We start from the raw sequence: 72089 nt of genomic DNA, 5'->3' as shown, positions 1-72089 counted from the left end.
TGTGTCTTGGAGTGGGCCTCATTGAGTTCCTCTTGAATGAGACCCTCTGTGCTTCCTTGATCTTTGTGACTTTTTCTCTCCTCCAATTAGGAAAGATTTCCATCATTACTTTTTCAAAATGGTTCTCTAACCCTTGCTTCTCTTCTTTTCCTTCCAGTATCCCTATTAAATGGATATTTTTATGTTTGAGGTTGTCTTGCATTTCCCTAAATGCCTCTTCATTGTTTTATAGCCTTTTTTCATTTTCTTGGTGTTTCTGGGAGCTTTTTTCTACCTTATCCTCTGGCTTGCTGATTCATTTCTCTGCTTCATCATGCCTGCTTTTGATTCCTTCTACTGTGTTCTTCAATTCAGAAATTGTATTCTTCATTTCCTCTTGCCTCTTATTGGTACTTTCCATGTCTTTTTTTCATGCTGATATGGTTTGCAGTGAGTTCCTCATAGTTTCTCTGTAGTTTTTGATAATTCTCTCTGAACTCACTGAGTTTATGGAGCTTCCTTAGAACCATAGTTTGGAACTCAATATCTGATCGTTTACTTGCCTCTCTTTCATTTAATTGTCTTTTTGGGGATTTTTGTTTTCCCTTTGACTGGGGGATGTTTCTTTGTCTTCCTGTTATTTGTGAGACTCTTTTGTTTGTTTATTTGTTTGTTTCTGCTTAAATTGATATGTCTTGATTTCCTGACTTTGTGGTATGAACTTCCGTGGTAAGAGACGGCTGTTTTTACTCTCCAGATCTGCCTGACAATGTCAGATGTTGACCCTGTCTGACCTCAGGCAGTCTTCTTGAGTCTTCCAGGTGTCTACTATCTGTGACTATCTCCTTCAACTGTTAATCTAGTCACTTTGCACTCAGCAAGTCAGCTTAGAGACAACTGGGCAGGACAGAGTCCCTCTTAGGGGCAGGGCTATTGGGTCCTCTCATACTATTGTGACTCAGGGGCGTGGTCTACCTGAGCAATATGGCTGCTGCTGTCTGGGAGATGAATCAGTACCAGGATCCCATCAGCTACTCTCTCAGTTTTCTCCCCAAAGCCTCACCCCTCAGTCTCTCCCCAGGCATCTGCGGCCCACTCTGCTGCCACCTTTGCCATAAACTAGGGTAAGTGGCTGCGAATAAAAATTGATGTGTCGGCACTTTAAACAGCTCTTTGCTCTCCAGCTGCCCATCTCTGGCAGAAAGCAACCCTTCTGCTTTTCACAGCTGGTGGTTATCTGTGTACTTTTTGGGCTCTGGTGCTGTAGGCTGGAGATCCCCATTTATGGTTTAGACACCACCATTCTCAGGGGAATTCAACTGGCCATTTCAATATCCTTCTGGCACTGCCTCCTGTGGGTGCCCCTCCCACCTTCTCAAGCCTCTACTGCACTCCTTACTGGTTAGGTTGTGCTAAAGCTGATTCTCCTGTCTGTCTGAAGTTATAAGGTTCCTCTCTTGCTATTGTTCAGTTGTTTGTTCCAGGTGATTTCTCCACAATTTAGTTGTAATTCCAGGTTGGTCCTGGGAGGAGGTCAGTGTGACTTCTACTCACTCCTCCTCCATCTTGATTCCCCCATTTTCTACCAAGTGTTCATGAATGGATGAGCTTGATTGGGGGTGTGTTTAGTCTACAGATCAATTTCAGTATAGTTAACTTATCAATAGTAGTATTGCAATCAATGAACATGATATATTTTAACTTCTTTAGGTGTTTTTAGTTTTTCTCAACAATGTTTTCACTGTTTTTCTATTGTACATATTTTATTCAGTTTGTAGTTATTATATGTTTTAAATATAATATTTGAATGTTTATTACTAGCTTATATAAATACAACTGATTTTTGTATTTATCTTATATACTGTAACTTTTTAAAATTTACTTATTCTAATAGTAGTTTTGTGGATAATTAAGTATTCATTCTTTGCCTAGACATAGAACATTTCACTCTTTCTATGTGAGGCTTATTTTTCAGCTGCAGAATCAAGGGAACCCTTCTATACACTTCTGTAACTCATTCCCCTCTCTCCACTTCTGTGTTCCTCAGATTCTAGACACCTTAATTTCTTCCACTCTGATTAATATCTTTTCACCTCAGTGAGACCATTGTGTTCCTATAAGGACATCATTCTTTAAACTTCTGTCCACAAAATACTTCTGGGAAGAAATCCAATGTGTTAATAGAATGCTCCTCATTTATTTTCCTCTTGTAGGGATAACAGCCATGTGCTGCCTTTAATTCAATATCTATAAACTATTGTGTTATATGTTTTTTCAATGTTTTAGTTCTTTACAGTGAAAGAGGAAATGCAGTGCTAATTTGTTCATCATGGTCAGATGCAGAGTATGGTAGTTTCTTAAATATTTTATTGTTTTAGAAAATAAACTGCTGGTTTTCAACTTCTTTGCATGTCTTAAGATTTTTTTGCTGAGACCTTAAAATTTTAAATACTGTAACACAGCAATTCTGGAAATCAGATACCCAACCCTCTCTGGGGCCTATTGTGGTTATTCTTTGCTTGTTTAATACTTTTTCTGAATAATTCTTTAAAGTCTATGTTCTTTACTATGTCCAGCAACTATAGTCTTTGCTCAATTAGCTTAGTTGTCAATTAAGGATTACACTGAGATTTCCTTAAATGACTGGAATCTATATCTCAATCTTTTATAAAGGGCTCTGCTTATATGTGCGTGTGTGCATGCATGGTTGTGTGCGTGCGTTTGTTTGGGCATGCCTTCAACCCTCAACAAGCCAGGTAAAAATTCTGCCTTTATTATTATTTCCTGATTGAGCAGAGCTTCAAAGTCAGGCTAAGGGAGAACTTAAGGCTATCTCAAGTCTCTCTGGGTCATAAACAAAGACCTGTCCATATCTGTGGCCCTGTAGCTTCCCAGGAATATGTTGGAGCTTTTCAATGACTCCATGGACATTTATTTCTAAACTTTTCCTTTTGAGCTTTTGTGGATTGCCTATTCTTTTCCTAACTTATTTTCCCACCTCAGGCCAATGAAAGTTAATCAATGACCTTTAATTATTTTTTGACAATTACCTAAGGAGAAAAGGTTATTCCTCTTGAGCCCCAAGTCTGGTCAAGCATGGACAGACTTAACAATTGGGATTTTACAAAGAACTGCCTAATTGTTCAAATAATAACAGCCTTCAGGAATGAAGTTTGAATGAGCTAAAATTTCATTTTGTCTCCTCCAATGGCTGCCAGTCTATTTGGTTTCAGCATGATTGTAGCCCATTTGTTTTGTTTCCTATAGGACTGAACAGAATAACACAGCAACAGGCAAATTACATCACTGAGCTCACTGTGCTTACCAAGGCACAGCCCCCCACAACTGCTTTAATATACACTCTATGAACTGCTGCATGTATACCTTTGGCTAATTTCAAAATTTCTGAAAAAGTTGATTTTGACACTTCATTGTGTCAGTTTATCATTGTTTTACGAAGGAGGAAATTTTCAGAGGCCCTTCTGCCTCCATTTTTCCTAGTTTTACAGTGATTATATTTTATATATCTTAATTTCATTTCTGTTATTTATGTGATAAACCTATCCATCAGCATTTTTTGATGAAAAGAATAAAGGTTGTTTTATTGTTTCCTAGAGGCAAGGCTCAAGACAGACAACTCCAGCCAATAATGTATTACAATGAAAATAAACATAAAATAAGAATAATAAAATCATACTTTTATAACTCTATGATGATTACTCTTATAAGGGAATATGCCTTAGTAGTTGTTTTGGAGATCTACCTGATATTTATTCAAATGGAATGACAGTATGTGTTATTTTATTTTTATATACTTTTGTTTACATTAAAAGATCAAGATGGATAATTACAGATAAAAATATTGTATTAAGCAGATTTGGGACTGTCCTGGCCAGTGTTACTTATCTCTCAGATTCTATTTGAAACATTACTTCTTGTGAGTGCCCAGTTGTCACCCAGATTAATTCATTAGGTCTTTTTTAAATGTTCCTATAATTCATGTGTTTCACTTTCTACGACTCATTTCTTTCCTTAAATTTAATAAACTTGGCAACTCTAACCTTCCTGCATTAATCAAGCTTTGGTATATTCCATTTTTAAACTAGTAGCAATCACTTAAGGTGTCAATGGTAAATATTTTTTTCTTTTCCTTTTTTTTTTTTTTTTGTGGTTCTGAATTTTGTGGGGATTTTTTTCCCCTACCCTCCAGAATGACCCTAGACCATTTTACTTGCTGTCACCTCCTATGGAATTGTTTATTTCTTATTCTCCTTACACAGAGTTCTGGAATGAGCCTTCTGAGGGCCCAAATTTATACAGAATTATCCCTCACCATATCTCTTTTCCTATGCTGTGTGAAGCCATCAAAAAATGAAAGCTCACGATTCCCAGAGTTTGAAAGTATCTCTCAAGGTGAAGACTAGCTTTGGTCCTTGCTTACCAACCCATGTTTCCACTTTCTTTTTTTTCTTTTTTATTATATTTTAAATTTCTATTGCTTTTCTATTGGAGTTGTCTCAATTCTTCCCCCTTTGCCATCTTCTGCCCAATCCACCTCTTTTTCCCACAGTCAATCCCCACATTGTTTTACATGTCCATGTGTCATTCATACATGTTCTTTGACTAGTCCATTCTACTTCCCACCAGTTTCTCCCCTTCTCCCTCCCCTCTGGTTACTGCCAGTCTGTTCCACGTTTCCATGACTCTGGTTCTACTTTGCTCGTTGGTTTAACAAAATGAATAGGTGAGTCCATATACTGTAATTGTCTTTCACTGCCTGGCTTATTTCACTTAACACAGTATTGTTCAGTTCCACCTATGCTGTTGCAAAAGGTAGAGGTTCCTTTTTTTCTTTCCTCTGCATAGTATTCCATTGTGTAAATGTACCACAGTTTTTTGATCCACTCATTTACTGATGGGCCTTTAGGCTGTTTCCAGTACTTGGCTATTATAAATAGCACTGTCATGACCATAAGGGTGCTTAAGTCTTTTTGAATTGGTGATTTGGATTCTTAGGGTATGTTACCAGCAGTGGAATAGCTGGGTCATAAGGCAGTTCCATTTTTAATTTTTTGAGGAAATTCCATACTGCTTTCCATAGTGGCTCCACCAGTCTGCATTTCTCCCAACAGTGCACTAAGATTCCTTGTTCTCCAGATCCTTGTCAGCATTTTTTGTTTGCTGATTTATTAATGATCGTCATTCTGACAGGCATGCGGTGATATCTCATTGTGGTTTTTACTTCCATCTCTCTAATAGCAGGTGATGTTGAGCATCTTATCAAATGTCAAAGGGACAAATGTATGTCCTTCTGGAGAAGTATGTATTCAGGTCTTTTGCCCATGTTTTAAATATATTTTTTGTCCTCCTGGTGTTGAGCCATATGCGTTCTTCATATATTTTGGAGATCAAACCCTTGTATGATGTATCATAGACAAAATTATTCTCCCATATGGGAAGTTCCCTTTTCATTTTGATGATGGGTTTTTAGCTATGCAGAAGCGTTTTAATTTAATATAGTCTCACTTGTTTATTTTTATCCTTTAATTTCCTTGCCCTAGGAGATGTATCAGCAAAAATATCGCTACATGGGATATCGGAAATTTTACTGCCTATGTTTTTCCTTCTAGGACTTTTATGGTGTCTTACATTTAACTCTTTTATCCATTTAGATTTTGATCCAGTGTATGGTGCAAGATGGCCTAGTTTTTTGTTTATTTACTTATTTTTTGTATGTACCATTCTAGTTCTCCCAGTACCATTAAAGAGACTATTTTTAACTCATTGTATACTCATGCACACTTTGTCAAATATTAATTGACCATAGAGACATGAGTTTATTTCAGGTCTCTCAATTCTGTTCCATTGATCTTGTGTCTGTTCTTGTGCCAGTATCAGACTGTTTTGATTACAATGACCATTCAGTATAGTTTGATATCAAGTATTGTGATCCATTCTACTTTGTTCTTCCTTTTGAAGATTGCTGAGGCTATTCAGGGTTTTCTTCAGTTCCATATACATATTTAAAATATTTGTTCTAGACCTGTGATATATGTTGTTTGTATTTTAATAAGAATTGCATTGAACCTATAGATTGCTTTGGGTAATATGGACATTTTAGTGATGTCAGTTATTCCAGCCCATGAACATGATATATGCTTCCATATATTTGTATGTTCATCAATTTTGTTCACTTTTTTAATGTATTGATGGATGTAATTTGCCAATATTTTGTTGAGGATTTTAGCGTCTATGTTCATCCGTGATACAAGCCTGTAGTTTTCTTTCTTGGTTGTGTCCTTAGCTGGTTTGGGGATTAGGATGAAGCTGGCCTCATAAAAAGAGTTTGGGAGTCTTTCCTCTGGATAGGTTTTTTGGAGTAGTCTGAGTAGGATAGAAGTTAGCTCTTCCTTAAATGTTTTGTAAAATTCTCCTGTGAAACCATCCAGTCCAGGGCTTTTGTGTGCCGGGAATTTTTTAATTGCTGCTTCAATTTCACCAGTTCTTATCAGTATATTCAGGCTTTCTGTTTCCTCTTCATTTGGTGTTGGAAGGTTATATTTTTCTAGAAATTTCCCCATTTCACTGAGGTTTTCAAATTTCTTGGCATATAGTTGTTCATAATAATTTCTTACAATCCTTTGTATTTTTATGATATCAGTTGTTATTTCTCCTCTTTCATTTCTGATACTATTTATTTGGGTCCTCTCTCTTTTTTTCTTGATGAGTCTGTAAAGGCTTTCCAATTTTGTATATCTTTTCAAAGAACCAGCTCCTGGATTGGTTGATCCTTTGAATTGTTCTTTTGGCCTCTATGTCATTCAGTTCTGCTCTGATCTTGACTATTTCTTTCCTTTTACTCACTCTGGGCTTTGTTGTAGTTTCTCCAGTTCTTGAAGCTGTAGGGTTAGGTCATTTTTTAAAAATGTTTCTTTTTTAGTTAAGCCTGTGTTGCTATGAACTTCCCTCTAGGACTGCCTTCTCTGTGTCCCAAAGGTTTTGGACTGTTGTGTGTTCATTTTTATTTGTCTCCAGAGGTTTTTTTTTATTTCTTCTCTTATCTCATTATTGACCCATTCATTGTTTAATAGTCTACTGTTCAGTCTCCATGAGTTTGCAAGTTTTTGAAGTTTCTCTTTGAGGTTGATTTCATTTCAAGCCCTTTTGGTCTGTGAAAATGCTTGATATGATTTCAATTTTCTTGAATTTATTGAGGCTTGTTTTGTGTCCTGTCATGTGGTCTATCTTTGAAATGTTCCATGTGTATTTGAAAAGAACGTTTATTTTTCTTCTTTGGGATGGAAGGTTCTATATAGGTCAGCTAAGTCCATTTGATCTAGTGTGTGATTCAGTTCCACAACATCCTTGTTGTTTTGTTTGGAAGATCTATCCATTGTTGACAGTGGGCAGTATAAAAATACCATACTATCATTGTATTGTTGTCTATATCTTTCTTGATGTCCTCCAAGGTTTTCCTTATATATTTGGGTGCTCCTATATTGGGCACCTATAGATTTATAATGTTTATGTCTTCTTGATGGATTCTTCCTTTGAGTATTATGAAGTGTCCTTCTGGGTCTTTTCTTATAGCTTTTGTTTTGAAGTCTATTTTCTCTGATATAAATATCGCTGCCCCTGCTTTTTTTCCCTGTCCATTTTGCTTGGAATATTTTTTTTTCCATCCCTTTACTTTCAGCCTGTGTAGGTCATTTGTTCTGAGGTGGATCTTTTGTAGGCAGCATATGTGTGAGTCATGTTTTCTTATCCATTCAGCTACTCTATGTCTTTTGATTGGAGCATTTAATCCATTTACATTTAAAGTTATTTATGATAGATACATATTCATTTTTTTTCTTTGTACTGTATACCTATCTTTCTCACTCTTTTTCTTCAACTTCTCAAACCAATCCCTTTAGTATATCTTATAGTGCTTGTTTGGTGGAGGTGTATTCTTTTATTTTTCTTTTGTCTGAGAAAGTCCTTATTTTGCCTTTCATATTAATGGGGAAACTTGCTAGGTAGAATAGTGTTGGTTGCAGGCCTTTGCTTTTCATTACTTGGAATATTTCTTGCCATTCCCTTCTGGCTTATAGTGTCTGTTGAGAAGTCAGTCATGGGCCATATCAAGGCTCCCTTGAATGTTACTACCTGTTTCTCCCTTGCTGCCTTTAGAATTGTCTCTTTGTCTTTGATATTTGCCATTTTAATGATTTTGTGTCTTGGAATGGGCCTCATTGAGTTCTTCCTGAATGGGATCCTCTGTGCTTTCTGGATCTGAGTGACTTTTTCTCCTCTAATTAGGGAAGTTTTCCATCATTACTTTTTCAACCAGGTTCTCTTTCACTTGCTCTTCTTCCCCTTCTAGTATCCTTATTATATGTATATTTTTACATTTCAGGTTGTCCTGCATTTCCCTCAACCCCTTTTCATTCTTTTTGAGTCTTTTTTTTCATTTTCTTGCTCTTTCTGGGAGCTTTTTTATACCTTGTCCTCCAGCTCACTGATTCTAGCCTCTGCTTCATCTAGCCTGCTTTTGATTACTTGTAGTGTATTATTCAATTCAGAAATTGCATTCTTCATTTCCTCTTGCCTCTTATTAATAGTTTCTATATCTTTTTTGCATGCTGATAGAGTTTGCAGTAAGTTCCTCATAGTTTCCCTCTAGTTTTTCATAATTCTCTTTGAGTCCTTTCAGTAACCTTATAGCCATTATTTTGAACTTTATGTCTGATACATTGATTTTCTCAATTTCGCTTTGCAGTCTTTTTGAGGATTCTTCCTTTCCTCTCCATTGCGGGTTGTATCTTTGTCTTCCCATTTTAGATGACTCTTTTTGTTTGTTTCCATGTATTAGACTGATTTTTTTGACTCCCTGTCTTCACAATGTGACCCTCTGTGGTAGGAGACCTGTGGGACTCCATGGTGCAGTCTCCTTGATCTTTTGAGCTGGATGCTCTTGAGATGACTTTTATGTGAGATCTCTTGTTGTAAATGGTCATTTATTGCTATTGGGTTGCTCTTTGGTAGGTATTCCCTTTGGCTGGCTGGATGAAAGTCACTATGCCCACCACAACTTGTGTGCTGTTGTACATATGGCTTCCAGGACAAAACAAAACAACCCAGAAAACAAAACCTTCACCCACAAAAATAACACCTTCCCACAACCATACCATCAACAAAAAATAAGCAAATATTCATAAAGATGGGAAAAGAGTAAGACTATTGAATGAAAGGAAAATTGAATATGAAATGCATAACAGAAAGAAAAATGATTTTGAGAGGGTATAGGGAAGAGAAATAATGAGTAAGGAACAGAAACAGGAAAAGAAAGGAAGAAAACTAAATTTACATTGTAACTTAAATAAAGGAGGGAAGAAAGCAAAATGGAATAAGAAAAAGGAAGAGTATAATATGAGGTTTAAAAAAATAATGTAAAAAATAGGAACCAAATTGGAGAAAAACATCCACTACAGCAATATCAATAATAAATGAACAAAGATTAATACAAGTGGAAAGAGTTTAAGTAAGAAAAAAGAAAGGAAAAATTGATTATGAGATGTCTAAAGGAAGGAAGAGCGATTTTGAGAGAATAGGTGAAGTAATAATAAGAGTGTGGAATGAGAACCAGGCTAAGAGAGGTAAGAATGAATTTTAAATGAAAAAAAAAAAAAAAAAAAAAAAGAAAGGGCAGGAACAAGGCAAAGTGGAGTAGGAGAGGGGAACAATAAAATTTAAAGTTTAAAATACAATAATAGTGAACATCAAGGAATGAAATTGAAGAAATGCAATGGCATCACCATTATCAACTAATGAGCAAAGATTAATAATGATGGAGACAATAAGGATATTATAAGAAATTTCAGATGGTGTCCTAGTCTAGGCCTAGGCAGCCTGTTTGAGACTACAAGCGATCCACAGCCTGTTGCTCCCTCTTTCAGTCTTGGCTGTTCCATACTATTCTGCCCCGCCAGCTTTCCATCAGCACAAGGCCCAGGTGTCCTTCATCTGAAGTCTGAAAACACTGCCAGTACCACCTCCACCTGTCTCCAGAGGGGGCCTCTGGTGCAATTGAGAGGGTCAAATTCCTGGGTCACCCCCCAAAGGGTGCTGCTCGGTCTTCAGGAGAAATTATGGGAGTGTTTCCTCACACCCCCACCATACATCATGGTCTGTCCCAGATTAGTTCCAATGATGAATAATCTCTGGTGAATTAGCTGTTTTTTATGGGGGACCAATCTGTGTAAAAGGGACATCTCTTTCATGCATGGCACTGAGGGCAGCTCTGTATGTATAAGAGCTGAGGCTGGGTGGGGTCCTGAACACCCCTTGTTGCGCCTATCTAATTTCATCTCTGCCAGTTATATTGGATCAGGACCTGAGGAACCGGCATAGCACATAGTATCTGATAGAAGTTCAGAGAGGGCACTTTCAGAGCTTCTCCTTTGGATATGCACTGGGCAGGGAAGGGACTTCTAAGCCTGGCCTCATGATCTGCAGAGGCTGCAACCCTGCAGGTGGGGGTTGGGCATGCCCTGCCTGTGAGGGGACCAGCCTGGCAGCAAGGAATCTCTGGGGTTCAACCCCTGGCCATTCAGTCCCCAGCCTGCCTATCTTGTAGGAGACTCAGACCTGAACTTTTCACTCGGCACAGCCCTCTGCTCACCAGCCGTGCTGAGTCGGGTCCCAGAGTCTCTTTAGCATGACACTTTCTGTTCTTCTTTTGCAACTGGACTCAGTGGGACCCAACTGCACTTTCACTCTGTTTTTTTGTTTGTTTGTTTGTTTGCAAAGCTCCTTCACATGTGTGCAAGCCCAGGGTCCCTGCTGAATTTCCCCAGGTCCTGTTTTAAAAGCCTCCGTTCTATAGCATCGAGCCCTGGGCCAGTTCTCTGCACCCTTCACTTTCCCAAAAAGCACAAAGTTTCTCTCAGTCAAGGCTGTCCACAGCCTGCCAGCACCTCTGACAGTTTCAGAAGATTGAGTTTCCCTGCAGAGCTCTCCCAGCTGGCATTGCAGCTATGGACAGGCTGCTCTCTATGTGGGTAGCCTAAATCTCCCAGACTTTGTACATCCTTCCAAGTCTCTCCAGTTTATGGTTCATGGTTTCCTTGTGTGGGACCAGGACCCTGCTCTGGGAGTGGAGGGAGCCACTACACTGCATTTTCTGTCTGTACTCTCCTCGGCTGCAGATGCCCCACACAGAGCATTTCCCCCTCAACTTATAAAATCTCTTACCAGATGGTGCAAAGCATCTTCTGTTTCTTGGCTTCAAAAATTCATGTCAGCTAAGAGTCCATTGATTGTTCAGGTCATTTTTCAGAAAATCAGCCAAAAATCCTTGCTGGGGGCACAAGCAAGTGGGTTCAGCTTCCATACACTTAGCCGTCATCTTCTGACATCCCAGGCTCAATCTGTAATAAATGCTTTTTCTTAATGCACTAGTGCATGTAATTTTTACATGTCCATGTTATTATAAAAACATCAACTCTTCTATCCATATTTCTGTCTGTGTATCTATCTGTCTAATTATCTACCTATTTAATCTATATAGAGGTATTGTTTTATCTTTTACTGTTGTCCACAAATGATTTAGCAGTTTATCCAGTGAGCTAGTGATTAAAAGTATTTCATTTTTATATATGATATTAATCATATTTGAAAATATGAAGGCACATTTTTGCTTAAAAAAAGTATTTGTGTGGATGTTATCTGTTAACAAACATTTATAAGTATGAAATGGATTTCTGGGACTATATAGAAAAAGCAGTAAAAATGGAGACATTCGAAATCCCTGTTTAGCAACTGAGCTTTACATATCAAATTTCTTCAGAATATAAAAACATACCTATTTTACACAAAAGTTACTCTCTCCTTTCTAAAGCACCTGTTTTCCATAATTTTGATTCAGCTACATTCATTCATCCAAAAAAACAAAACAAATAATTTAAAAGTAATGCGCCCTGGCTAGTGTGGCTCAGTGGATTGAGTGCTGGCCTGTAAACCAAAAGGTCGCCAGTTGAATTTCCACTAAGTGCACATGCCTGAGTTGCTGACCAGGTCCCTGGTTGGGGGCATGCAGGAAGCAACCAATTGATGTATCTCTCACACATTGATGTTTTTCAGTTCCCTCTCTTTCTCTCTTCCTTCCCCTCTCACTAAAAATAAATAAAACCTTTTAAAAAATGCAGCTATTATAAAAGGATGTATATTCTTTGAGCTATTTGTTCTTTGAGCTATTATAAAAAGATAAATATTACCTGAAATGTCATAAGATATATTGAGGCCTATCACAACCAGTAGAAATGTATTAATTATATTCAAGGTTAAATTAGGCTTTAATAAAATTATCATTTATATGAATGTAAAACAGAAGTTTTTCATTGTGTGGTCACTCCAGGACCATTTTAGTTTCATAAATTGCATATTCTCATGAGTGAACAGTAGAGTTTTCCATGAGTTACATGGCAATGTAATTAGGTTACTTCTATGATAACTATTAAAATGTATGGATGCATATTATTTTACTTTAAAAACTGTCAATTTTAATTCCAAATGGTAAACATTTATAGATGATACTCATAAATCAAATTTTTTTGTGGTCTAAAATATATGTTTTAGAAAGTAAAAGAATTTGAAAATCAAAATTTTGAGAACCACTACATACCGGGTAGGGGAAGATAAATTTACAGTTGTTTGTATGGAAAAATAATAAAGTGATTAATAAATAATAATACAAAAATAAACTGTGTTTTACAATATTCACAATTGTAAACATACATTTGCCCCATCCTGTATTTGTAAATTCACATTTATAGTAAGTGAAAGACACTGAATTGGTATTTAAATTACTTCACCTGTGGAGGTTTTTAAGCTGGCCAAGGAGTGAATGGGAGTCACGCGGACCTCCTACCAAGACCAAACTGGAATTGCGCCTAAATAGTGGAAAGATCACCTGGAAAACAATGGGACAATAGAAGGAGAGGAGCCTTGGAGCTGCGGACAGATAGTGGACTAACGGATGAGAAGTATGGTGGAGGCTCGAGAAGGTGGGCTGAGCGCCCACAGGCACCAGCACCAGAGGGACTTTGGAACAGCCACTTGGATCCCCCTAACAAGAACAGGGTCTGAACCATAAACAGAGACCCCTAGACTACAGCAGCTGAAATTAGGAAAACACACAGACAAAACGCAACCCCGAAAAGCTTAGGGGGGTTCTCTGCCAGAGACAGGCGGCTGGGGTTGCAAAGAGACATTTAGAGGGCCAACGCAAAAATTTGATCTTTGGGTAGAGGCGGCAGTAGAGTGGGTTGGTGCCTGAGGAAAGATTGGCAAGGATAATATTGTGAAGAGAACAGAGACGGTGGCCAGCGGAGCCCCAGTCATAACTCACCTCCCACTCTGCAGCTACCACCTCGCCCAGGCATAAGAAAATCAATTAACCTGACTTTCGTGCACTCTGCACAAAGCTTGTGGGCATGTAGGCCTAGGGGCTGAGTGCAGACTGGCTGAAATAAATAGAGGATCCCTGGCCAAAGGGGACACACAGCTGCATAGAGACCCTTGAGAAAGACTGGAGATGGAGGGGTTGGGGAAAGAACTGGAGGATTATCTGAGATCCCTGGAGCAGAGTCCCTCCCCATTTCATAGTCCCCATTTGCGCAGGTGGGCTGTGCGCCCGAAGAGGCAGAGGCGGGTGTGGGAGCCAGAAGGCACACAATCATGGTCCGCAGAAATAGTGGATCCCTAGCCAAAGCGGTTACAGGCTGTTCAGAGACCCTGGAGGAGAGATCAGAGACAGGATTAACCAGAGAGTCCCGGAGCTGACTTCCTCCCATTTCGCTTGTCTCCATTTTGCGCGGGCAGGCCATGCCTCCATAGAGACAAAAGCAGGGAAAGCACACAATAGAAGACCCTAAACTGACCAATGCCTGGGCACCTGCCAGGTGCAGGCGACAGGCGAGTGCGAATAAGCCCCCAACTCTGGGCTGGGGCAAGCACGAATGCCCAGATGGGAGGGGTATCCTGCTGGGGCCAGGGATCATGCTCAAGGAACGGGCGTGAGAGTGCAGAGCTGTCCACAAAAATAGTGGATCCCTGGCCGAAAGGGTCACAGAGCTGCCCAAAGCAGGAGTCAGACACAGACAGTAGATTCCCGGAAGGTTGAAACAAACGACCCAAGGTCAATATAGGGTCAACAACTGACAAAAGAGGCAGACGCAGAAAGAAAAATAAAGGAAAAATAAATAAATAAATAAATAAAAGACCCGCCTACTACCATAGAAGTTTAATCCAAAAAGTCAAGAAATCTAGACAGATCAATTACAGCAGAAGCAAAACAAAATAAATAAATAAAAAATAATAGACTCTCACAAAAATGAAAAGAAGGAAAATTTCCCCTCAAAAGAATGGAAATGAGGAATCCCCATAAAGAGACCTAAATGAGATAGAGGCAAGGGAACTATCAGATATTCAATTCAAAACAATGGCTCTAAGGAAGCTCAATGAGCTCAGCCAGCTCAAAGAAAACTATGAGAAACAGCAGAGAAAATAAGAGGATCTTACAGAAAATTATATCAACCTGGAAAGCGACATAGAAACTATCAAAAAGACACAACAGGATATGAAGAATACCATTTCTGAATTGAAGAGCACAGTACAAGGAATCAAAAGCAGCCTAGATGAAGCTGACGATCGAATCAGTGAGGTGGAGGATAAGGTAAAAAAAGCTCCCAGAAAGAACAAGAAATGGAAAAAGGGCTCAAAAAGAACCAAGAGGCATTTAGGGAAATGCAGGACAACCTGAAATGCAATAATATCAGCATAATACAGATATCAGAAGAAGAAGAGGAGCAAGGGACAATCTCTTTGAAAACATAATGATGGAAAATATCCCCAATTTGAGGAGAGAAAATGTCTCATGGATCCAAGAGGCACAGAAGGCCCCATTCAAGAGGGACCCAAGGAGGTCCATTCCAAGACACATCATCATTAAAAGGACAAATGTCACAGACAGAGAGAATCCTCAAGGCAGCAAGGGAGAAGGAGAAAGTAATATACAATGGAGTCCCGATACGGCTAGGAGCTGACTTCTTAACAGAAAAAACTACAAGCCAGAAGGGAATGGCAACAAATATTCCAAGTCATGAAAAGCAAAGGCCTACAACCAAGGCTGCTCTTCCCAGCAAGGCTCTCAATTAAAATAGAAGGGGAAATAATGAATTTCCCAGACAAGAGAAGGCTAAAGGAATACATCTCTACCAAACCAGTACTCCAAGATATGCTATGGGGACTGGTTTAAGCAGATGAAGGAAAAGAATGAGAGAGAGAGGAACACAGGTACAAAGAGAAAAGATGAGTAAGTTTCTATCAGTAATATCTCTCAATGCGAATGGACTAAATGCCCCAATCAAAAGACACAGGGTAGCTGAATGGATAAGAAAACATGACCCACACATATGCTGCCTACAAGAGACCCACCTCAGAGCAAAAGACCTACACAGACTGAAAGTAAAGGGATGGAAAAAAATATTTCAAGCAAATGGCAAGAGAAGAAAGCAGGAGTTGCAATACTTGTATCAGACAAAATATATTTCAAAACAAAGGCCATAAAAAGAGACCCAGAGGGGCACTTTATAACACTTAAAGGAAGACTCTATCAAGAAGACATAAACATTGTAAACTTATATGCACCCAACATAGGAGCACCCAAATATAGGAGGAAAATCTTGGATGACTTCAAAAAAGATATAGATAGCAACACAATGATGTAGGGGATTTTAACACCCCTTGTCAAAAATGGACAGATCTTCCAAACAAAATATAAACAAAGATATTGTGGAGCTGAATGACGCACTGAATTAAATAGACTTAACTGACATATATAGAACCTTACATCCCAAAGAAGAAAAATACGCATCCTTTTCAAATGCTCATGGAAGTTTTTCAAAGATAGACCACATGATAGGACACAAAACAAGCCTCAGCAAATTCAGGAAAATTGAAAGAATACCAAACTTTTTCCCAGACACAAGGCCTTGAAACTCGAAATCAACTTCAAAGAGAAACTTCAGGAACTTGCAAATTCATGGAGACTGAACAGTAGTCTCTTAAACAATGAATGGGTCAATAATGAGATGAGAGAAGAAATCAAAAGTTTCTGGAAACAAATGAAAATGAACAAACAATAGTCCAAAACCTATGAGACACAGCAAGGGCAGTCCTGAGAGGGAAGTTCATAGCAATAGAGGCTTACCTAAAAAAGATAGAAACATTTCAAATAAAAGACCTAACACTACAACTTCAAGAACTGGAGAAACAACAACAAGTAAATCCCACAGCAAGTAGAAGGAAGGAAATAAGATTAGAGCAGAACCAATGACAAAAAGATGAAAAGAACAATTCAAAGGATTAGCCAAGCCAGAAGCTATTCTTGGAAAAAATCAATAAAATCGACAAGCCTTTAAGCAGACTCATCAAGAAAAAAGGGAGAGAACCCAAATTAATATGATCAGAAATGAAAGAGGAGAAATAACAACTGATACCACAGAAATACAAAGGATTGTCAGAAACTACTATGAACAATTTTATATAAAGAAATTTTAAAACCTCAAAAAAATGGACAAATTTCTAGAAGAAGTATAATCTTCCAACACTGAAGGAGGAAGAAACAGAAAGCTTAAACAGACCGATAACAGCTGGGGAAACTGAAGCAGTATTCAAGAAACTCCTGGCACACAAAAGCTGAGGGCCGGATGGTTTCACAGGAGAATTTTACAAAACATTTCAGGAAGAGCTAACCCCTGTCCTTCTTAGACTATTCCCAAAAATCCAAGAGGAGGGAAGACTCCCAGACTCTTTCTATGAGGCAAGCATCACCCTGATCCCAAAACCAGATAAAGACCCTACAAAGAAAGAAAACTACAGGCCAATTTCGCTGATGAACATAGACGCTAAAATCCTCAACAAAATATTGGCAAACCATATCCAGCAATACATTAAAAAGATTATCCATCACGATCAAGTGAGATTCATCCCAGGGATGCAGGGATGGTTCAATATACACAAGTCAATAAACGTAATACATCACTAAAATAAAAGAAAAGACAAAAATCACATCATCATCTCAGACACAAAAAAGCATTCGATAAGGTACAGCACCTATTTATGATCAAAACACTCAGCAAAATGGGTATAAATGGGACATTCCTCAACATAATAAAGGTCATATACGAAAAACCTACAGCCAATATCATACTCAACAGGCTAAAACTAAAAGCTTTCCCACTAAGATCGGGAACACGACAAGGTGTCCTCTTTAACTACTTCTATTCAACATCGTATTAGAAGTCCTAGCCATAGCGGTTAGACAAGAAAAAGAAATAAAAGGCATCCCAATAGGAAAGGAGGAAGTAAAGCTATCATTGTTTGTAGATGACATGATAGTGTACATAGAGAACCCTGTAGACTCTACCAAAAAACTCCTCAACCTAATAAGTGAATTTGGCAAACCAGCAGGATACAAAGTCAACATTCAGAAATCAAAGGCATTTTTGTACACCAGCAATGCAACAGAAGAAGAAGAAATCAGAAAAAAATACTGTTTGATAGACAAGAAAAAAATGAAGTACCTAGGAGTAAATTTAACCAAAGACGTAAAAGACCTGTACGCAGAAAACTACACATAAAGAACATTGAAGAAAAAATTAAGGAAGACACAAATAAATGGAAGCATATACCGTGCTCATGGATTGGAAGAATTTTCATCATCAAAATGTCCATACTACCCAAAACAATTTATAGATTCAACAAAATCGCTATTAAGATTCCAATGATGTATTTGACAGAAACAGAACAGACATTTCAAAAATTTATATTGAACCATAAACGACCCCGAATATCTGCAGCTATTTTGAGAAAGAAAACAAAGTAAGAAGGATCACAATACCGGACATCAAACTATACTACAAAGCCACTATACTCAAAACAATGTGGTACTGGCACAAGAACAGACCCAAAGACCAGTGGAACATAATAGAAAGCCCAGAAATAAGGCCAGGTCTTATGGGCGTCTAATATTTGACAAAGGGGGCAGAAGCATAAAGTGGAGCAATAATAGCCTCTTTAACAAATGGTGCTGGAAGAGCTGGATGGCTACATGCAAAAAATTGAAATTGGATCATCATCTGATACCATGCACAAAAATAAACTCAAGATGGATAAAAGACTTAAATAGAAGTCGCAACACCATACAAGTCCTAGAGGAGAACATTGGCAGGAAACTCTCAGATATCCCACACAGCAATTTTTTCACCAATATGTCTCCTAAGGCAAGGAACTTAAAGGAGAATAAACAAGTGGGACCTCATCAAAATAAGAAGCTTCTGCAAGGCTAAAGAAAACATCAGCAGAATGAAAAGAGAGCCAACCATTTGGGAAAATATATTTGCTAATGATACATCAGATAGAGGTTTGATCTCCAACATATATAAAGAATTCACTTGACTTCACTCCAAGAAGACAAACGATCCAATCAAAAAATGAGGAAAGGACCTGGACAGGTGCTTTTCCTAGGAAGAGATGCAGAGGGCCCAGAAACATTTGAAAGGATACTTGGCATCACTAGCCATCAGCGAAATGCAGGTCAAAACCACAATGAGATACTACCTCACACCGGTCAGAATGGCCATAATAAACATATCAACAAGCAACAGGTGCTGGCGACGCTGTGGAGAAAAGGGAACCCTAGTACACTGTTGGTGGGAATGCAGACTGGTGCAGCCATTGTGCAAAGCAGTGTGGAATATCCTCAAAAACCTGAAAAGGGAACTGCCTTTTCATCCAGTGATTCCCCTGCTGGGACTATACCCTTATAATCCCAAAACCCCAATACCAAAGAAACTATGCACCCCAATGTTCATAGCAGCACAATTTACAATAGCCCTGTGTTGGAAGCAACCTAAATGCTCATTAGTATATGATTGGATCAAGAAAATATGGTGCATATGCACAATGGAATACTACACAGCAGAAAGAAAAAAAGAACTACTACACTTCGCGACAGCATGGATGGAACTTGAGAGCATTATGCTAAGCGAAATAAGCCAGGGATCGAAAGACAAATAGCATATGATCTCACCTAGAAGCGGAACCTAACCAACAATACAAAGATGCAAGGAAAATAAGACCAGCAACACTGAAAGGAAAAGAAACCAACAGGGACAAGAGAGGAGGAGGAGAGGCGGGCAGGGGGAAGGAAATGGAAGGGGCAAGTCAAGTAACTAAAGCAAGTACTCATGAACCAAACCTAAGGGGAAGGATTGAGGGCAGGAGTAGGGGGAGGAGGCAAGGGAACGTGGTGGGGAGTAGGCGAGACAAATGTATTTGAAAAAATAAATAAATTCAAAATAAATAAATAAATAAATAACTTCACCTTTATTTGGAAAAGTACAATATTTCGTTTATATTTAATGATGGCAAAAGTTATTAAGTGATATTCTTATTCTTTCTAATTAAGGGACCACATTTTTAAAATTCAGAAATACATAGCTGTGAGTTTTTAATTTTGAGAAACACATTTCCTCACATCCAACAGAAAAATTAGATGCTCAATACAGAAAGCATCTGTTTAGAAAATTAACCAGACTGAATGAAAATAACAATTTGTAATCTTTAATAATTACAAGTTAAATGGCTCAAATATAATCCTGTACATCATTCATTGAAGTTCCAGTTTTTTGGGGGGCTTTTTTGCAAAAGCTCTTTTAAATTAAAATAGAATACCCAGTGGATATAATTATAGAACAGCTCAAATTTTATTCTACACTGTAGTAATTGTTCCTACAGTGAGATTTATTCTGTAATCATGGTAGTCAATGGCATTTACAACTAGAATAAGTTAAAGTAAATGAAGAGGAAAATTGTATTCTTTGTAACATTTAGTTCATTATAGGATTAAACTACTATGTCAATCCCCATTCATCAATAGAAGTTACAGTGCTTACAGACATAATTGAATCAAAATAATATCTCGAAGAAACAGACTGTGTTACACAAGAATAGAAACTATTGCATTTTTAAAAGTGATTTGCTTTTCAAGTCCTTATTAAAATGGATTTTGAAAAGTGGATAATTTGCAGCACTATTGGATATTATCTTTTGTATTTTAATATAAAGAAAAAAATTTGAAATTATACTCTCTAGCTTCAGGTTAACTTGTTTCTTTAAGATTATTTTAAAAATTATATTACGCTTATCTCTACTAATAAGTTTAATTAGAATCCCCATGTTTAACTCAAAAGATTAAATATACACTTAAGTATCCCAGTGAAATTTATAGATCCTAATTCTGAATAAAATATAATGATACCAACAGGGAAACATTATGCTTACAGCAACTAATAATATTAATTATAGTAGTGGTGGTAATCGTAGAAGTAGCGGTAATATTGTCAACACTGAAAAATCTCCCATAAAGTAGATGAGAGAATCTCTTTTTGTATAAGAACAGGTAGGATGGCATAATGAGTCAGGACCTAATTGGGCATAATTTAGTGTATTATATCATTATTAAGATTACAATAGAATATTATTTAATATTTAACATATATTCTCATTTATAAGATGCCTATGGTACAACTCTAAATGTCAAGTTAGTCTTCTAAAAATATTTCTTTGACATTTTCTACAACTTGTTCACTCTGCTTTAGCTATCCAGATCTCCCTCGTGTTCCTCAAGTAAACTAGCCAAATTTTTCCAAAAGGCCTAAGCATTTGTTGTTCCTTCTGCCTGTGATGCCCTTTCTTCAGAGAGTCATTCGTCTCAATCACTCACCTCTTTTTATTTAAATATCACTTTTTCAGGAAAGAATTAAAAATTTCCTTTCCTTCTTCATAGTTATTAGCAATATCCAATTGACAATAGATAGATAGATGATAGATAGATAGATACATAGATGGATAATAGAGTTTGTATATTCTTTTCAGAGAAATATAAATTCTATGAGAACAGGGAAATTTGCCTCTTATGAGGTTTTTGTTTGTTTGCTTGTTTGTTTGTTCTTTCTAACCTCAAGCACGCAATGTCGAGAACCTGGCAGGAACTCAAAAATAACTGGATAAATACATGAATGATATAATTTCAGACTATACAACCAAATGACAGTAAAAATTATTCCTTTGGGTATAGGGAGGAAGCTATATAATCTCTAGCAATTTTATAGGAGATATAAACATTTTCTGTCTCCAGTAAAATTCAACTGATCTTTATTTTAGGAGACATCTAAGTGAAAACAAAAATCTCTATTAGTTATCTTTTCATTTACAATTTAGTGATAAACTACATTTATCATAAAAACAATTCTATCACATCAAAAATGAATAAAGTCAAAAGTCAAAATTAAAAATGTAAAAAAAGTAAGATGAAAATGCTACCATGTACTGCATCACGTCTGATCTCAACCACCTGTTTCCCACTTCCCAGAAGTCATCACATTAAAAAGGTGAAGAACAGCATTGTTTTCACCTTCCAAACATATACAATTATATATTTATATATTGCAGGAGTATTACAATTAGCAGTTTAGAACTTGATTTTTATTTTTACTTTATTATCCTCCATATTTTCCATTTTTGACTTTATTTTCTATAAAATCTACTAGTATTACATAAATTTACCATCATGCACCATAATATATTTAAACAACCTTTGAGATATGAATGTACTTTCACTTTTGAATTATATTCTTAATGCTGGGATTGGTATTTCAGATAATATGCATCTCAAATGAATGAATGGTAACATAGCATCCTTGTTTGAGTTTATCTTGACTCTAAATTCTAGTATTATAGTTGTTCAGTAAAAAGATATGCCTTTTCATAGACTGAAGATTTAGAGATACTTATGTATAAATATGTTTATGTATTTGGTGTCATATTTTAAAAGGCGTTCTGTGTTGAATTGTGTCTATTAAATGTATGTTGTAGTCTTAACCCCTGCTACCTCAGAATTAGTTTAGAAATAGAGAATAGAAAATTGATTACAGAGATAATTAAGTTAAAATGAAATCAGCAGAGTGAACCCTGAAGTCATTATGTCTGGTGTCCTTATAAAAAAAAAAAAAAAGAAATTCGGAGACAGAAACTGACATGTACACAGAAGAAGGCCTTATGAAGACAAGGGCAGATATCAGGATGATGCATTTATAAGACAGGGAATGCTAAACATTGTTATAAAATTACCAAAGCTAGGACAGAAACACGGCACAGATGTTCCCTGGTCACCCTCAAAAGAAATGAGCCCTGCTAACACTTCCATCTCAGACTTCTAAACTCCAGATCTGCAAGACAATAAATTCCTCTGCTTTAAGACATCCAGTATGTGGCACTTTTTAAATGGTAGTCCTAGGAAACTAATACTGAGGTTTTATGCTAGGAAGCATAAAGCTGTTGCTATAAAAACAATTACCTATATTTACTTCTTAGCCAGATAAGTACACACATACATCTATTATACACCCAAGCAATCTTATTGGAAAACAGTTTTTTTATTTTTTTTACAGAGAGATGATTATTAAGGTTTTATAAACTCACAGAAGAAAACAGATGCAAATGGCTTACTCAATCTGGGTAATTTGAAGATAGCATATATGAAGAGTTTTTTATAAGTGTGTTGAGGAGTTTAAGGAAATCAAAGAAGGAAAACACAGTTACAACAAATCTAGTAACTGCAATACAGATAATATTTTTATAATGAAGTCAAGAAGGGAAAAAACTGGGCCTCAGTGTGAGACACAAAATCCTCACCTCTGTTGATGGGGGGAGGGTGTCTGAACTGTCTTTTTTTCATGTCCTCAGCTATGTTTTAAAAGGAATCAGAATGATTCCAGTATATTTCAGTGTATAAAGAAATATACTTTACACACTGAAGTTCAGCAATTTGTACCACTACTTTCATAGATATCCCTCTTCAAAATGTTTCTGAACTAGACAGGTAGCATTTCAACATAAAACAGTTATAAACATAACATTGGCTTTTCAAGTCGGATCATAGGCTGCTTTAAGTAAAGAATATTGTCCCTCTGTCCCAACACAGTTTCTGATATTTTCAATATGTATAATTTCTGGGGCTGCTGTTAAGGAATTATCACAAACCTAGTGACTTCAAGCAACAGAAATTTATTCTCTCATAGTTCTGGAGGTCAGCATCTGAAATCAAAGTATGGGCAGAGCTGCCCTTCTTACAGAGGCTCTAGAGAAAAATCTGTCCTATGCCTCCTGACACTTCTGGTGGTTACTTACTTCTTTGTTTTGTTCTGTGGCCCTGTACTCCAACTTTTGCCTCTGTCCGCATATCACCTTTTGTTTGTTTGTGTTTGTTTGTCTTCTCTGTGTGTCTCTTATAAAGTCAATTGTCATTGGATTTGGGGTCCATTAGCATAATCCAAAATAATCTCCTCATCTCAAATTCCTTAATTATATTTTAAAGACACTTTATCTAACTAAATCAAGATCAACATGTTCCAGGGATTGAAATGTGGATATATCTTTTGGTGAGACTACCATCAAATCAGCACAGAATGTTACTAAACATTTGGACAAAAAGGAATTATAAAATTATTAATTTGGTTCATACACCCATATCTGATACTGCATGCTTTATAAGATTAAGGCTTGGATCTATTTACTCAAATTTATTGAGATATAATTGACATAGAATATTGTATAACTGTGTTGAAATAATTTCAAATACTTCTTGCAGGCAGTACTGTCTTAGACAAAGCAAAGAATATTAAATTATACTTAAATAATAAAAGTAATTATAATAATCAACCTCTGATGGTTTTGCAAGTTAGCATTTATTTCTCTTTTCTTAAAAAGTCCCTGGATTTGGTTTGGATTACATCCTTTCCCATTAGATCAAGTCTTAAAGTATTGGTCAGCAAATACAACTGGTCTTGCTTGGAAAAAGATGGACTAATGAATTTGTTCAACACCTCAAGTTTCAAACTTCAATAAAGCTACATGAAGACAAATACAGTTATTAGAACGGCTTTATCTATCCTCTCTTTGTTGTCTGATCAAACTGTTCATTCTCACACAAGGACTGACATACCTTACATCTTACTACATTTGATTCCCCTGTATTTTCTTTTGTAAGCTATTCTGTGGTAAAAATTTATTTTAACATACCCATCCCTATATTAGGTAACTAATATGTAGATTAGTTAATATTGACTTCATCTCCATCTTCAGGGGTGACATTTAATGTTACCACTACAGAAATCACCTCCCATTGTTTCAATGACTTGTTGATTTACCCAGGCTTAAGTCCATAGGTGCATAGAAATTCCCCTCCATAGAAACTGTCCCTAGGGTTATTTCAATTCATAAAAGCTAAGGTCTTTTTATAAGAAATTATAGCAGTATGTGCTTTGTCTCCTGTATGATATTGTGTCAAAACATGAAACTTGAAAATTTTGTGAGATAATAAATTCATTTTTTCCAGCTCCAGTCCCAGGAAAAAGATAACATATAAAAGTAAATAATGTGTAGAGAATTGAGTAGAGATAGATCCAATATCAGAACAAATGTTAAGTAAATTTTACCTTATCAGCTCCATATAGAGTAAGGTAACCTTACATTCCCTATTACTTTAGTCAGGTTAGGTTTTCTGTTAATTTTTATTATTAAAATTATCTTAAAATATGAATGTTTTTCATCTCTCTAACATAGTATTTTTAATTATTTTAGTACGTATCAGAACATTCCTGATTCTTATTCAGGGTTAAGAAATGTTTTAAAGGTTTATAAGTCATCCATTTGATTCTTTTTTTTCACTTTGATTTTTCTTGTGCTTAATCATTTATAGAACTATTTATATGGATTTTTTGTTATATGCATTTCAAATGTTTTTTTTCAATTTTATTTCATATTTTATAATGTTTTTGGATAGATCAAAGTATTTAATTTCTAATGTAGTCAATTCTTCAATATCTTCCTGGATGTTTTATTAATTTTTTTTATTTCTGGAGTTTCTTTCATTTAATCTTTATACTTAAAATGTTTTATGTTTGACTAGAAATTTTACAGGAAATCCCTACTTTAAGTTGTCTAGTCTTTCATATTATAGATAATGAGTTAGGTATAGTTACAATTGCAAGGAGACAATTAAACATGTTTACAGGCTGGTAAAGACCATAAAGAGTTAAATGTAAAATGAAAAAATATATAATTACAAAAGCTATTTGAAAGTTAAATAAATATTTGTGAGAACTGTGGTTTGAAAAAAATTATTCAAATTTGAAACAAGAGACAATCACAGAATGATTGTAAACCTCCATTTCATGAATTGCAAAACTTTGGTAAATCATGAAATATAAAACTAAGTGAAAATATTAATAGTATACAAAACATACTTGAGTCATACATATTCTATATATAAAGTGATTGTTTAGTTTACAAGAAAACTTTAGAATCATAAATGGTAACTAGGAAAATTAAATGAAAATTTTACTTCATATAAAAAATGCTAAACAGACATGAAAAATCTTATTCTCTCATGGTAATCAATGGATTATAGATTTAACAATATCACTTTACCTAATATATAAATTGATAATTCAGATTAATAAATAGTAAGGTTTAAAGAAAGTATAGGGATAATTGTAAATTGATATAGATGACTCTATTTTGAAAACAACACAACAATAAAAATCAAGAACCATGCTTGAAGCTTTGCCCTAGTAACCCAAGTTCCATGGGTTTATTTTGAAATACATAATTCTACACAAGTTTAAAACACTGAAATATATATATTATAATCTATTTATGATCAGACTGTCCTAATAAAAATTAGGATATTCAGTATACATATTTAGTAGAATGAACTGATACTCATTTTGGTGCATATCAATTGTCTTTTCAATGTTCAAGATGCAGAGAGTACGGTCTAAAAATTCTTACTTCCAGGTCCTTGCTTTAGGTGAGTAATCATGATGAAAGCAAATTCAATAGAGAAGCAATCCCCTCAGTGAAAAGGAAAACAAAACAGATACTTATTATCTGTATAATTAGGAACAATAAAAAGGAAAACAAAACAAAGTCATTCAACTTATTCAACCTTCCTGTACTTGCAGGGAAATTTCCCTTCTGTTCTCAGATACAGTGATAGAGAAGTTGCTTTTTCTGCCTTCTAATGCCCTGATGAAAGCATTACAGAAAAGTATTCTACTTAATCAGATGGAAGGACATACAGGACATATGGTACGGATTATGTGGTGGTTTCTCAGTAAAATGGGAGAAGCAAAAATTGTTGGCTTGCTATGCTCTTAGACATCATCATGTAAAGACAATTGGTTTTATCAAAAAACTCCTAATCAAGTATATATGCCAAAAAATTTCCAATCAAAAGTTGTTTTAAAATTTAGTAAATTAATTTGTCAGTGATATATCATTATAACAGAAAATGATACTTATAATAGCAATTAGCCAGCCTTAAATTTACAAATTTAGATTAAGATTTTTACATACACATCATATTAATCATGCTATAAAATTTTAAAGTAAACCACACAAATTCTTAACTAAGGAAATAATTATCTTAAACAACTATTTTATAATGTGTGTATATAATAGTATGTTAAGTATTTCTTAATTTTCCATAAATATTTTTATCTCTTAAGTGAAAGGCAAAATGCAAAAAACAAACCATGACAATGTCAATAAGATGTATTTTAAGGGAACCTCTAAAATTAAAAATAGTTTTAATAGTGCAATAGTATTTTCTGAATGATGATTTCTTCTATTTAAAATACTTTAATGTTGTAGTCATGCTAAAGAGATTATAAGAGGTAAAATAAGGAAAAACGCTAATGCATAGAGTTACATAAGTATGGTTAAAAACATCCTAATATAAAAATATGGGAAATAGGGTAATACTTTTGAGGACAATTTTAGATTAACAATAATTTTAGTCCTGAATAGAATCCTTCAAATTTTTGGTTTAGTTCATCAGTTATTTGATTGCGTCTATAGACATAATGACAAGTGGCAGAATCAAAGAGAAGGAAAAGAAGGAGGAGAAGAATAGGGTCTACTTTAAAACAGCAAACAACCACAGTCGCCACCCAGTTGTCCATATCCATGGGTCATTTATACTTGTAATAGAAGAACAATAAAAAGATTAAAATAAAACTTAAAAAATACCATAAGATTACAAAAAGAAAAAAAAACCCCAGCATCCACAAAATGAATATGTACTATCCTTATCTAATGAATAAGAACATATTCAGATAATATATTTGGTAGTTTTCATTTTTTCCTGTTTTTTATCATTGAAACATAGCATTTTCCCAGATTATGTTCATTGAAATTACTTATTAGAAATATAGTGAATGACAGGTTTTTCTCTTTGACTTATTTTTTTGTTGAGTTTTCCACCATGAATTTGACTAGTAACAACATTCATTTGACATTTCCTAGTAGATCATTACTTTATACACCAATAAACACTTGTACTGTGAAAGATTGGTGGATATTATTTTAGGAAGTAAACAACTTGGTTTTAGTAAACTCTGAATATACAGAGCAGAAAGGAGAAAATTAAATATTACTATTTATAAAACTTCTGTTAAGAAGAGAGATTAATAAAACGATTACAGAAAAAATAAACTGCTACTTAATACACAGTTACTTATTAACAAACTGTAACATGTTAATACATATATATAAAGTTAAGTGAAGGAATGATTTCAATTAATGGCTATATAACAAAAAACACACGAATACTGATGTTTCATTATAGTTCTAAAAAATGAAATATATGAAATACAGATTAATGAACTGAGGATGTACAGCTTACTATTTTACTAAAATATTGCAAATATAGACTTTTCATTTTGTTTAAATATAACACTTTAGATGCAGGGGTGTCCAACCTGCGGCCTGCAGGCCACATGCAGCCAAGGATGGCTATGAATGTGGCCCAACACAAAATCATAAATTTACTTAAAAGATTATAAATTTTTTTTGTAATTTTGTGTCATAATGTATTTAATGTGTGGCCCAAGACAACTCTTCTCCTTCCAGCGTGGCCCAGAGACACCAAAAAGTTGTATGCCCCTGGGGAGTAAGAGAAGTACCCTAGTATCCCAACTGTACCTACTCTCTTAACTCTTTAATTTAATATGTACTACACATAATTAAATTTTAAATGTTATTTATTGTTTATGCCATTACAGTTCTCCTACTTTTTCTCCCCTTCGCTCTCCTTCACTCAACAACATAGTTGTTAAGTTATGAATAGAAAGTTTATATAAATTGTTCCTCAAGCTCTATCCCAAAAATATCAAAAAATCACTTTTAAACATTCTATGAGGAGGAAGGCACTCAAAAACTTTAGGATTTTTATTTATATTCACATTTTTACTGCTTTTTATCATCTATTGACTAAATACAATTATTTATGATATGAAAAAACATAGACCTCCTCAAATTCTATTACAGTTAGATGAATTTTTTATGAATAAGAAATGTAAAAAATGCTCCAGATTTATTGCCTTCCCTCTTCAGATGTGATTAGTAAATAAAATTTTTAGTGCATAGTAGTATTTATAAAAAATGGTGTGTATAATACACTCCACTTAACTGTCAGTCTTCTGTGGTGAATTCAGAATTTGCTTAATTAGAGAAATAATAAGTTACAGACAGCAGCAGAAGGCTTTGAAGGAAACACAGGGGAAATGTAGCCTAATTGGCTTGGAAGAAAAACGTACATCAGAAAAATCTCTGACATTTTATTTTTTGAAAGAAAAAAAGAAATAAAAGTATGTGAGAAAGAATTGAAGTAGAAAACAAAAAGCAGGTTCTTAGATTTCTTTTTTTATAGGAAAAGGAGAGATGTTAATGAAGGGGGAAAAACAAGAAAATAATGTCTTCTGTCTTCTACTGTGATTAGAAAGGGATAAGGGAAATATCTCAGAAGGCATCATGTAAGGCAGATAATGTCGTCTGCAAAATATTTGTCTCAGATCAGCTGAGGGACTGTTAAAAATGCAGAGTTCTAGATCTCACTCCAAACCTACTGAATGAGATATTCTAGGATTTTTGGCCTAAAATTTGCATTTCACCAAGATCCCTGTGTGTTTTATATGCACACTAAATTTGAGTAACAGTACTGAAAGCAGAAGTTTGTCAGAGAAACCATTCACAAGGGAAAATTGTGCCCACTTCAAGAGATTTTTTGGGTGAGGACCTGGCTATTAATTCAATTGTGATGAACCCAAGGGAGATATTTGAAGTTAAATTCTGCAAAGTAAGGAGTTTGATGTTTGCTACAGATCAGAGCATGGGTTTAATTTATTTTAGATATTATCAGGGGGGAAAGGAACAGAACTAATGGGAAAATTTTTGGTATTTTCTTCAACTGACTGAGCTTAAGTAACAATTTTTTCTTCAGAACAAGATAGAGGCAAGAGAAATTGTTTTTTTTTTTCCCCTGCTTGAAAATTTCCTGTAATAAACTCATAATAGCCATAAAAGTAGTGCATTAGCCAGTGGGTTGCATTAAGCAATAAGAATGAGAACTTTTACAGGTATGGAGGGTGTGATAAGTTATGAAATGTGGGTTAAGATAATTATTTTCCAAATCTGGAAACTTTCTTTCAAAGCCCCAATGACTCTCAGTCCAGCCTAAGCACACTTTTTAGTTATTTTTTTCTCCCACCAACCCAAGGATGATTTAATTTCCTTAATGGGCGCTTCTGCCCATTTTCAAACCAGACTGCTTTTTAGCATAGTATGATGAGGAAAGAACCACTGTGCTCACAACCCAACACTTTCTTCCTAAGTCTGAACAAATTCAGAGTCTCCTAGCTTTAAATATTAGTAACTATTAGATACTAATGGAAAAGTTTAACAAACATAACAAACAATTGATATTTAGAGAACTATTAGAAATGATAAAACTATTAGATTTATTTTCCCTAGATGTCACCCAAATTAAATGGAATGAAGATTTCTCTTCAGATCTGAACTAATTTCATTCTCATTGATTTCACAAGTACTCACTGAGTAGGCATCAGGATGTTATAGTAATTTGTTCCTGTACATAGTTCTCTTAAACTCCCCAACATACTCCACTTCAATCAGGTTGCTAGCTTTTTATTGTCTCTATAAAAAGGAGATTAGGAGAATAGAAAACAAATAAAGATTCTAGGATACTTGTTATACTTAATTCTGAGACTCCGGAGTAGTGTTATTCTTAAGTAGATGGGAGTGATTGGGAACTGCAGCCACAAGCTGTCAGCCTGACTGGCAGTGGTCTGGACCCAACCAGCAAGATTGGGCTGTGCCAAGCCTTCAAGGGAGATACAGGGAAGCCAGTGGCCACCTGAGCTGCCCAGCTCATCCTCACCTTCCATGGGGAGAATGTGTGCCCAGATAATGATAAGGGTACATGGGCATCAGTTTCCTGGGGACACTGCAGCCCCTGCTTCCTGGTGGCTCTTGCCCTGGATGTCATGAGAGTAGGCTGGACCCTACATGTATCATTCATGCCTTAGGTAAGTAGAAATAGGTAAAGTGGGAAAGGCAAATGAATGGCTCAATGGTGGTCCTAATAGGCTGGACTTTGGACATCATGTTTCCTACTTCAGTCTCCAAATATAGCATAGAAATCACATTTCCAAACATTTCAAACATTTAGGATATGGACTAAATTTGGAGGCATCAATTTTTGTTTTGCTGTGTAGATATTTGAAGGGTATTGTGTGGGTGTAAGTAGAAAGGAAGCTCTGTTAAGTATTTTATAAATATGTTTCTAGTCAATATTTCAGGAACTCAGTAAAATTAATTTTACTTAATGGAAAATATGTTAAATTTTTGCGCACCTCAAACATTGGTTAAAATTCCGTACCTTTGAACATCATTCAAAGTACTGTGTAAGGTAATACAGAGAATGGCAAAGCATACTCCTCATTCTCAAATAATTAATATACAAACAAGTGAATAAGTTCATTATGGCATTGTAAGAATTATTTTAACGGATATTAGCAAAATGTTATGTAAGCACAATGAGGGAGTATTTTCCACTACAACTCCTACCTGAACTAGCCCCACCAATGCTGATATCCTCCCCACCACCATCACCGCCATCACTGCCTGCACTGTGGTCACTCCCAATATCACCACTGTTACCACCCTGACCACCACTATTGCCCCAAATCACACCACCACCCTGACTGCAGACTATTCTGCACTTGTAGAATATAAAAAATATAGAAATTTTAGATGATAATATGGCTCTTATTTCCAGTGTATGAGAAGCTTTCAAAATTACCGGTAGTCTGACAATTTCTCTTCACTTGCCTTAGCATTTGCACTATCAGTCTAAGTTACCTCACCTAAATGTTTCTGTAACTTAGCACACCTGGAAGTCAATTATCTACCTTGCTCAGTCTTACTGTAGCATACTCACTATGTCACTGTTCACACCTGGTTATTTATGTAGCTGATATAACATTCTAAATTTTGTTAGCCCACAAAATCAGATGTGCAACAAGAAACTTATGCAGCTTCTATATTTCACTATGATGAACTATGAAAATATTGGAATATGCCTGCAGAAAAGCAACTAAGAATTGTAACATAATACAGAAGCTACTACCTGAAAGAGCTGAAAAGTGAGTAAAAGCAAGCTGTCTTTTGGGGAATGAGTACATGAAAAAGAGTATAGAGAGACTTATACAAGTTACTTGTCCACGTCACAATATTAGTCTATAGCTGACATGTCATAAAGCATGCACTATGTTCTTACATGGAAAAGTTTGAACACACCATGAATGCTGAACAGAACAGAGGAATCCTGGAAAGGAAAGGACTGGAGAAGAAACTTTAAAACTCAGCCAAGGAAATTATCTTCTGAAACATAACAGCACTATTGAAGAAACACAATGATCCCAACTCTCTCCAGTCTAATATTCATAATGTCTGGGATACAATCCAAAGAATACATTCTCAAGAAAAAAGAAAATCTATAAAGTGTGACTCTGCAATGAACCAGGTGTGTCAACTCACTGACAAGGTTTGGAAAGCATCTGTTATAACTAGCCTCAATGTAGGAAAATAAAACATGTTTAATAATTAATAATCCTAACATAAAGAGAATGAATATCAGTTGATAATTAGAAACAATAAAAATGGAAATATTATAACACAAATTTTTAAAGGGTAGGTGATTTTATCACCAAATTGAAATGACCAAGTAAGAAGAAAGTGAATTTGAAGATACGTTAATAGAAAGTATCAAAGTATATTCCAGTCAGAAAAAAATGGAAAAATAAAGAACAAAGAACAGAACCTCTGGACCTACTAGACACTAGCAAATACTCACTGATCATTCTATACACATATAGTCATTACACATTATGTAACCGGAACACCACAGAGAAGAGAGTGACAGAAACAGGCAAAACAATCTGAAGATATTATTCCCCAAACGTTTGAAAATTTGACAAGAAATATTTACATCTAAAATACTAATCCAAAACCAATCATGATAAACAAAAAGAAGCTTAAGCTTGTCAGTGTTAGAGTCAAACTGCTAAAAGTCAGAGATGAAGAATAACTTGAAAAAAGCAAATGAAATAATAACATCTTACATATGGGGGACATTAATTTGATTAACTGTTAAATTTTAATCAAAATCCATGAAGAATAGAAGAGAGTGGAGCATTAACACATTAATAAACACATTAAACACATTCTTAATGTGTTTAAAAGAAATGTCAATGCAGAATTTCATATCCAGTTAAAATATTCTTCAAGAATAAAGGCTTACTATAGTTATTTTCAGATTTAAAAAAAAAACTAGACAATTAATTTTCAGCAGACCTTAACTACAGAACACAATGCAGGGAGCCTTATATGAACAGAGAAAAAAATGATGCCAGGTACTAACTCTAGAAAATAAAGAAGTTTTTGTAATGGTAAATATCTGAGTAAATGCCAGAGAACATTTTTTCTTTTGGCTTTTTTCCTGTTAATTAAATCTTTGTTAATTTTTAATAACCATATAAATTCTAAAAATTCTATAAATTCTTAGGTAAGTAGAAGTAGGTAAAATAGTGTCTTATAATGTGTATTATATTGTGATGCTTATAATGTCTATACAAGTAATACATGTACAAATGTGTATGGTGTCAAATAATTCAATCAGAAAGAGAGTCTTTTCCACAAATTCTGGGACAGCAGGATAGGAAAATAATGAACCTTGACTCTTCTCACACCCTGCACAAAAACTAATCTCAAAATTTGTCACTGACCTAAATGTGAAAGCTAAAACTTCTAAAAGAAATTGGAATGAATATTTGTGTTATTTGATGAGGCAATTAAAAAAAAATAAAACCATGAAACAAAAACCCAATGTATAAAGAAAAATTAATAAGGTGGATTTAAGTTTAAAACATTCTTCCATCTCTTCTTTCTCCTCTCCTTCATAGTTGAGCTCATTTATATCTCAGAGCAAGGGGTAAACCAGGTTTTTCATGAGATGCTTGTGTGGATACTTTTATGATCTTATATGGGAAGCCATTTCTTTAAATTAATTTATAATATAAGATTCTTGTTCAGATAATTCACCTGCCAACTATGTTTCCATTCATCTCCCAGATTTTGAGAAACAAAAAATCACCAGGGCAATAGAATAATATTTCATTTACATTGAAAATAATTCAAAAGAATAATTAGACTGAAAATTTTATATATATGTATATAAAATGTATGTATATAAAATACATACCATGCTGTTACATCTTTACTTATATCTGTAAAAAAAATCATATGATATAAATGTTATTACAGTTTGGGCTGAAATATGTTCCCTTAACATTTAGATGTTGAAGCTGTAAAGTACAGTACTTTAGAATGTGACTACATTTGGAAGCTGTTTTTAATAAAATAATTAATTTAAAGTAGAATCATTAAGGTGGGCTCCAATCCAATATGACTTATCTTCTGCCAAATGGTGCCGCTTCACCTAAGTTTACACCCCATATCTGTGTCTGGATTTGTTAAGCTCTGGGTACACAGCCCCCTGACTCAGTTCTGGACAGTTCTTAGTGCTGGTGGCAACTGTATGGCTCAGCCTGTGGCATCAGCTGAGGCCTCTATTGCAACACAGTTTTCTGATTCCTATATCACTCTGCATCCTTCACTCCCTTATAGGCACTGTTTCCAGGAACACTCAGTAACCTCCCAGCATGCAAAATATCATATCCGAGGCTGTTTCCAAGAAAACAGTCTTTACCCAACCAAAGCACTTTATGATAGAATGTCAGTTTTGAACACATTCTGAGCCCAGAGAATGCCAACACCTCCTCAGGGTGGTACAGTCCTGAAAGGGCCTTTTGAGATTACATTCATGTTTTCCCCAGTTCCTTCTGTGCCATCCGGGAATCAGCAAACTTAAGGAATAAGGTAGAACTTCTAGATTGGAAATTTAAAAAATAAAATAAAAAGTTTCTCTCACCTTTCATTGAAGGAAACATCATAAAGAGATGCAGAAAAATAATCATGACTTTGTAAATGTGCACCTTTACAATACAACAGTCATTAATTATAAACTGAGACTATTTTAGAGGCCAGTGTGACTAGAAGACTCCACCATGTCACCAATGAAGACATAGATTGCCTGGTATCCAATGTAGGCAGAGCTAACAAATTTTCAAATAAAGTCAAACAATTAAATTGTGCTGTTTCATTTAGCATCCAACTGGTTCAGTCCTGTGAATGCATGTAGAAATGAAAGGAAACCAGTGACAGAGGCTTTGCAAATTATACTATTTTCCTGGCTGAAACACTGAATTTGAGCACTTTACATTTCCCTGCCCAATTACTGAATGTGGTAAGTAGACAAAGAAAATAGACAATGTTCTTTTAAATATAAAATGTGGAGATATGGAACAAGTGTTAATAAACAAAGTTATGGGAAATGAGATCTGTTCACAGATTGTTAAGCAATATTTATTGTAAAGAATTTTTTAGAAAAGGTTAATTCTCCTATATCACATCCTCACTGTTAGAGAACTGTGCCTCTCTCATTATTTTGCATGACACAGTTCTAAGACTTACAGAAACAAAATAAAATATTTATTGAGACCACACAAGGTAAAGCAAACTGAGGTGCTGTAAGTTCCTCCAAGTATAGGGAAAAAGCATTGCCACCCTAAATGCATGTTAAAGTAAACTCTGAAATAGACAGTAAATTTATTTTTTTTATTTTTATTTTTTTAATTTTATTTTAATTTATTTTTTCAAATACATTTGTCTCTGCCTACCCCCCACCACTTTCCCAGCCCCTTCCTCCTTCCCTCCCTCAGCTCTTCCACTTTAGTTTTGTCCATGAGTCCTTGCTATATGTTCCTTGACTTTCCCCTTCCCTTTCTTTTCCCCGCCCCCGCCTTGTCTCTGTTGATTTCTTTTCCTTTAAGTGTTGCTGGTCTTATTTTCCTTGCATCTTTGCATTGTTGGTCAGGTTCCGCTTATAGGTGAGATCATAGGGTATTTGTCTTTCGCCCCCTGGCTGATTTCGCTTAGCATAATGCTCTCCAGTTCCATCCATGCTGTCGCGAAGTTTAGTAGTTCTTTTTTCTTTCTGCAGTGTAGTATTCCATTGTATATATGTACCATAATTTTTTGATCCAATCATCTACTAATGAGCATTTAGGTTGCTTCCAAAACTTGGGTATTGTCAATTGTGTTGCTGTGAACATTGGGGTGCATAGGTTCTTTTGTATTGGATTTTGGGATTCTTAAGATATAGTCCCAGCAGCGGAATCACTGGATGAAAAGACAGTTCCCTTTTCAGCTTTTTGAGGAAATTTCACACTGCTTTCCACAGTGGCTGCACCAATCTGCATTCCAACCAACAGTGGACTAGGGTTCCCTTTTGTCCACAGCCTCGCCAACACCTGTTGTTTGTTGATCTGTTTAGGATGCCCATTCTGACCGGTGTGAGGTGGTACCTCATGGTGGTTTTGATCTGCATTTCTCGGATGGCTAGTGATGCTGAGCATCCTTTCAAATGCCTCTGGGCCCTCTGTATCTCCTCCTTGGAAAAGCTTCTGCCCAGGTCCTTTGTCCATTTTTTGATTGGATCATTTGTCTTCTTGGAGTGGAGTCGAATGAGTTCTTTATATATCTTGAAGATCAAACCTCTATCTGATATATCATTAGCAAACATATTTTCCCATAAGGTTGGCTCCCTTTTCATTTTGCTGATGTTTTCTTTTGTCATGCAGAAGCTGCTTATTTTGATGAGGTCCCACTTACTTATTCTTTCATTATGTCCCTTGCTGTAGGAGACATATCGGTGAAAAAATTGCTGCGTGGGATATCTGAGAGTTTCCTGCCAATGTTCTCCTCTAGGACTTTGATGGTGTTGAGACTTCTGTTTAAGTCTTTTATCCATCTTGAGTTGATTTTTGTGTATGGTGTCAGCTGATGATCCCATTTCAATTTTTTGCATGTAGCCGTCCAGCTCTCCCAACACCATTTGTTGAAGAGGCTATTATTGCTCCACTTTATGCTTCTGCCCACTTCATCAAATATTAGGTGCTCATAGAGACCTGTGCTTATTTCTGGGCTTTCTATTCTGTTCCATTGGTCTATGGGTCTGTTCTTGTGGCAGTACCAGATTGTTTTGAGTATAGTGGCTTTGTAGTAGAATTTGATGCTCAGTATTGTGATCCCTCCTACTTTGATTTTCTTTCTCAAAATTGCTGAGGTTATTTGGAGTCATTTACGGTTCCATATAAATTTTTGAAATGTCTGTTCTATTTCTGTGAAATACATCATTGGTATCTTAATAAGGTTTCCATTGAATCTATAAATTGTTTTGGGTAGTATGGACATTTTGATGATGTAAATTCTTCCAATCCGTGAGCACGGTATATGCTTCCATTTATTTGTGTCTTCCTTAATTTTTTCTTCAATGTTCTTTATATATAGTTTCCTGCGTACAGGTTTTTACCTCCTTGGTTAAATTTATTCCTAGGTACTTTATTTTTTTCTTGCTATATCGAACGGTATTTTTTTCTGATTTCTTCTTCTTCTGTTGCATTGCTGGTGTACAAAAATGCCTTTGATTTCTGATTGTTGACTTTGTATCCTGCTGGTTTGCCAAATTCACTTATTAGGTTGAGGAGTTTTTTGGTAAAGTCTACAGGGTTCTCTATGTACACTATCAAGTCATCTGCAAACAATGGTAGCTTTACTTCCTCCTTTCCTATTTGGATAACTTTTATCTCTTTCTCTTGTCTGACCACTGTGGCTAGGACTTACAATACGATGTTGAAAAGAAGAAGTGAGAGCGGACATCCTTGTCGTGTGCCCGATCTTAATGGGAAAGCTTTCAGTTTTTGCCCATTGAGTATGATATTGGCTGTAGGTTTTGCATATATGGCCTTTATTATGTTGAGGAATGCCCCATTTATTCCCATTTTGCTGAGTGTTTTGATCATAAATGGGTGCTGTACCTTATCAAATGCCTTTTCTGCGTCTATTGAGATGATCATGTGGTTTTTGTCATTTCTTTTATTTTTGTGATGTATTACGTTTATTGACTTGCATATATTGAACCATCCCTGCATCCCTGGGATGAATCCCACTTGATCGTGGTGGATAATCTTTTTAATGTATTGCTGGATGTGGTTTGCCAATATTTTGTTGAGGATTTTAGCATCTGTGTTCATCAGCGAAATTGGCCTGTAGTTTTCTTTCTTTGTAGGGTCTTTATCTGGTTTTGGGATCAGGGTGATGCTGGCCTCATAGAAAGAGTCTGGGAGTCTTCCCTCCTCTTGGATTTTTGGGAGTAGTCTAAGAAGGACAGAGGTTAGCTCTTCCTTAAATGTTTTGTAAAATTTTCCTGTGAAACCGTCCGGTCCTGGGCTTTTGTGTGCCGGGAGTTTCTTGATGACTGCTTCAATTTCCCCAGCTGTTATCGGTTTGTTCAAGCTTTCTGTTTCTTCCTCCTTCATTGTTGGAAGATTATAATTTTCTAGAAATTTGTCCATTTCATCAAGATTTTCAAATTTTGTGGCATATAATTGTTCATAGTAGTTTTTGACGATTCTTTGTTTTTCTGTGGTATCAGTTATTTCTTCTCTTTCATTTCTAGACAGTAAATTTCAATAATAACTAATACTTAATAAGGGACTGTTCTTATTCTCTTAATCACAGCTTATATACTTTCACTTTTTTCTGGGTTTATAAAATTAAAAGCAGGTGTAAATTATAAATTTAGGAAACATTAACCAAATTGAACTTTTAAGCTCTGAAATACAGAGTGAGGCAAAAAATAGGTTTACAGTTATTTGCATGGAAAACAATACAGTAATTAATAAATATTACTACAAAAATAAACCTTATGTTTCACATACTCACAACTTATCCTGTATGTTTTCTCACTTTTTCAACTTTCTTCTACTAAAATGGCAATCATTAGTTGTAGACATGAAAACTGAAAAAAAAAAATTATCTTTGTGTTAATACAAGTCTTATTCTGATACTTGAGTAAAACAAGAGGTTTGACAACAGCTTATTTTATTTCATTTATTTTTATTTTTAAAAGTTGTTATTGAATTTATCAGGGTGACATTGGTTAATAAAGTTATATATGTTTTAAGTGTACAATTATATAGTACATCATCTGTATATTATATTGTGTGTTCACCACCCAAAGGCTAAGAACCAACCCTTCTTGGTCCCTCTTGAATTCTCTACTCAAGAAAATGAAATCTTGGAAGAAAAGTAAACCACAGATGGATTTCCTTCTAATTTATATTAATAATATATATGTGGCTTATTCACATATATGTAGTTTGTTCAGGCCAAAGATAACATTAAAATGCCCAGTATTTTCTTTATGATATATGATAGTTAAAATTTCTTTAAGATTATATTTACTTATATTTAGAGAGAGGGGGAAGGAGAGAGAAAGAGAGGAGGAGAAATATCAATGTGTGGTTGCTTCTCACACGCCCCCTACTGGGGACCTGGCCCACAACCCAGGCATATGCCCTGACTGGGAATCAAACCAGCAACACTTTGGTTTGCAGGCTGGCACTCAATCCACTGAGCAACACCAGCCAGGGCTGATAGTTAAAATTTCTATATAGCAGAGTCAACTATTTTGTAAATTTGCATTTAATTCATTTTTATGCCTTTAGGAGGAGAAGGTGATAAATTTGACGAAGATAAGTTCTGCAGGGGCTGAATCAACAGTACAAACTCCTTTGTAATCTGTGCTTCGGCTCTTTTCATCATATATTATCATAAAATGTGGATTTGGTTGGAAACTTTCTGTTGACAATCTGAGATCATTACTGAAGAAGAAGATATGACCAAAGTGTTTTCTAAGACAATCTTGAAGTTGGGAATATTTTTTTACTTCCACCTCATTAGCTCTACTTAGTCTGAATTTCTGGACTTTTAAGGCATTATGCCAGCTCCATCTGTTTACTCAAACATTTCTGAGATTGTGAGTAAAATGTGTTTAAGGATAAGTTTATCTATTAAGAGATTACTTTTAGTTGCTGATGATTACTAGTGCATGGTATTCAATAATATCTGCCTTCAAAATGTGTGTATGCAGATATTTAAAGAAATATGGAAAATAGAATGGAAAAAGAAATAAATGTTTTTGAAAAGGTAATATAATTTACACTAATTAATTTGACATATGGTCTCAGAGTCCGGCCAAAGCCAGAGTTTCACTGAATAATAAAATTTCTTCCTAACGCCAAGGAAGGAGATGAGAAAATCTGTCACTGAGTATTTTACCAACTTTAAAATAATGTTATCATTTCTTAGTAAGAAGTAAGCTTTACATGATTCATAACTTTATAGTGTTTTTAATTTTATTTTAAAATCATGTTTATTCTATTACAGTTGTCTCAATTTTTCCCCATTTTCCCTCCTCCACCCATTCAACCCCACCCCGCTCCCCACTCCCACAGTCAATTCCCACTCTGTTGTCCACATCCATGGGTCATTCATACATGTTCTTTGTTTAATCCCTCCTCCTTCTTTCCACCATTGCCCTCCTTCCCTATCCCCCCCTTCCCTGGTCACTTCCAGTCTGCTCTATGTTTCCATGACTGTGCTTTATGTTGTTCGTTAGTTTATTTTGTTGAATAGATTCCGTTTATAGGTGAGATCATATGGTATTTGTCTTTCACCAGCTGGCTTATTTCACTTAGCATACTATTCTCCATTTCCATCCAAGTTGTTGCAAAACATAGGAGTTCTTTCTTTCTTTTTTCTTCCTTCCTTCCTTTCTTTCTTTCTTTCATTCATTCTTTCTTATTTTTTATAAATGCATATTGATTTTATTTTTGTAAATGTCAAGATCCATTATAAAATATTAAAAAAATTAAATCCATTATAAAGTCTCAGCAATTAAAACAACATGGCATCAGCACAGAAATAATCAAGTTGATCAATGAAATAAATTGAGCATTCTAGAAAAAAAATGAATATATCTAACAATGTAACATACAATTAAATTGATATTTCAAATCAATAGGGAAAATAAGGTTTATTCAACAAATAAGATGCATGGACCACTATTACTTGAAATAAAACAAATAGAGAGCTCTATTTCACACTTATACAAAAAGTATTCAGGTGGGTTAAAACTCAATATCTAAGGAGTTTTAGGAGAAAATACAAAATAATATTTTTTTGTTAATATTGAAGTAAAATATTCAAACCCAGAAGCTATAAAGTAAAATATTGACAATATGACTTCATTAAACATTTAAGACTATACAGTAATATACATATAAAAAAGTTAAAGGACAAGTAATAGAATAGGAAAGTATTTGCAACACATATAAACAAGGGTTAATAGTTTTTTTTGGTTTTTTTTTAGGGCAAAAAATTCATCAAACATTTAATCAAAAAATGGATAAAGAATACCAAAAAGTCATTTAAAGCTTCTTAAAAATAATATAAATATGCCAGAAATATACAAAAACAGGTTATTTCAACACATAATAAAGGAACAATGAAAATAACACATCATTGTCACAATCAGATTAATAAGTATTAAAAACATTGGTAATATCAAGTATTGGTGACTGTGAAAGGAACTGGGTATTCATAGACTCTTTCTTTTCTTCATCTTCTTAAAGCAGTCCCTTTAGCATATTTTGCAGTGCTGGTTTGGTGGAGATGTATTCTTTCAGACTTCTTTTGTCAGAGAAACCCCTTATTTCACCTTGCATTTTAATTCAGAGTCTTGCTGGGTAGAGCAGTCTTGATTTTAGGCCTTTACCTTTCATGACTTGGAATATTTCTTGCCATTCTCTTCTGGCTTGTAGTGTTTCTGATGAGAAGTGAGCTGCTAGCCATATAGGGGCTCCCTTATATGTAACTACCTCTTTCTCCCTTGCTGCTTTTAGGATTCTCTGTTTGTCTTTGATACTTGCCATTTTAATTATGATGTGTGTTGGAGTGGGCCTCATTGGGTTCCTCTTGGATGGGACTCTCTGTGCTTCCTGGATCTTTGTGACATTTTCTGTCCTCCAATTAGGGAAGTTTTCCATCATTACCTTTTCAAACAGGTTTTCTATCCCTTCCTCCTCTTCTTCTCCTTCTGATATCCCTATTATATGGATATTATTATGTTTCAGGTTGTCCTGCCTTTCTCTAAATGCCTCATCATTCTTTTTTAATCTTTTTTCATATTCTTGCTCTTTCTGGGAGATTTTTTCTACCTTATCCTCCAGCGTGCTGAGTCTATCCTTTGCTTCATCTAGCCTGCTTTTGATTCCTTCTGCTGTGTTCTTCAATTCAGAAATTATATTCTTCATTTCCTCTTGTCTCTTATTGATAGTTTCTATGTCCTTTTTTAAGCTGATATAGTTTGTGGTAAGTTCCTTGTAGTTTCCCTGTAGTTTTTTATAATTCTCTCTGAGTTCACTTAACTCATTGACCTTCCGTAGAACCATTGTTTTGAACTCAATATCTGATCATTTACTTGCCTATATTTCATAGTTCTCTTTGTGGTGATTCCTCCTTTCCCTTCGATTGTGGGTTGTTTCTTTGTCTTCCATTTATTAGTGAGTGCCTTCTCTTTTGCTTCTGCTTCTTAAATTGATCTGTCTTGACTTCCTGACTTTGTAGTATGAACTCCTATGGTAGGGACCTGCTGTTTTTTTCTTTCTGGATCTGCCTCTGATGATGTAAGATGTTGACCCTGTCTGACCATAGGCAGTCTGTTTGGGACTTTCAGGAATATACTGTCTGTGGCTGTCTCCTTCAGCTGTTAATCTTGTCTCTCTGTACTCAGCAATCAGATTTAATCACCCTAGGGCTGGGTAGAGTCTCTCTTGGGGACAGGGCTATTGCTTCCTCTCATCCTGCTGCCACTCAGGGTAGTGGTCTACCTCAGCCAGATGGCTGCTGCTATATGGGGGAGGAGTCATCACCAGGATCTCGCTGGCTACTCTCTAAGTTCTCTTGCCAAAGCCTCCATCCCTAGTCTCTCCTCAAGTGTCTCTAGACCACCCTGTACCCTCTTTAGCTAGAGATCTAATATCTGTAGCTGCCACTTTGCATTCTGCAAGCTGGTGTGGAAACACCACAGGGTGGGGCCGAGGCCATTTTGGGAGTGCCATTGGGTCCTCTCAGGCTACTTCCTCTCAGGGGAGTGGTCTGCCTGAGCAAGATGGCTGCTGACATATGGGGATGAGTCAGCACAAGATCCTGTTGGCTACTCTCTCAGTTCTCTCCCCAAAGCCTCATTCCCCAGTCTCTCCTCAGGCAATTCTATCCCACTCTGCCCCTGCCACCTCTTTACCAAAGGCCAGGGTTATTGGCTGCAAATAAAAATTTATGCCTTGGCTCTTTAAATGGGTCTTTGCACCTCTAGCCTCCTCTTTCTAGTAGAGAGCAACCCTGCTGATTTTTGTTGCTGGCTGTTATTTGTTTGCTCTTGAGTCTCTGGTGCTATAGGCTGAAGATCACCACTTATGGTTTAGACCCCACTCTTCTCAGGGGGATCCAAGTGGCCATTTCAATATCCCTCTGGCACTGTTGCCCATGGGCACCCTGCCGGCCTTCTAGAGTCTCTACTGAACTCCTTACCAGTTAGGTTGTGCTAAAGCTGATTCTTCTGTCTTTCTAAGGTCATAAGGCTCCTCTGTCACTATTGTTCAGTTGTTTGTTCCAGGTGATTTCTCCACAATATAGTTGTAATTCCAGGTTGGTCCTGGGAGGAAGTCAGTGTGACTTCCCCTCAGTCCCCCATTTTCATTCTCCTCTTTTGCCACAGTTTATAGTTTGCAAAACTATATGCTTCAGTCTCCTGATCAATAAAATAATAGAAACTAAAGTTCTTGTGAAAAGCAAGTGTGTTAATATACATACAACACAGTGATATGCAAACAGGAGGTTCATTGGTTTACTCTAGAAAAGTAAATTTATTACTTGGCACTTACTGTACACATTAAGTAAAAATAGAGAAAATAATATGACTGGCCCGAAAGAAGCAGAATAAACATTTGATTACATTCAACATGGTTTCTTATTTTTAAAAAAGTCTTTGCATCTACCATATTTATAAAATAGAATATCTGTGAAAAAAATCTATACCAAACAACCTAATTAAATTAATTTAAATTATTGAAATATATCCTTCTGATATTGGGAATGAGTTAAAGATGCTTGCTATTAATATTTCCATTTAAAGTCATATTGTAAACCTTTACTTGATGTGAAGTAAAGCTATAAATAAAATTTAAAAATAAATAAATAAATAAAGCAAACACATAGAAATGAACAAACTGTCACTGTGAAGACTGTATAATTGTAAATATAGACCATCAGAAAAAGCTACAGACAATCTATAAATGAACTTACAAATGACTTTAGAAAGAACACTGGATACAAGATAAATGTGCAAAAGTTGTGTTCCTTTATACCAGCAACAATCAAATATACAATAAAACTTTAAATAACATTTAAAATATCACAAAGTACTTAGGAATAGATCTTTATAAAAAGATGTGTAAGACCTCTATCACCGTATCATTTTTTAAAAAATAATTTAAAAAACAAATGCAGGGACACACAATGATTATGGATTGAAAAACCCAACATGGTAAGACATTAGATTTAACTTAATCACCATCAAAATCATAGCAGGGTAAAAATAGTTAAGATTAATTTGATCTCACCTATAAGTGGAACCTAATCAACAAAACAAACTAATGAGCAAAATAAAACCAAAGACATGGAAATGAAGAACAAACTGACAGGGACCAAAGGGGAGAGGGGAGGAGGATAATGGGGAAAAGAATGAGAAGGGTCAAGGAACATAAAAAGAGGACTCATGGGCATGGAAAATGGGGGGTTAATGGCTGTGGAAGAAGAGGGTAACAGGGTGGAGGAGAGCAACAGGGAAATAAGTGGGACGCCAATAAATGAACAATAATAAAAATATAAAATAAAATATATGGTATAAAAAAAGATTACTTTGTAGAACAAAGTATTTGTACCACCAGATACTAAGACAGTTTTAGGTTCAAGAAGTGTCAAATGACCAATGACTCAAAAGAGACAGCAAATGTCATATAGGTAGTCTTCTGACTTAGGGCAACATGTCATTACAAATGCAACTGAGAAAATATAAGACTTTAAAGATATGTTACTAACTGAATTGTATATTTACGTGAAAAAGAATATCTAGATCTTATTTCACCCCTTAAAACATACATATACACACATTTAAGGGGAAAGCAGATGTATATGAAATAAAAGAATAAGAAAACACACCGGAAAATATTTTTGGGATTTAGAGTAGACAAGGTTTCTTAAATAGACCTAAAAATATTAATGATAAAAGAAAAAAGCGATCATTTGAATTATGTTAAGCTATATTAAGGTGAAAGATATCTGTCTATAATTATTAATAGAGTGAAAATTCATCCAACAGAGAGAAAATATTTATAATATAGTTTCCAACTAAAGCCTTAAAATAAAGACAAGCCAATTAAAAAAAAAAATGAAAAAAGGCCGAACTGATACTTCATTGATGTAGACATGCAAATAATCCATAAATATGTGAAAAGATCCTCAAGGTCATTAATGTTAAAAGAAATGAAAAAACCACAATGCAACACAATTTCTCACTTACCAGAATGGTTGAAACACACACACACACACACACACACGCACGCACGCACGCACGCACAAATTATCCAATTATGGATATTATACTCCTGTAAACATTTACTTGTGAGAAAAAAATAACCTAGGGACTTAAAAAATTGACCAGTGATGCAGAAACCTTTCACCTTAGTTCTCATGCTTTACAAAGGGAAAAGTGTCCAGTCTGTGAGAATAGCCTACCTTGGGACGTTAGATGAAAATGGGTGAGTGGGAATTGCTGAAGCCACTTCTTTATTCCCAATGCTCTTGCAAGAACCACTTTTGTCCTATTAGTATCTTTGGTGTAAACAGTACTCAAGAATTCAAATTAGCATTCGGAGCATTAAGTCAAACTAGAAAATATTTTGCAATAAGTGCTCATAAGAGAAATATAGTACCTACTAAGAGGAGGTTACAGAAACCATGTAAAGACTAATTGGACATGCAAGTCCCAATGAAACCTATAGGAGTAGTCAGACGGTGACCTGGAAAAGGTTTATTTTTCCCTCTCTCTCAAAAAGGTTTTTATCATGGAGAACAAGGGCAGTCAAACCTTAATTACAAAAGATCCTACCAGATAGATGACAAAAGGATTGCTGATATGACAATACTGTTAAAATATATAGCCATAAACATCAGAAAAAGAAACTAATGGAGAATATTATTTGATTCTATGTTTTTGTTTATATGTTCTCCTTTGTTTCCCGTATTCCCATGCATGAGAAATCTTAGAATTTATATTTTCTTATGTCATTTTTATGGCTATGGTTAATCCTTTATTTTGAACTAGTTGAACAATCATTTTGTTTTTATTTGCACTATTGAAGGAAAAATCTTAGAATTTTTTAGACTCATTTAAGTAACAACTTCAGCTCTACTAAACTAATATACACACAAATTGACACACACAATTTTTATTACAGTTTTCATTCTGTCTCTGTTGTTAATTTATTTTAGTGTATTTATAGTATCTAAAAAACCCTGTTTTATACATTCCAAGGTGAAAGGTATGAAATGATCAAGATTCCAGAAGCTGAATGATGAACAGACAAAAAAGGAAGAAAGCCAGAAGAATTGATCAGTAAGACTAAGTATAGAGTCATACAAATAAAGATAAGGCAGAAAGAAAGCCTAGGTAGTACTACATGTGTGTTCAAGTACTTCTGGCTTCTAGGTTGGAGGATTGAGTGTGAACAAGAAAGGCAATTATTCACCTATGGGTATAGGAATTCAGAAAATTAGTATTACTCATCATAAGTTTACACATGGATGCAACCCTCAAGGACTAAGATATTTGTCTGATATTATATCCCTAGCTTCTGAGTCAGCCAGAGAGTCCATTAATAATGTTTTTCAATTAATATATTCTGAAAAGTTAAGGCCAGAACCTGAGTTTTGAAAAATGCAAATTTTTCTTATTTACCCTTATTTTGAAAAATGCAATTAAGTTCTTATTTAACATATTTGAGAAACAATGATCACAGATGGCTGTGATCTGGAAACTCTGGTGTTTTTTTGCACAAAATTCTAATATTTTATACATTACTAAAATTATTTGAAACTTACAGATATCTGTTACATAAACAACAGTGACAAACATTTCCAATAAATCAGTATGACCAGCAACATGTTTGCTAGTAATAGATTTGCTATATGCCTCCTTTAGATATCTGACATTTTGTTCAAAATATCTTCTCAAAATTTTTTGAGTATTTTATTTATGACTTAGTCATTATAATAGACTATTTGTCAGTATGTATGTGCAATGTATAAAACCATTAATACTTTATTCCATAAGAGATGCTAATTAATAAGAGTTGTTTGTAAAGCACTATATGCAGGCAGCAGAAAGCTGAATCAATAATAATATCAAAGCACTTCTATGGCCTAAAGAGCCATATACATGATTGACTAAACTAATTTACTTTTTAAAAGTATATAAACAGGTTATAAATTATATATAAACATATCATAAAGTACAATAGGTGTGTTTATATGTATATATGCACATAAACATGGATATACATACATGTATATGTGTGCATATGTTCTATTTCTTTTTTTTAATATACTCAATAAATATTTATTGAGCAAATTGATCTGGAAATCTTACAATCCCACAAACTATTACTGGTTTATAGATTTAGATGTTTCTGAATTTCCTTGGTTAATTCTTCAGGCTAAATGTCACACCAAATAGCAAATTGTTTTAGTTGTTCTTTGTCTTCGATAAAGAATTTCAACCTAAATTTTCAAGCATATAGATCTTTTTTATGAATAATAATTGTACAGATGGTATATGGAACTCGAGAGGTATTTTCTTTCTGCCTCTTGCACTCTCAAAGTTCTCCTGATACTTTCTTATATACCCATGCTTGCCAAATAATTTCTACCTATGTGTTACTCTTATGGATCAGAGTTCTTATTTTTTTTATTTAGGATACTCCCAATATCTGTTTGTAGTGCCTAAAAGTTTACTTTGAAACAAGGTTTGCCAACAGTATTAAAGAAATTTATTTCAATATGTTGTATAAATGACAGCTTCCAACTACCTATTACTTTTGAAACAAATGTTCTCTTCAATTTTTTTTACTTTATTTTCATAGTTCACCATTACCTATTTCTTTTTTTTTAATGCTGTTCTACTACAGCTGTCCCAATTTTCCCCCATTGCTCTCTCCTGCCCAGCCCATTGCCGACTCCCACAGTCAATCCCCACACTGTTGCCCATGTGCATGGAGCATTTATACCTGCCCCTTGATTAGATGCAACTCTTCTTCCCCCCATTTCTCCCTCTCTCTTCCCCTCTGGTTGCTGTCGGTTTGTTCTTTATTTCCATGTCTCTGGTTACATTTTGCTTGCTTGTTTGTTTTGTTGATTAGGATTCACTTGTCTTTCACTGCCTGGCTTATTTCCCTTAGTATAATGCTCTCCAGTTCCATCTATGCTGTCACAAAGGGTAGGAGCTCCTTTTTTCTTTCAGATGTGTAGTATTCCATTGTGTAAATGGACCACGTTATTTAATCCACTCATCTAATTATGGACACTTAAGCTGTTTCCAGCACTTGGCCATTGTAAATAACCCTGCTATAAACACAGAGCTGCATAAATTCTTTTGAATTGGTGTTTCAGGATTCTTAGGGTATAATCTCAGCAATGGGATTACCGGATCAAAAGGCAGATCAATTTTTAGTTTTTTTGAGGAAATATATTGTTTTCCACAGTGGCTTCACCAGTCTGCATTTCCTCCAACAGTGCATCAGGGTTCCCTTATTTCCACATCCTCACTAGCACTTGTTGTTTGTTGATTTGTTAATGATGGCCATTTTGATTGATGTGAGGTGGTATCTCAAAGTGGTTTGAATCTGCACCTCTCTGATGGCTGGTGATGTTGAGCTTCCTTTTATGTGCTTATGAGACCTCTGAATGTCCTTCTTGAAAAAGTGTCTGTTCTGGTCCTTTGCCCATTTTTTAATTGAATTATTTGTCTTCCTGGTGTTGAAGTCAGATGAGTTCTTTATGTAATTTGGAGATCAAACTCTTGTCTTAAGTATAATTGGCAAATAGGTTTTCCCATATGGTTTGTTCCCTTTCCATTTTGCTGGTGTTTTCTTTAGCCGTGCAACAGTTTCTTTCTTTTTTTCTTTTTCTTTTTAATTTGATGTAGTCTCATTTGTTTATTCTTTCCTCTATTTCCCTTGCCCTAGAGGAAATATCAACAAAAATATTGCTCTGTGGAATATCTGAAATTTTACTGCCTATGTCTTCCTCTAAGACTCTTATGGTGTCATGGCTTATGTTTAAATCTTTTATTCATTTTGAGTTTGTTCCAGTGTATGGCGTAAGTTAGTGGTCTAGTTTAATTTTTATATCTTGTCCTCTTTGTCAAATATTAATTGACCATAGAAACATGGGTTTATTTCTGGGCTCTCTATTTTGTTCCATTGATCTATGTGTCTGTTCTTATGCCAGTACCAGACTGTTTTGATTACAGTGGCTTTGTAATATAGTTTGATGTCAGGTACTATGATCCCTCCTACTTTATTCTCTTTCTCAAGATTGTTGAGACTATTCAGGGTTATTTTTAGTTATATATAAATTTTTGAAATATTTGTTCTAAATCTCTGAAATATATAATTGGTATTTTAATAGGAATTGCATTGAATCTCTAGATTACTTGGGTAGTCTGGACATTTTAATGATGTTAATTGTTCCAATCAATGAATATGGTATATGATTCCATTTATTTGTGTCTTCCTTAATTTCTTTTCATGCTCACTAGTGGTCTGTACACAGGTCTTTTACCTCCCTGGTTAAATTTATTCCAAGGTATTTTCTTTTTCTTGTACACTATCATGTCATCTGCAAATATTGACAGCTTTACATCCCCCTTTCCAATTTGGATTTTTTTTTATTTCTTTTTTTTATTGTCCGATAGCTGTGGCTAGAACTTCCAATATTATATTGAATAAAAGTGATGAATGCAGACTACCTCGACTTTTTCCTTACCTTGGAGAGAAAGCTTTAAATTTTTGCCCATTGTGTATGATGCTTACAGTTGGTTTATCATATATGGCCTTAATATGTTGAGGTATGCTTCCTCTATTTCCTCTTGCTCAGAGTTTTTATCATAAATAGGTGCTGTACATTACCAAATGCTTTTTCACACTCCATTGTTATGAGCATGTGGTTTTTGTCTTTCATTTTGTTTATGCAGTGTGCTATGTTTATTGATTTGGCAATACCATCCCTGCATCCCTGGGATGAATTCCACTTGATCATGGTATATGATCTTTTTAATATGTTGCTAAATCCAGCTTGACAATGTTTTGTTGAGGATTTTAGCATCTATATTCATCAGAAATACTGGACTTTAGTTTTCTTTCTTTGTTCTGTTTTTACTTAGTTTTTAGAATCAAGATATTCCTGGCCTCATAGAAAGGGTTTGGGAGTCTTCCTTCTTCTTGAATTTTTTGGAATAGTTTCAGAAAGATAGGCATGAGCTCTTGCCTAAATGTTTGGTAGGATTCACTTATGAAGCTGTTTTGTCCAGGGCTTCTGTATGCTGGGAGTTTTTTGATTACTACTTCAATTTTACTAGTTGTTATTGTTCTGTTCAGGCTTTCTGCTCCTTCATTCAGTTTTGGAAGATTACGTATTTCTAGAAATTTGTCCATTTATCTTTGGTTGTCAAATTTCTTGGCATATAGTTGTTCATAGTAATTTCTTACAACCATTTTTATTTCTGTGGTATCAGTCGTAAATCTCCTCTTTCATTTCTGATTTTATTTAGTTACTCTCTCTTTTTTTCTGAGTTGGTTAAAGGCTTCTTGATTGTTTATCTTTTGAAAGAACCAGCTCCTGGATTTATTGATCCTTTAAAGTGTTCTTTTAGTCTCTATATCATTTAATTCTGCTCTGATCTTGATTATTTTCTTCCTTATTTCGTTTTGTGCTTTGTTTGTCGTTCCTCCTCTAGTTCTTGTAAATGTAGGTTTAGGGTTTTTTTGTGTGTTTTTGTGGGGTTTTTTGAGGTTTTTCTATCTTTTTAAAGTAGTCTTGTATTGCTCAGAACTTTCCTCTCAGGACTGCCTTTTCTATACCCCATAGGTTTGGGGCTGTTATGTGTTCATTTTTATTTGTTCCAGATACATTTTGATTTCTTCCTTGATGTCATTGTTAGCCCATTCATTTTTCAATAGCATATTGTTCAATCTTCATGAATTTGACTGTTTTGGAGCTTTTCCTTAAGTTTCATTTCCAGTTTTAAGACATTGTGATCCTAAAAGATACTTGATATGACTTCAATTTTCTGGATTTTGCTGAGGCTTGTTTTGTGTCCCATCATGTGGTTTATCTTTGAAAATGTTCCATGAACATTTGAGAAGAATGTATATTTTGCTTCTTTGGGGTGAAAGTTTTTGTATATATTCATTAAGTCCATTGATCTAGAGTACTGTTCAATGCCACAATATCCTTGTTGATTCTTTCTTTGGACAATCTATCCATCATTTACACTGGAATGTTAAAATCCCTTTCAATAAGTGTGTTGTTGTTTATATCTCTCTTAAAGTCCTCTAACATTTTCCTTATATATTTGGGTGTTCTTTGTTGGATACATATATATTTACAATGGTTATATCTTCTTGATGCATGATTCCCTTAAGTATTATGAAGTATCCCTCTTTATCTCCTTTAATGGCCTTTGTTTTGAAATATATTTTGTCTGATATAGTTATTGCTACTCCAGCTTGTTTTAATGTTTGTTTTACTGGAATATATTTTCCATCTCTGCACTTTCAGTCTGTGTAGGTCTTTTGTTCTGAGGTGTATCTCTTGTAGACGGCATAAGTGTGGGTCATGTTTTCTTATCCATTCTTTTAAGTCTTTTAAATGGAGCATTTAATCCATTTATAATTACAGTTATTATTGATAGGTAGTTATGTATTGCCATTTTTCCTTTTGTACTTGTGTTCCTCCCTCTCCCTCTATAGTTTTCTTCATTGTCTTAAAGCAGCCCCTTTAACATCTCTTCAAATGTTGGCTTGGTGGAGATGTATATTTTTAGCTCCTTTTGTTTGTTTGTTTTTTGGTCTGGGAGACTCCTTATTTGGTCTTCCATTTTAAATTAGAATCATGCTAGGTAGAGTAGTCTCAGAACCTTTACTTTTCATTACTTGGAATATTTCTTGCTTTTCCCTTCTGGCTTGTACTGTTTCTGTTGAATAATCAGCTGATTGCCTTAACAGGTTTCCTTTGTATGTTACAAACTGTTTCTGTCTTGCTGTCTTTAAGACTCTTTGTCTTTAAACCCTTGTATGTATCAAGCTGTTTCTCCTTTGCTGTCTTTAAGATTCTCTCTTTAAATTTTGCCATTTTAATCATGAGTGAGTTGGAGTGGGCCTCCTTGGGTTCCTCTTGATTGGTACCCTCCCTGCTTCCTGGACCTACATGACATTTCCTCTTGCCAAATTAGGGAAGTTTTCTGCCATTCCTTTTTCAAACCAGTTTTTTATGCCTTGCTCCTCTTTTTCTCCTTCTGGTACTCCTATATTATGAATATTATTACATTTCATGTTGTTCTGCATCTCCATTAAACCATCTTCATTCTTTATTAGTCTTTTTTCATTTTATTGCTACATCTGGGAATTTTTTCTGTCTTGTTTTCCAGCTCACTGATTCGATCCTCTGCCTTGTATAGGCTTATTTTAATTCCTTCTACTGTGCACTTCATTTCAAATATTGTATTCTTCATATCCTCCTGGCTCTTATTGATAGTTTCTATGTCCTTTTACATGGTGGTGTATTTTGCAGTAAGTTCTTTGTAGCTTCCCTGTAGTTCCTTGTGGTTCTCACTGAGCTCACTCTGCATCATTATAACCATTATTTTTAACTCTATGTCTGATAGTTTTCTTGCCTCTATTTCACTTAGCACTCTTTCTGGGGATCCCTCCTTTCTTTTCAATTGATGTTTCTTCCTTTGTCTCTCCATTTTAGGTGACTCTTCTTGTTTGCTTATGCTTCTTGGATTATTGTGCTTTGACTCTGTCTTCCTGGTGCAACATTCTATGGTAGGAGACATGTGGGAATCAGTGGTGCAGTCCCGTTGACCTCCTGAATTGGAAGTTCTTGGGATGCCCTTTAAGCTATTCATGTGGGTGTTCTGGTTGTAAGTGGGTTTTGGTTGTTTTGGGGATGTTCTTTGGTGGTTCCTTTCCTCCAACTGGCTGTCTAGGAGCCACTCCATTCACCACATTTTATGCTGTTGTACAAATGCTACCAGAAAAAAAAACAGCCCAGGAGACAAACACACCCTCAAAATAATGTCTACCCACAATCACACTATCAACAGCAAATGAGCCAATATTAATAAATATGTAAAGAGATTAAGATTATTTTAAGCAAGGAAAAACTAACATGAGATGACTAACTGAAAGAAAAAAAATGACTTTGAGGGAACAACAATAATAAGAGTAAGAAATAGAGACAAAATGAAGAGGGAAAGTAAAATTTACATTGTAAATAATAAAGGGAAGGAAGAAGGTGGAATGGAATAAGAGAAGGAAAGCTTATGTTTAGGTTTAAACAGAAATAAAAAATATAGTAGAGAGAAAGAAAAATAGGAACCAAATTGGAGCAAAGGATCCCCTACAGCACTATCAAGAAGAACTGGAAAAAAAAAGATTAATATAGGCGGGATGGGAGTAGAGGGGAAAAAGAAAAGAAAGAAGAGAGAGAGAGAAAGAATGAAAAGAGAGACAAGAAAGAAAGAAAGAAAGAAAGAAAGAAAGAAAGAAAGAAAGAAAGAAAGAAAGAAAGAAAGAAAAAAGCTTAAGAGATGTCTACAGGAAAGAGAAGTGATTTTTGAGAAGAGAGAGGGAAAAGGAATAGTAAGACTGAGAAATGAAAACAAGGCTAAAGCAAGGAAAAATTAAAATTTAAAATGAAAAAAGAAGGAGTAGGAGAAAGGCTAATGAAATAGGAGAGGGAAATGGCAAGATTTGAAATTTGAAATAAAAAAAGTAAAAATCTAGAAATAAAATGGAAGAAATGCAACAAAAAGCACCATATTCACAACTAATGAGCAAATATTGATATATGTTGAGAGAGAATAAGAGTATTTTAAGATCAAGAAAAAGAATGTGAGATGACTAATGACAAGAAAAATGGTTTTGAGAGGCTGGAGATGGGAGAAATAATAAAAATGCAGGACGGAAACAAGTCACAGCAAGAGAGAAAATGAAATTGAAAATGAAAATAAGAAGAGGAAAGAAGGCAAAATGGAGTAAGAGAAGGGAGGAGTAAAATAAAAGATTTGACATAAACTATAATGTAAAAACTAGTGACCTAATAGGCACAAAATTGAAGGACAGAAAATGAATGTTAAAAAGCTGTGTAGGAGATAAAATAATGCAAATCATGAAGAAAACTGCAGTGGAATTTATTTCAGTAGAATCTAGTGTTTACCACTGTCTTCTCTTCTGGATCTCCCCCTGGTGATGTCTGATGGTGTCCCAGTCTGGCCCTCAGCAGACTGTTTCAGACTACCAGTCTCCTTCAGTTGTTAATCTAGTCAATCTGGAATCAGCAGTCAGGCTTCAGCACCACAGAGTAGGGCAGAGTGATTTCTGTAGGTATGGATATTGCTTCTTCTCAGATCAATGCCACTTGGAGGGGACTGCTCTGCCTGAGCAAGATGGTTTCTTCTTACGGGGAATGACTAAGCACATGGATCCTGACAACTGCTCCCTCAATCTTCTCCCCAAAGCCAACTTACTCAGTCTCTATTCAAGCAACTCTAGTCCAATCTTACCTCCTTTTGCCAGAGCTGAGAGTAAGTGCTTTCAAATGAAATTTTGCCCGTTTGCCCTTTCTGAGGTTCCCTGTGTCTCAAGCTGTCTCTCTCTGGCAGACAGCCACTCTACCACTTTTCACAGTGGGATGTTATCTGGGTTCCTTTCTGGTTCTTGTGTTGTAGTCTGGGGAGGCCAGCTTGGGATTTTGACATCAAATTCTCAGGGCAAACCCCCTGGCCACTGAAATTTGTCTCTGACACTTCAGTTGTCACCTGTGGAGGCCCAGCCAGACCTAACATCTCCTTCACACTCCACATCATTCATGAGTGGTGAAGTGATTTCTTCTGTCTGTCCATGGCTATGAGGCTTTTCTTCAGCTACTGTTCAGTAGGTTATTCTGGATGATTTCTCCACAATTTAGTTGTAATTTCAGATTGGTCCTTGGAGGAGGTTAGATTAGCTTCCACTTCCTCCTCTGCTGTCTTGACTCTCACTCTCCCATTTCTTTAAGCTCTAGAATGCTAGCACTTTTTGTCCTGTGGAGTTGGCTCTTTCCCCACTGGTGATCTGTCTCTCTGCTCTGTGTCAATAGGAGATTTGTTGAAGAGGACTGAGACAGCAGCTGATGGAACCCCGGTGATAACTCACCTCCCACTCTGCAGCTACCATTTCGCTCAAGCATAAGGGAATCAATTAACCCACCTTTTGTGTGCTCCGCACACAGCTTATAGGCATGTGAGCTGGGGAGCTGAGTGCAGATTGGCTGGGAGAGCCCTGAGGAGAGACTGGAGACAGAGGAAAGAATGGGAGGAGGAACTGGAGAGTCCCGACTCCCTCCCCATTCTGTAGTCTCCATTGTGCGGGAAGAGGCCACACCCCAAAGAGCCAAAAGCCGAAAAGCACACAATAGACACCCCAAAACCACCCAGTGCAGGCGCACACACTTGAGCCCAGTGGCTGGTGAGGGTTGGCGAGCGCGTGTGCGGACCCGCGCGGGCTGGCGAGGGCTTGCATGGGCTGGCAAGCACTCCCACAAATTGGCACCAATATGGCCTGCAAGGCAAAAAGCGAGGCATAAATTGACCCAAGTGACCTGCAATTGCGGAGCGGCTAACAGAATTAGTAGATCCTAGGCCAAAGGGGTCACAGAGCTACCCAGAGTCCCTGGAGGAGGGACCAGAAAAAGGATTAACCAGAGAGTCCTGGAGCTTACTTCCCCCCATTTCTGTAGTCTTCATTTGGCGAGGGCAAGCAACGCACCCAAAGAGCCAAAAGCGGGGAAAGCACACAATAGGAGAGCCTAAATGGATCAGTACCAGGGTGCCTGCCTGCCGGGGGGAGCCAGACGAGTACATGAGGTCCCGAGTAAGCCCCTTGGGCTGGAGCAAGCACGCGCAAGCCCAGGCGGGCAGGGCATCCTGCCTAGCCAGGGAGTGCGCTAAAGGAGCGCACTCAAGGAGCCCCTGTGAGAGTGCAGAGAGATCCCAAAAAATAGCCCAGCCCTGACCAAAGGGGTCACAGAGCTGCTCCAAGCAGGAGTCAGACACAGACATTACACTCCTGGAAGGCTCAAACAAACAACCCGAGGTCATATAGGGTCAACAACTGACATCATCAGAGGCAGGCCCAAAAAGAAAAGTAAAGGACAAAAATACTTAACAGACTTTCACAAAAATGTGAAGAAAAAGAAGTTCCCCCCAAATGAGTGGATAAGGGGACTCCCCACAGAGAGAGCTAAATGAAATAGAGGCAAGGGAACTATCAGATACTGAATTCAAAACAATGGTTCTAAGGAAGCGCAATGAGCTCGGCCAGCTCAAAGATAACTGGGAGAAACTGCAGAGAAACTATCAGGATCTTACAGTAAACTGTATCAGCCAGGAAAAGGACCTAGAAACTATCAAGAAGACACAAGAGGATATGAAGAATACCATTTCTGAATTGAAGAACACAGTAGAAGGAATCCAAAGCAGGCTGGATGAAGCCGAGGATCGAATCAGTGAGATGGAGGACAAGGTAGAAAGAAGCTCCCAGAAAGAACAAGAAATGGAAAAATGACTCAAAAAGACTGAAGAGGCATTTAGGGAAATGCAGGACAACCTGAAACACAATAATATCCATATAATAGGGATACCAGAAGGAGAAGAAGAGGAGCAAGGGTTAGAGAACCTCCCTAAAAAAGTAATGATGGAAAATTTCCCTAATTTGAGGAGAGAAAGGTTCTCATGGATCCAGGAGGCACACAGGACCCCGCTCAAGAGAGACTCAAAGAGGTCTACTCCAAGACACATCATCATTAAAATGGCAAATATCAAGACAAAGAGAGAATCATCAAGGCAGCAAGGGAGAAGGAGAAAGTAACATACAAGGGGGCCCCTATATGGCTAGGAGCTGACTTCTCAAGAGAAAAACTACAAGACAGAAGGGAATGTCAGCAAATATTCCAAGTCATGAAAAGCAAGGGCCTACAGCCAAGGCTGCTCTACCCAGCTAGGCTCTCCATTAAAATAGAAGGGGAAATAAGAAGTCTCCCAGAAGAGAGAAGACTGAAAGAATACATCTCTACCAAACCAGCACTCCAAGATATGCTAAGGGGACTGGTTTAAGCAGGTGAAGAAAAACACTGAGAGAGACAGGTACACAGGTACAAAGAGAAAAGATGAGTAAGTTTCTATCAGTAATATCTCTCAATGTGAATGAACTAAATGCCCCAAACAAAAGACACAGGGTAGCTGAATGGATAAGAAAACATGACCCACACATGTGCTTCCTACAAGAGACCCACCTCAGAGCAAGAGACCTACACAGATTGAAAGTAAAGAGATGGAAAAAAATATTCCAAGCAAATGGGCATGAGAAAAAGGCCAGGGTTGCCATACTTGTATCAGACAAAGTAGATTTCAAAACAAAGGCCATAAAGAGAGACCCAGAGGGGCACTTTATCATACTTAAAGGAAGAATCTATCAAGAAGACATCAACATTGTAAACTTATATGCTCCCAATAGAGGAGCCCCCAAGTTTATAAGGAAATTGTTGGATGACTTCAAAAAAGATATAGACAGCAACACACTGATAGTAGGGGATTTCAACACCCCACTGTCAAAAATGGACAGATCTTCTAAACAAAACATTAATAAAGATATTGTGGAGCTGAATGACACACTGAATCAAAGAGACTTAACTGACATACATAGAACCTTACATCCCAAAGAAGAAAAATACACATTCTTTTCATATGCTCATGGCAGTCTTTCAAAGATTGACCACATGATAGGACACAAAGCAAACCTCAGCAAATTCAGGAAAACTGAAATAATACCGAACTTTTTCTCAGACCACAAGGCCTTGAAACTCGAAATCAACCTCAAAGAGAAATTTCAAAAACCTGCAAACTCATGGAGACTGAACAGTACACTATTAAACAATGAATGAGTCAATAATGAGATAAGAGAAGATATCCAAAAATTTCTGGAAACAAATGAATATGAACAGACAACAGTCGAAAACCTATGAAACACAGCAAAGGCGGTCCTGAGAGGGAAGTTCATAGCAATACAGGCTTACCTAAAAAAGACAGAAACATTTCAAATAAAAGACCTAACACTACTACTTCAAGAACTGGAGAAACAACAACAAATAAACTCAAGAGCAAGTAGAAGGAAGGAAATAGTCAATATTAGAGCAGAACGGAATGACATAGAGATGAAAAGAATAATTCAGAGGATCAACCAATCCAGAAGCTGGTTCTTTGAAAAGATAAATAAAATTGAAAAGCCCTTAAGCAGTCTCATCAAAAAAATAGGGAGAGGACCCAAATTAATAATATCAGAAATGAAAGAGGAAAAATAACAACTGATACCACAGAAATACAAAGGATTGTCAGAAACTACTATGAACAATTTTATGCCAAGAAATTTGAAAATTTGATGAAATGGACAAATTTCCTGAAAAGTATAATCTTCCAACACTGAAGGAGGAAGAAACAGAAAGCTTGAACAGACCGATAACAGCTGGGGAAATTGAAGCAGTCATCAAGAAATTCCCAGCACACAAAAACCCAGGGCCGGTTGGTTTCACAGGAGAATTTTACAAAACATTTAAGGAAGAGCTAACCCCTGTCCTTCTCAGACTATTCCAAAAAATCCAAGAGGAGGGAAGACTCCCAGGCTCTTTCTGTGAGGCCAGTATCACCCTAATCCCAAAACCAGATAAAGACCCTACAAAGAAAGAAAACTACAGGCCAATTTCGCTGATGAACAGAGATGCTAAAATCCTCAACAAAATTTTGGCAAACGACATCCAGCAATACATTAAAAAGATTATCCACCACGATGAAGTGGGATTCACGCCAGGCATGCAGGGATAGTTCAATATATGAAAATCAGTAAATGTGATCCATCACATAAATAAAAGAAAAGACAAAAACCTCATGATCATCTCGATAGATGCAGAAAAAGCATTCGATAAGATACAGCACCCATTTATGATCAAAACACTCAGCAAAATGGGAATAAATGGGGAATTCCTCAACATAATAAAGGCCATATATGAAAAACCTACAGCAAACATCATACTCAACGGGCAAAAACTGAAAGCTTTCCCACTAAGATCAGGAACACGACCAGGATGTCCGCTCTCACCGCTTCTTTTCAACATCGTATTGTAAGTCCTAGCCACAGTGGTCAGACAAGAGAAAGAGATAAAAGTTATCCAAATAGGAAAGGAGGAAGTAAAGCTATCATTGTTTGCAGATGACATGATAGTGTACATAGAGAACCCTGTAGACTCCACCAAAAAACTCCTCAACCTAATAAGTGAATTTGGCAAACCAGCAAGATACAAAGTCAACATTCAGAAATCAAAGGCATTTTTGTACACCAGCCATGCAACAGAAGAAGAAATCAAAAAAAAAAATACCATTCGATATAGCAAGAAGAAATATAAAGTACCTAGGCATAAATTTAACCAAAGATGTAAAAGACCTGTACACAGAAAACTATACAACATTGAAAAAAGAAATGAAGGAAAACACAAATAAATGGAAGCATAGGTATAGCCGTGCTCATGGATTGGAAGAATTAATATCATCAAAATGTCCATACTACCCAAAGCAATGTGTAGATTCAGCGGAATCCCTATTAAGATACCAATGACATATTTCACAGAAATAGAACAAACATTTCAAAAATTTATATGGAACCATAAATTACCCCGAATAGCCTCAGCAATTTTGAGAAAGAAACAGAAAGTAGGAGGAATCACAATACCGGACATCAAGCTCTACTACAAAGCCACTATACTCAAAACAATCTGGTACTGCCACAAGGACAGACCCACAGACCAGTGGAACAGAATAGAAAGCCCAGAAATAAGCCCAGGTCTCTATGGACATCTAATATTGACAAAGGGGGCAGAAGCATAAAATGGAGCAATAATAGCCTCTTCAACAAATGGTGTTGAGAGAGCTGGACGGCTACATGCAAAAAATTGAAATAGGGTCATCAGCTGACACCATACACAAAAATAAACTCAAGATGGAGAAAAGACTTAAATATAAGTTGCAACACCATCAAAGTCCTAGAGGGGAACATTGGCAGGAAACTCTCAGATATCCCACGCCGCAATATATCTCCTAAAGCAAGGAACATAAAGGAAAGAATAAACAAGTGGGACCTCATCAAAATAAGGAGCTTCTGCATGGCAAAAGAATACATCAGCAAAATGATAAGGGAGCCAACCATATGGGAAAATATATTCGCTAATGATACATCAGATAGAGGTTTGATCTCCAAGATATATAAAGAACTCACTCGACTCCACTCTAAGAAGACAAACGATCCAATCAAAAAATGGGCAAAGGACCTGGGCAGACGCTTTTCCAAGGAGGAGATACAGAGGGTCCAGAGGCATTTGAAAAGATGCTCAGCATCACTAGCCATCAGAGAAATGCAGATCAAAACCACCATGAGGTACCACCTCACACTAGTCAGAATGGCCATCATAAACAGATCCACAAACAAGAGGTGCTGGAGAGGCTGTGGACAAAAGGGTACCCTAGTCCACTGTTGGTGGGAATGCAGACTGGTGCAGCCACTGTGGAAAGCAGTGTGGAATTTCCTCAGAAAGCTGAAAATGGAACTGCCTTTTGATCCAGGGATTCCCCTGCTGGGACTATACCCTAAGAACACCAAAAAGCCAATACAAAAGAACCTATGCACCCCAATGTTCATAGCAGCACAATTTGCAATAGCCAAGTGTTGGAAGCAACCTAAATGCCCATCAGTAGATGATTGGATCCAAAAATGATGGTACATATACACAAGGGAATACTACACAGCACAAAGAAAAAAAGAACTACTAAACTTCGCGACAGCATGGATGGAACTGGAGAGCATTATGCTAAGTGAAATAAACCAGGGGGGGGAAGACAAATACCATATGGTCTCACCTATAAGTGGAACCTAACCAACAATGCAAAGATGCAAGGAAAATAAGACCAGCAACACTGAAAGGAAAAGAAATCAACAGAGACAAGGCGGGGGCGGGGAAAAGAAAGGGAAGGGGAAAGTCAAGGAACATATAGCAAGGACTCATGGACAAAACCGAAGGGGAAGAGCTCGGGGAGGGAAGGAGGGAAGGGGCAAGTGGTGGGGGGGAGGCGGAGACAAAGGTATTTAAATAATAAAGAAAGAAAGAAAGAAATAGCTGAAAATAAAATAAAATTACTGATCAAAAAAAATTTAAAAATAGATTCTGTTTTGTCCCAGCAATTCCACTTCTGGGAATGTATCTCAAGAAACCCAAGACACTAATTTGAAACAATATAAGCACCCCTATGTTCATTGCAACATCATTTAAAATTGTCAAAATATGGAAACAGTCCAAGTGTCTATCAGTAGATTAGTGAATAAAAGAACTATGGGGCATTTACAGAATGGAATATTACTCAGCTGTAAAAAAAGGAAAATTTACCCTTTTTAACAAAATGGATGGACCTGGAGAACATTATGCTAAGTTGAGTAAGTCAGACAGTGAAAGACAAATATCATATATTTCCACACATATAGGGAACCTAATAAACAAATTGAACTAATAAGCAAAATAGAGACAGACTCATAGATGGAGAGGGGGAAGAAAGCTAAAGAGGTAAGTTTGGGGTGGATGGATAGAGAAAAAGGCAAAAGAACTAATACAAAACAGTGTGGTGATTGCAGGTGGGGAGAAGGTATAAGAGGGTTAAATGTAGTGTCAAAATACAATAAAATTAAAATCTTTTAAAAATAAATTTTTGGGAATATAGTGGAGAGTGAGTGAAAGTCACACTAACCTCCTCCCAGGACCAAACTGCAATTGAAACTAAACTGTGGATAAATCACCTGGAAAACAGTGGAACCATAGTGAGAAAGGAGACTTGGAGCCTCGGACAGACAGTGGAATCAGCTTTTGCACATCCTAATGGATGAGAAAGGCGGTGGAGGCTTGAGAGAGTGGGCTGGGTGCCCATAGTCACCAGCACCAGAGGGATATTGAAATGGCCAGTTGGATCCCCCTAAGAAGAAAAAGGTCTGATTCATAAGCGGGGACTTCTAGATTACAACATCAGAACCCAAACAAGGACACAGACAACAGACAGCTGTGAAAAGCGTAGTGGTGCCCTCTGCCAGAGACAAATGGATGGAGATGCAAAGACGATTAAAGGACCAATGGAAAAATTTGCAGTGGCAGCCACCTTCTTTTCTCTCGGCAGAGGCGGGAGCAGAGTGGGCTGGAACCTGAAGAAAGATTGGCGAGGAAAGCTTTGGGGAGAGAACAGAGATGGTTGTCAATGGGGGCCCGGGTAATGACTCACCTCCCAATCTGCAGCATCCATCTTACTCAGGCATAAAGTAAACAGTAGCTCTACCCTCAGGACACCCTGCCCAGGAGTTGCGCACAGGCCTGGGTGATGAGTGCAGAGCAGCCAAAAGAGATAGCTGATCCCTGGCAAAAGGGGACACAGAGCTATCTAGAGATGAGCTTGAGGAGAGACTGAGATGGAGGCATTGGGGAGAAAACTGAGGGAGTAGTCAGGGGGTCCCAGTGCTGACACATTCCCCATGCTACAATCTCCACCTTGCTCAGGCAGGTACCCCCAAAGAGGCAGCAGCAGGAAAGGAAACAATACCCCTGCCCTCAGGACACTCTGGACAGGCTAGGAGTTGCATGCGGGCCTGGGTGCTGAGTGCAGAGTGGCCTACAGAGATAGTAGACCCCTGGCTAACGTAGACACAGAGCTGCCTAGAGACTCTTGAGGAGAGACTGGAGTCAGAGGTTTTGGGGAGAGAACTAAGGGAGTAGACAGGGAGATCCCGGTGCTGAATCCTTCCCCATTCCAGGGTCTCCATCTTGCTCAGGTAGACCACTCCTCTGAGTGGCAGCAGCCTGTAAGGATATGATAACCTTGCCCTCAGGAGGCACTGACCCTCCCCATGGTGCCTAAGACTGACAACTGAGGTCAGAGTAACTAGATTAACAATTGCAGGAGACAGACACAGACACTAGGTTTCTGGAGGTCCCAAACAGACTGTCTAAGGTCATAAAGGGTCAAAAACTGACATCATCAGAGGCAGACCCAGAAAGAAAAGAAAAAAAAACACGCCTACTACCATAGAAATTCAAACCACAAGTCAGGAAATCAAGACAGATCAATTTAAGAAGCAGGAAAAAAAAATGAAGAGTCTCACAAATAATGAGAAGGAAAAGAAACAACCCACACATTAGGGAAAGGAGGAAACCTCACAGAGAAAACTAAATGAAATAGAGGTAACTAAACTATCAGATATTGAACTCAAAACAATGGCTCTAAGGAAGCTAAATGACCTCAGAGAGCTCAAAGAGAACTATGAGAAACTACAGGGTAACTATCAGGAACTTAGTGCAAACTATATCAACATGAAAAAGAACATAGACTATGAATAAGAGACAAGAGAAAATGAAGAATGCAATTTCTGAATTGAAGAACATTGTAGAAGGAATCAAAAGCTGGCTTGATGAAGCAGAGGATCGAATCAGAGAGCTGGAAGACAAGGTAGAAAAAAGCTCCCAGAGAAAGCAAGAAAATGATAGACTAAAAAAGAATAGATGAGGATAAGCATTTAGGGACATGCAGGACTACCTGAAACATAACTATATATATATATATATAATAGGCATACCAAAAGGAGAAGAAGAGGAGCAAGGTACAGAGAACCTGTTTAAAAAGTAATGATGGAAAACTCCCCTAATTGGAGAGTAGAAAATGTCTCACAATTCCGGGAAGCACAGAGGGCCCCATTCAAGAGAACACAATGAGGCCCACTCCAAGGCACATCATCACTAAAATGGCAAATATCAAAGCCAAAGAAGGAATCCCAAAGGCAGCAAAAGAGAAACAGGTAGTGACATGTAAGGGAGCCCTGATATGGCCCAGCGCTGACTTCTCAACAGAAAAACTACAAGCCAGAAGGGAATGGCAAGTAATATTCCAAGTCATGAAAAGCAAGGGCTAAACCAAGAATGCTATACACAGCAAGGCTATCAATTAAAATGGAAGGGGAAATAAGGAGTTTCCCAAATAAAAGAAGACTAAAAGAATACATCTCCATCAAACCAGCACTACAAGATATGCTAAAGGGACTGGTTTAAGATGAAGAAAAAGAGTGAGAAAGAGAAGACCACAGGTACAAAGGGGAAAGAAATGAATAGGTTTCTATCAGTAATAACTCTCAATGTAAATGGACTAAATGCCCCAATCAAAAGACACAGGGTAGCTGAATGGATAAAAAAATATGACCCACACATATGCTGCCTACTACAGACTCTCCTCAGAGCAAAAGACCTACACAGATTGAAAGTAAAGGGATGGAAAAAAATATTCCAAGCAAATGGGCAGGAAAAAAAAGCAGGAGGAGCAACACTTATTTCAGACAAAATGGATTTCAAAACAAAGACCATATAAAGAGACCCAAAAGGGACACTTTATAATACTCAAAGGAAGAATCATACAAGAAGACATAAACATTGTAAACTTATATACACCCAACATAGGAGTACCCAAATATATTAGGAATATCTTGGAGGACTTCAAGATAGATAGACAGCAACACAGTGATGATATGGTATTTTAACACCCATTGTCAAAAATGGATATATCTTCCAATTGAAACATCAGCAAGGATAGTGTGGAACTGAGCAACACATTAAATCAAATGGACTTAACTGACATACATAGATTCTTTCATCCCAAAGAAGCAAAATACACATTGTTTTGAAATGCCCATGGAACTTTTTCAAAGATAGACCACATGATAGGACACAATAAGCTTTAACAAATTAAGGATAATTGAAATAATACCAAGCATTTTCTCAGACCACAATGGCTTCTAACTGGAAACCAACCTCAAGGAAAATTTCAAAAACTTTCAAACACATGGAGACTGAGGGCACACTATTAAACAATGATGGGGTCAATAATAAAATCAGAGAAGAAATCAAAACGTTTCTGGAAACAAATGAAAATGAACACACCACAGTCCAAAACCTTAAGGACACATAGAATGTAGCCCTGAGATGAAAGTTCATAACAATACAGGCCTACCTAAAAAAGGCAGAAACATTTCAAATAAATGACCTAACACTACAACTTCAAGAACTGGGGATAAAAAACAAACAAAGCTCAGAGCAAGTAGAAGGAAGGAAATAATCAAGATCAAAACAGAACAGAATGACATGGAGACTAAAAGAACAAATCAAGGGATCAACCAATCCAGGAGCTGGTTCTTTGAAAAGATAAGTAAAATTGACAAGCCTTTAAGCAGACTCATCATGAAAAAAAGGGAGAAGACCCAAATAAATGATATCAGAAATGAAAGAGGAGACATCACAACTGATACCACAGAAATACTGTAAGAAATTACTATGAGCAATTATATGCCAAGGAATTTGAAAACCTTGATGAAATGGACAAATTTCTAGAAAAATATAACCTTCCAACACTGAATGAAGAAGAAGTAGAAAGCCTGAACACACCAATAATAGCTGGGGAAATTGAAGCGGAAATCAAAAAATTCCTGGCACACAAAAACCCTGGACCGGATGGTCTCACAGGAGAACTTTACAAAATATTTAAGGAAGACTTAACTCCTGTCCTTCTGAGACTACTCCAAAATATCCAAAATGAGGGAAGAATCCAAAACTCTTTTTATGAGGCCAGCATCATCCCAATCCCAAAACCAGATAAAGACACAACAAAGAAAGAAAACTACAGGCCAATATCTCTGATGAACATAGATACTAAAATCCTCAACAAAATGTTGGCAAACCACATCCAGCAATACATTAAAAAGTTTATCCATCATGATCAAGTGGGATTCATCCCAGGGATGCAAGGATGGTTCAATATACTCAAATCAATTAATATTATGTATCACAAAAACAAAAGGAAAGACAAAAACTACATGGTCATATCAATAGATGAGGAAAAAGCATTTGATATGGTACAGCACCCATTTATGATAAAAACACTCAGCAAAATGGGAATAAAGGGGGCATACCTCAATATAATAAAGGCCATATATGAAAAACCTACAGCCAATCTCATACTCAATGGGAAAAAACTAAAAGCTTTCCCACTAAGATCAGGAACAAGACAAGGATGTCCGCTTTCACCACTTCTATTCAACATACTATTAGAAGCTTTGGCCATAGCTATCAAACAATAAAAATAAATAAAAGGCATCCAAATTGGAAATGAGGAAGTAAAACTATTGTTTGCAATGTCATGATTGTGTACATAGAAAACCACATAGACTCCACCAAAAAACTGCTCGACCTAATAAATGAATTTGGCAAAACACCAGAGTACGAAGTCAATATTCAGGAATTGAAGGCATATTTGTACACCACAATGCAGTAGAAGAAGCAGAAATCAGAAAAAAAATACCATTTGCTATAACAACAAGAAAAATAAAAACCTACGGATAAATTTAACCAAGGATGTAAAAGACTTGTATGCAGAAAACTATACAACACTGAAGAAAGAAATTAAGGAAGACTCAAATAAATGGAAGCATATACTGTGTTCATGTATTGCAATAATTAACATCATCAGAATGTCCATTCTACCCAAAGCAATTTATAGATTCAATGCAATCCTTTTAAAATACTAATGACGTATTTCACAGACATAGAACAGACATTTCAAAAATTTATATGGAGCCTTGTAGGACCCCGAATATCTGCAGAAATTCTGAGAAAGAAAAACAAAGCAGGTGGGATCACAATACTGGACATAAAACTATATTACAAGGTCACTGTAATCAAAACAGTGTCAACTGACACAAGAATAGACACATAGATCAGTGGAACAGAATAGAAAGCCCAAAAATAAACCCATGTCTCTATGGTCAACTAATATTTGCAAAAGGTGCAGAAGCATAAATTGGAGTCAAAATAGCCTCTTCAACAAGTGGTGTTGGGAGAGCTGGGCAGTTACATGGAAAAAATTGAATTTCGACCACCAACTGACACCATACACAAAAAATAAACACAAGATGGATAAAAGACTTAAATATAAGCTGTGACACCATAAAAGTCCCAGAGGAAAACATAGGCAGGAAACTTTCAAATTTTCCACACAGCAATATTAACAGAGATATGTCCCCTAAAGCAAGGGACATTAAGGAAAGAATAAACAAGTGGGACCTCATCAAAATAAGAAGCTTATGAATGGCTAAAAAAAAACATCAGCAAAATGAAAAGGGAACCAACTGTATGGGAAAATATATTTTCCAATGATACATCAGATAGAGGTTTGATCTCCAAAATATACAAAGAACTCACATTACTCCACTCCAAGAAGACAAACAATCCTATTAAAAAATGGTCAAAAGACCTGGGCAGACACTCCTCCAACGAAGAGATACAGAGGGCCCAGAAACATATGAAAGGATACTCAGCCTCTCTAGCCATCAGAGAAATGCAAATTAAAACCACAATGAGATACCACTTCATACAGGTCAGAATGTCCATCAGAAACAAAGCAGCAAAAAATGGGTGCTGGAGAGGCTGTGGAGAAAAGGGAACTGTAATATACTGTTGGTGGGAATGCAGACTGGTGCAGCTACTATGGAAAACAGTGTAGAATCTCCTCAAAAAGCTAAAAATGGAACTGCCTTTTACCCAGTGATTCCACTCCTGGAATTATACCCTAACAATCCTAAAATGCCAATTCAAAAGAACCCCGGCACCCCAATGTTCATAGCAGCACAATTTACAATAGCCAAGTATTGGAAGCAACCTAAGTGCACATCAGTAGATGAGTAGATCAAGAAATCATGGTACATTTACACAATGAAATACTACGCAGTAGAAAAAAAGAAGTTCCTACCCTTCGCAACATCATGGATGGAAATAAAGAGACTTATGCTAATCAAAATAAGCCAGGGAGCGAAAAACAAATACAAAAAATCTCATGTATAAGTGGAACCTAACCAACAAAACAAAGATGAAAGGAAAATATGATCAGCAACATTGAAAGAAAAGAAGAAACAACAGAGTCAAGAGCGAATTGGGGTTGGGGTGTTGCTCAGAAAGGGAAGTGTCAAGTCAAGGATCATGTATAAAAAACCCATGGACAAAGCCAAAGTGGTGAAGCATTGAGGGAGGGAAGTGAGAGAGGAGGGCAGGGGAAAGTGGTGGTGGGAAGGTAGAGACAAATGTATGTGAACAAAAAATAGGAAAATAAAATAATAATTTAAAAAATAATAGAATACAATGTAAAATTAAATTAAAATGTATTCTTGTATCATAGACAGTGAAGTGCTTATGTAATTATTTAATTCATATTTTAACATAATTCAAAAGAAAAATATTTTTTATTCAAATATTTAAGGTTTTTTACACTGAATCCAATGTATCTATTTGAAAAGAAAAAAAAATTTAATGAGTCATCCAACATCATCCTATAGAACTAATTGATTAAATTTGTTTGGGATGGTTTTGCTGGTCAGTAATGTACTTTCTTTGTAATAATTATATTCAAAGGTAATCAGTTTTTGGTTATGTTTAGATACAAATCAAGTATAATAAAATTTCTGAGACATTTTAGAAAAAAATGATATTGAGAAAAACAGGCTGTGAAATTCCCAATGGACAGTTTAAAGTGAAGAAACAAGTTTGCTTTTCTTTTTAAATTAATCCATGAATGTATAAGGCTAGATCCAGGTCATTCTGGATATTCTATTAGATAATTGCTCTAATATTCTATGTATATCTTAAGGAGGAGCCCTGTCCTGCAGTGGCACCCAGCGTTGTGGATGAAATGAAAATGCCCAATGCAAGATCTGCTTGCAGACGAAAGGCTGGCAAATCTCAGAAGAGAAGAGCCAGGAGTACCTTCTTCCTTGGGCTTTCATTGAGTTTAGCTTGTATAAGGATACAAAGCATGCTCATCAATCTATGTTAAACAGTAATGATGTAGTTTAAGGATAACAGTAAAGGGATCACAAGAGTCTTTCTGAGTCAGGGTCTGGTAGACAGAGTGACGCCCATTTGGCCCTAAACCTGGGAAAATAAACTCATCCTATGCTCCGACCCCAAACACCAGTGCTCATTAACTCTAAGGGCATTCTTAACAAAGTAGGTTTCATAGGATTTAATGCATTCCTTTTCCAGGCCTAATTGCCCCTGGGAACCACTGGATCCAGTTTAGGACTATACCTGCCTCTAGCATTGTTTCAAGACTGAGTCAGGCAAGGGTAGCAGAGCAGCCAACAGATAAAGAGACTTCTTTCAGATAGAATGAGGACTCCGGCAATGACAAAGCCAAGGAGTGAGTCCTTCTTTTGCCCCTTCTCCATGTCCCCCAAGTCCTTCCCTGATGGCAGCTATGCAACTGTGTGTGTTTTAGGTTGCCTCTGGCATTGGGGGATCTTACCCATCATTGACTAACCAGCCATCATCCGGGTCCAAGCAGGGTAATGTGGGGGAGGCAGGGGCTGCACCTCTGCCAGGGGGACAGGTTTTGTCTCCTCAGTGGCCTGTTTTCCCAAAGTCTCCTTGCTCAGCTCCAGCCTTGGGGCACTCTCACCTGTTGGCGAGGTTGCAGTCCCTGAAATGAGGCAGGACAGTTCCCAACAAATATCACCTGGTTCCATATAAAATGGTTTTACCTTCATTTTATGCTATTTTATTGAATTTCACCACTTTGTTCAGTCACAGAGAAATATCATTGTAAACTAAAAACATAAGAAAGATTGAGAAAAATGATAGAGAATTCACTTTTTTCAAAGATTTGCTGTAACAAGTCTTGTTTTTCTTTCCCCCTTAAAAATGCATTGTAATTGTACAGCATATTTGCATATTACCATTCAACAATGGTTTCCATGTAGAGTTACTCAGCCCAAAAAAGAATACTCTGCAGTCAATCTCCCTTCTTTATGTTAACAAATATTTTTGTGGAAACTTGGTCTAAACATGCAACAACTATTTAGGTAACATTTAGCAACCAGTTGTAAATTCTTCAAGTGGAAACTCATCTTGGAAGCTGGCAAATGCTGTCATACTTGGCAAGGAATCCAGGCCCAGAGTAATTATTTTTCCCAATACATATTTTAGTGTTCCTTTGTGAATAAAAAGATTTACGTGTTTTTATGATTTAATAGTTACTAGTGTCCTCCAGCTAACTCCAAGATACTGAGAGAAAAAAACTGCATACCAAATTATGACTCTTCTCAGGCCAGCCCTATGCACTACAACTAATGAGATGTAATTCAGCTTTTGGTTCCCCACCTCATCTTCAATCCTCTCTGCCTGTACCTGGAGTTATCAAAACAGTTATCAAAATCTGGCTTCAAAAAATGGTCAGCTTTCAGTAATTTTTTTTCTGTCTTGAACATGTCACTGTGTTTCATCTTCCAAGAACAGTGTAGTTTGAAGTCTTATATTCACTTATGAAATAATTTACCTTAATCAAAATTATATCAAACAATATAAAAATAAGTCCATGGAGATTTTTTTATGGTTTAATTGCTTATTTAAAAGGCAACACTAAGGAAAGTACAGCTAAAATCATTAGAAGATTATCCTCATTTCCAGCCTGAAATAGATTAAGATAGATTTCATTGAATGTAAACTTATTTCTTGCTAAAGTAATCATCCTTTTTCTAAAATGTATTAACTTTTTATAGTATATATTAAATTATTGATCTGTATTTATTTAATATGGAAACATATTAATTGCCCAAATATAATATATCTGCTGAGAAATAAGAAATTTAGTTTTAAATCTTTATTACTAAAATGGTGCTAGTTCCAGAGTAGAATTTTGATAATGATAATGGAGCATCTGACATGCTCCAACAGTTAAACAACTTACCACATCACTTCCATGAGATCCTAAATATTTCATTATATGCTAAAAGAATATAAAGATAGTTAACAAGATATAGTGTATTTTGATGGCTGTTAATTTCAGCAAATAACTGTGACATTGCCCTTTTGCTAAGTCTGCAAAATGACTACAGCTTTGGAAAAAGTAAGTAGTCAGAAATCTCTGAGTACTACTGGTATGAAAACCTCCAAAATTAAAAATTCTTGTAACACTTTGAAATACCATGTTAAGGGAAGGAAAAAATTATAGATTATAGAAAGATAAAGAAGCACAGTAATACTGTGTTAGCAAGCAATTCTATGTTCAACATTACCTGGAAAGAAAGAATTTAAAGAAATTATGCTAAGCCACCTGTAACAATAGTCAATTTGTTCATGCAGGTCTAGAACTTTATAAAACACAATAAAATCTTCACAACTGGTTATGTTGATCTGTGAATATATATCTCCATATATAGACTGAATAGTCATATGTATCTACATGTAGAATACATACAGCTATATGGACATGCATGTGTATGTATATATACATATATAGTCTTTGTATATACATATATATCCATGCATATGTATATATGTGTATCTAGCCATAAAATTTATATTGTATATAAGGGAAACTATGGATGGTGTGTTGGGAGAAGAAAGAAAATAGGAAAGCCTGTGTGGTACTCTACTTTTTCACCTTGGATAAATATATGACCTCTCAGATAGTGAGTTAGCAACTGATCATGTCAGGCTTGGTTTTGCGCTGTATTGAGGATGTCAATTTAGAGTTTGTCTTCAATCCTACTATATAACACATACTCTAAGGCAGAAATTGCCAAACTACAGTTCACAGGCCAAATTCAGTCTATGGCCTGTTTTTGTTTGTTTGTATATTTTGTTAAATTTTAAAAACACTCTTTAAATACCCATCTGTTTAATGTTTTGTCTATGGGTGTTGTTGTTGTTTTTTTTTTTTTACATTAAGATGACAAAGTTGAGTAGCTGCTATAGAGAACTTATAACCATGAAATCTTAAGATATTTACTAACTATCCCTTTGTAACATAGCTTTGTCAAACCTGTGTTAAGGCAGAGTCTTTACTCTTAAACCATAGACTTTCTGTTTTCTCAACTGAAAGCTGAATAACCTCAGAGGTGCTCTACTCTAAATGGGTTGGAAATCTAGAATTTCCAGCACTATGCAATCTCCAG

The sequence above is a fragment of the Pteronotus mesoamericanus genome, unplaced genomic scaffold (assembly GCF_021234165.1).
Source record: "Pteronotus mesoamericanus isolate MK-2021 breed Mesoamerican mustached bat unplaced genomic scaffold, CSHL_Meso_final scaffold_85, whole genome shotgun sequence".
Lineage (NCBI taxonomy): Eukaryota > Metazoa > Chordata > Mammalia > Chiroptera > Mormoopidae > Pteronotus > Pteronotus mesoamericanus.
The sequence above is the reverse complement of the archived record's forward strand: the minus strand, read 5'-3'. Positions refer to the sequence as shown.